We start from the raw sequence: 72,089 nt of genomic DNA on the forward strand, positions 1-72,089 counted from the left end.
CACTTGTTCGAACACTTGTCACAACATTATCGTACATGTCCTTGATGAGGGTAATGTACTTTGCTGGGACTTTGTGTTTCTCCAAGGCCCACCACATGACATTCCGCGGTATCTTATCATAGGCCTTCTCCAAGTCAATGAACACCATATGCAAGTCCTTCTTTTGCTCCCTATATCTCTCCATAAGTTGTCGTACCAAGAAAATGGCTTCCATGGTCGACCTCCCAGGCATGAAACCAAACTGATTTTTGGTCACGCTTGTCATTCTTCTTAAGCGGTGCTCAGTGACTCTCTCCCATAGCTTCATTGCATGGCTCATCAGCTTAATTCCACGGTAATTAGTACAACTCTGAACATCCCCCTTGTTCTTGAAGATTGGTACTAATATACTCCGTCTCCATTCTTCTGGCATCTTGTTTGCCCGAAAAACGAGGTTGAAAAGCTTGGTTAGCCATACTATCGCTATGTCCCCGAGACCTTTCCACACCTCAATGGGGATACAATCAGGGCCCATCGCCTTGCCTCCTTTCATCCTTTTTAAAGCCTCCTTCACCTCAGACTCCTGGATTCGCCGCACAAAACGCATGCTGGTCTCATCAAAGGAGTCGTCCAGTTCAATGGTAGAACTCTCATTCTCCCCATTGAACAGCTTGTCGAAATACTGCCGCCATCTATGCTTAATCTCCTCGTCCTTCACCAAGAGTTGGCCTGCTCCGTCCTTGATGCATTTGACTTGGCCAATATCCCTCGTCTTCCTCTCTCGGATCTTGGCCATCTTATAGATGTCCCTTTCACCTTCCTTCATGCCTAACCGTTGGTAGAGGTCCTCATATGCCCGACCCCTTGCTTCACCAACAGCTCGCTTTGAGGCCTTCTTTGACATCTTGTACTTCTCTATATTGTCTGCACTCCTATCCAGGTATAGGCGTCTGAAGCAATCTTTCTTCTCTTTAATCGCGTTCTGGACATCATCATTCCACCACCAGGTATCCTTATTTTCGCTTCTCCTTCCCCTGGACACTCCAAACTCCTCCGAGGCCACCTTATGAATGCAAGTCGCCATCTTCATCCACACATTGTCCGCATCCCCTCCTTCCTCCCAAGGGCCCTCCTTAATGACCCTCTCCTTGAACACCTGAGCTACCTCCCCCTTGAGCTTCCACCACTTCGTTCTAGCGACTTTGGCACGCTTATCCCGCTGGACACGAATCCGAAAGCGGAAGTCAGCAACCACCAGCTTATGCTGGGGTACAACACTCTCTCCAGGTATCACCTTACAGTCTAGGCACGCACGCCCATCTTCTCTTCTCGAGAGGATGAAATCAATCTGGCTAGAGTGTTGGCCACTACTAAAAGTCACCAGATGTGATTCTCTCTTTCTAAAGAGGGTGTTAGCTACAATCATGTTGTAGGCTAGAGCAAAGCTTAAGACATCTTCTCCTTCTTGATTCCTGATGCCATAGCCAAAGCCCCCATGCGCCCCTTCAAAGCCTGTGTTAGATGTACCCACGTGGCCATTGAGGTCTCCTCCTATGAAGAGCTTCTCACCAATCGGTACACTCCTAACCATGTCTTCCAGGCCTTCCCAGAACTCCCTCTTGGTGTTCTCATTGTGGCCTACTTGCGGGGCATACGCGCTGATAACATTGAGAACCAAGTCCTCAACTACCAGCTTGACCAGGATAATCCGGTCCCCACATCTCTTGACGTCTACCACTCCATACTTGAGGCTCTTGTTGATCAAGATGCCTACGCCATTTCTGTTTGCAGCCGTCCCCGTGTACCACAGCTTGAAGCCGGTATCCTCCACCTCCTTCGCCTTCTGTCCTCTCCATTTGGTTTCTTGGACGCAAAGGATATCAACACCTCTCCTCACCACAGCATCAACTAGCTCCCGAAGCTTCCCTGTCAGAGACCCTACGTTCTAGCTACCTAAGCGAATCCTCCTAGGCTCGGCTAGCTTCCTTACCCTTCGCACTCGTCGAGTCAAATGCGAAGACCCTTGCTCATTTTCCACTACACCCGGGCGCCGATGTAGCGCGCCACTAAGGATGCGACGACCCGATCCTTGCTCACTTGCCACCGTATCCGGATCAAGATACGGCGCGCCACTTGGGGGGTGACGGCCCGGCCCTTGCCCATTTTCCACCACACCCGGGTTCCGATGTGGCGCGTCGCTGAGAGGGTTACGCCCCAACGAAAATCTTTTGGGTTTCATCTCCATAAGAGTGGCTGAGTTTTTACGTTGGCTCGCCAAGCCTATCACAACCCTCCACCTTTACCCGGGCTTGGGACCGGCTATGTTGAGACAACATAGGCGGAGTTGCATTAGAGACAACTGCATTCACATTAAACAGGGCACCGTCTAAATCCGTTGAGACGACACCGTATGAACTGTGGTTTGGCAACAAACCTAAGCTGCCGTTTCTTAAAGTTTGGGGTTGCGATGCTTATGTGAAAAAGCTTCAGCCTGATAAGCTCGAACCCAAATCGGAGAAGTGCGTCTTCATAGGATACCCAAAAGAAACTGTTGGGTACACCTTCTACCATTGATCCAAAGGCAAGATCTTTGTTGCTAAGAATGGGTCCTTTCTAGAGAAGGAGTTTCTCTCGAAAGAAGTGAGTGGGAGGAAAGTAGAACTTGATGAGGTAATTGTACATTCTCTCAATTTGGAAAGTAGCACATCAGAGGAATCCGTTCTCGTGATGCCTACACCAACTAGAGAGGAAGTTAATGATGATGATCATGAAACTTCAGATCAAGTTACTACTGGACCTCGTAGGTCGAATAGAGCATGTTCCGCACTAGAGTGGTAGGTAATCCTGTTCTGAAGGTCATGTTACTAGACCATGACGAACCTATGAACTATGAGGAAGCGATGATGAGCCTAGATTCCGATAAATGGCTTGAAGCCATGAAATCTGAGATAGAATCCATATATAAGAACAAAGTGTGGACTTTGGTGGACTTGCCCGATGATCGGCAAGCCATTAAGAATAAATGGATCCTCAAGAGGAAGATGGACGCTGATGGTAGTGTTACCATCTACAAAGCTCGAATTGTCGCAAAAGGCTTTCGACAAGTTCAAGGTGTTGACTGCGATGAGTTTTTCTCACTTGTATAGATGCTTAAGACTATTAGAATCATGTTAGCAATTGCCGCATTTTATGAAATCTGGCAAATGGATATCAAAACTGCATTCCTTAATAGATTTATTAAAGAAGAGTTGTATATGATACAACCAGAAGGTTTTGTCAATCCTAAAGGTACTAACAAAATGTGCAAGCTCCAGCGATCCATCTATGGACTGGTGCAAGAATCTCGGAATTGGAATATACGCTTTGATGAGTTGATCAAAGCATATAGTTTTATACAGACTTGCGGTGAAGCCTGTATTTACAAGAAAGTGCGTGGGAGCACTACAACCTTTCTGATAAGTATATGTGAATGACATATTATTGATTGGAAATGATGTAGAATTTTTTAGAAAGCATAAAGGAGTGTTTGAAAGGAGTTTTTCAAAGAAAGACCTCGGTGAAGCTGCTTACATATTGGGCATCAAGATCTATAGAGATAGATCAAAATGCTTGATAAGACTTTCGATGAGTACATACCTTGATAAGAGTTTGAAGGAGTTCAAAATGGACCAGTCAAAGAAGGAGTTCTTGCCTGAGTTGTAAGGTATGAAGTTGAGTAATACTCAAAACCCGACCACGACAAAAGATAGAGAGAGAATGAAAGTCATTCCCTATGCCTCAACCATAGGTTCTATAAAGTATGCCATGCTGTATACCAGACCTATTGTGTACCTTGCCATGAGTTTGGCAAAGGGGTACAATAGTGATCCAGGAATAGATCATTGGACAGCGGTCAAAATTATCCTTAGAAGACTAAGGAAATATTTCTTGGTTATGGAGGCGATAAAGAGTTCGTCGTAAAGAGTTACATTGATGCAAGTTTTGATACCGATCTGGATGACTCTGAGTCTCAATCTGGATACATATTGAAAGTGGGAGCAATTAGCTAGAGTAGCTCTGTGCAGAGCATAGTAGACATAGAAATTTGCAAAATACATACGGATCTGAATGTGGTAGACCCGTTGACTAAACTTCTCTCACAAGCAAAACATGATCACACCTTAGTACTCTTTGGATGCTAATCACATAGCGATGTGAACTAAATTATTGACTCTAGTAAACCCTTTGGGTGTTGGTCACATGGCAATGTGAACTATGGGTGTTAATCTCATAAAGATGTGAACTATTAGTGTTAAATCACATGGCAAAGTGAACTAGATTATTGACTCTAGTGCAAGTGGGAGACTGACGGAAATATGCCCTAGAGGCAATAATAAAGTTGTTATTTTATATTTCCTTACATCATGATAAAAGTTTATTATTCATGCTAGAATTGTATTAACCGGAAACTTGATACATGTGTGGATACATAGACAAAACACAGTGTCCCTAGTAAGCCTCTACTAGACTAGCATGTTAATCAAAGATGGTTAAGTTTCCTAACCATAGACATGAGTTGTCATTTGGTAAACGGGATCACATCATTAGGAGAATGATGTGATGGACATGACCCATCCGTTAGCTTATCATAATGATCGTTAAGTTTTATTGCTATTGTTTTCTTCATGACTTATACATATTCCTTTGACTATGAGATTATGCAACTCCCGGATACCGGAGGAATAACTTGTGTGCTATCAAACGTCACAACGTAATCGGGTGATCATAAAGATGCTCTACAGGTATCTCCGAAGGTGTTTGTTCGGTTGGTATAGATTGAGATTAGGATTTGGCACTCCGAGTATCGGAGAGGTATCTCTGGGCCCTCTCGGTAATGCACATAATGATATGCCTTGCAAGCAATGTGACTAATGAGTTAGTTGCGGGATGATGCATTACGGAACAATTAAAGAGAATTGCCGGATTGAAATAGGTATGAAGATACCGACGATCGAATCTCGGGCAAGTAACATACCGATGACAAAGGGAATTACGTATGTTGTCATTGCGGTACGACCGATAAAGATCTTCGTAGAATATGTAGGAACCAATATGAGCATCCAGGTTCTGCTGTTGGTTATTGACCGGAGAGGTGTCTCGGTCATGTCTACATAGTTCTCGAACCCGTAGGGTCCGCACGCTTAACATTCGATGACGATTTTGTATTATATGAGTTATGTGATTTGGTGACCGAATGTTGTTCGGAGGCCCAGATGATATCACGGACATGATGAGGAGTCTCGAAATGGTCGATAGGTAAAGATTCATATATAGGACGATAGTATTTGGACACCGGAAGTGTTCCGGGGGTACCGGGTACATATCGGGTCACCGAAAGGGGTTCCGGACTACCCCCGGCAAACTATATGGGCCAAGAGGGGAAACGCAGCAGCCAACATGGGCTGCTGCGCCCCCCTTGCTGGCCGAATAGGAAGGGGAAAGGAAAAGGGGAAGAGAGAAGTAAGGGGAGGCAATTCGCCCCCCCCTTCCTTCCCTCCTCTCTCTCCCTTCCTTCCCTCTCCGGAAAATATGGTAATGGGGGGCCGAATTGGACAAGGCCCCCAAGTAGGATTCCTCCTACCTGGGGCGACCCATGGCTGTCCCCCTACCCCTCCCACTTATATATATATGTGTGGGGAGGGGGCGCCTAGAACACACAACAAACATTGTTAGCCGTGTGCGGCGCCCCCCTCCACAATTTACGCCTCCGGTCATATTCACGTAGTGCTTAGGCGAAGCCCTGCGCGGATCACTTCACCATCACCGTCACCACGCCGTCATGCTGACGGAACTCTCCCTCAACACTTTGATGGATCAAGAGTTCGCGGGACGTCATCGAGCTGAATGTGTACAGAACTCGGAGGTGCCGTACGTTCGGTGCTTGATCGGTCGGAACAAAAAGAAGTTCGACTACATCAACCGCGTTGTCAAACGCTTCCGCTTTCGGTCTATGAGGGTACGTGGACACACTCTCCCCCTATCGTTGCTATGCATCTCCTAGATAGATCTTGCGTGAGTGTAGGATTTTTTTTGAAATTGCATGCTACGTTTCCCAACAGCATCTAGATCAAACCCTAGCTGCAGCTCTGATCTAGCTATAAGGAACAGAGAGAAAGGGGGATTGAACTCACAGAGGCCATGGCTGCAGCTCGAGGACAAGGGGGGGCGGTCGTGGAAGATCAACGCCGGCCGGTGAAGGAGGGCCGACACCGCGGACCGCCGGCCGATGAAGATGCGCCGATTACCTGCTCGTCGGTGCCGATGCACGTCGGCGGGAAAGCTCGAACGGAGGGAGAATGGTGGCGGGAGTTGGGGCGGTGAGGGAGGGGGCTAAATAGGTGTGGACTCGGCGGGAGGTGAGCCGAAATCCTCCCGCCGATTTTTCGACGACGCGGGCGAGCTCGCACCATCTCCCTGGTCGCACGAGGAGAGAAGCGCGTCGCCCTCCCCCAGTAAGCGGAGGTGGAGTGAATAATGAACCTCGGATTGCCGATACTGCAGAGCAAATTTATGCGCCGACTGCCGGATTAATATTTTTTTTGCGATCAGATATGTAAAAACTATGCATACTTATCTCTTTTTAGTTTGATCGGGTGCATTTGAATTTCAATTGACAGGACCTAAACGGACATTTAGGATACAGTTTTGGATGGCCAGCTCCCATATCAGTCTGTTAACTCATCCCAACCAATCTTTGGACAGATACGTTGTTGTCCGATTTAGGGATCAACGTTAGAGATGGCCTAAAGCTGTTTTTATAAAGAGAGAAAGAGTTACGGAGTTGTTTTCTTCGAGGCGGTGACTCCGGCTCCGTGTTAAACTGTTAGAGCATCTACAGTTATATATGACAAATCCGGTCCCTCAAAAGCCCGCAGACGCGCTCAGGCGCATCCGTGGCAGTGACCGAGCACACCTTATATTTCATTTGTTGCATCCGGATATCTCATACTCGATTCTTATATCCATACAAAGACATGTAAAAGGAAAATAGAACCTACGTACTACGTCAATCCTACCTACTCCTCGTCGGAGATCACGATGATCTCCGTGCCCGGCTCCGGTAGCATGGGTGGCAGCTGCAGCTCCGGCTCCTCCGGCTGCTCCGCTCCGGCCTCCTCCGCGTCGAGCTCGGACTTAGAAAATGCCGAGCCGGAGCTGCTTGGCATTGAGCCTCCGAAGCCGTCGGGCCATCGTCTCCGCCTCTGTCATTTTTTTAAACCTGGACCATAGAACAATCATTCTACGGTATTTTCAATGTATTCAAATAAAAAGTTGCATATACAAGTGAGATTACAATGGGAAAATCATCCAATTCTAGTTCTAGGCATCATAGATATCATTTTATAGCTGCTGAACTATCCAACTTTCAATCTGTTATACCTTGGCTTGTTTAGCTCTTAGTTTGACGTTCTAAAGGCCTTCCTTGAGATAGAAGTTCCAAGAGTTGAGGTGTGGTGGTGCAGATCTGAAGATTTTATCATTTCGTACCATCCAAGTACTCCAGCAACCCATGATTGTTATCTCCATAGCAATATCTTTGGGAAGTTTGCAGAAGGTCAGAAGGATCTCATCATATGCTCATATGCCTCATTGCTTGGTGGGTATTAGATGTGACCAACATCCGATAGAAAATGGGCAATTCCAAAACAGATGGATCAAAGTTTCTTCCGTTGCATCTGTGCATAAAGCACAGTTATAGTCCTCCAAGTACATATTCCTGTGCTGCAATAAGTTCCTTGTACTCACTCTATCATGCAATAAGAGCCAAAAGAATATCTTGTGTCTGAGTCTGCAGGCAGTGTTCCATAGCAGTTTGAAGATGAAATGAGCTTCATTCTTCCCACAGATGCTCTTGTACATCTTCATAGAGGAGTATTGGGGAGAGGTCCATGAATATGTCCATCTGTCATTGTCTTCAGTAGATTCTGTGCTGCGCATTTGGTTCTGAATGGAAATGTATTATGTGTAAGCCTGTTGTGAAAGTGGCATGTGGAACAGTTGACTGAATTCCAGTTGTTCCAGAGCTTTAGCCAATGTGATTTCTTTGTTGATAACAAATGAGAATAGCTCAGGGAACTTGTTTTGTAGAGTCTTCCCCATCCCCACTTATCTGTCCAGAAAAGTGCAGTGTCCCCATTACCAGGCTTACATATGGCATGTTTCTTGAAAGTGGGCAGAGTTTTTAGAATTGCTTTCCACCAAAAAGATCCCACCATTTTCTCACCTGAGAGACTGTTCTGATAATGAGCTTCCCAGATGACCTTGACCCAGGGTGTATTCTCTTTGTTGAAGAACTTGTGTAAGAATTCATGAGCAGTGCCTGATTATGTGCATGAATATTCAGAACCCCAAACCCCCTTGTGTTTTTGGCTGACAAACCTTGTCCCAGGAAATAAGAAAATGGTGACCGCGCTCGGTGGCATGCCCACTCGAAGAGACGGTCCTCCTCGTCGAGCACCCGGCGGTGGTGGGCGAATTGCGCAGACCCGTCGGACCCGCCCGCCATCTCCCTAGCCCTCTGCCTCTCACGGCGGACAGCTCGTGCCTCCGACTCCGGAGTCCGCATCCGCGGTGTCGGCTGAGCGGGCACTAGAACCCAGCGCTGCCCGCGCGGAGCAACGGCCGGAGGTGGAAGAGGCCATCAGGCGGGAGGGGCAGATCTGGCAGGCCTCGCAGATCCACGTGCGGGGCGGGAAGGGCCGGCGCCGGCATCGGCGCTGGCGCGACGGGCGACAGGGGACATCGCACCGGACCCGGAGCTGCCACCCGTGTCAACCCTCGAGCGCGATACGGAGCGCCAGCTCTTCCTCGTCTCTGGAGCTGCCGTCGGAGTGGCTGCCAGTGCTGGACATGCTCGCTGGTGCAAAGGATTTGGCAGATTGGGGAAATGGGAGCGTCGAGAAGGGAAGGGGAGGGGAGGGGAGCGGAGCGGAGTAAGCTAGGGTTTTTGCCGGATGGGGTTTTTTGTGGGGTCGGGGTGGGCCAGCGATGGGCCGGGCGCGCCTGGGCGTGCCCGGACCTTATATCTGCCCTACATTTGGGACGGACATGAGGGTTATCGGTCAGCCCGGACGTTTGAGGCCTGTTTGAGATCTCCGGTTGAGTCGGTATTTTGTGACCGGTCAGTGACCAGATGGCCTGCCTAGATGTATGAGACAGATACAGGACGCCTGGTTGTAGATGCTCTTACGCCGACGAGACCATGGAGTGGAGTGCTGGACTATACCTTTCTGTTTGGGAATATCACACGGAATCGTCGTGCGCGTTGTTCCACTGTGCAGACCATCTTTTAAGGAGACTTTTGTTATTCTTTGGCACAAGATCTCTGTTTAAAAGTATAGCTGATCTCTGCCTTATACTACTATAGCTCAGTGAACTGGGAGGAACATGTACTATGTTCTTTTGCTCTTTCCTCCGAGCACAGCTGCACTGATGTGTTCTGTTGGCTTTTGATGCGAGCACGTCTTCACGGCATGACGTGGGCTTCCCTTTGCCCGATGGCCAACCTCTAACAAAAGAGCCATCGACCGTCTAAACAACGGTGGTTGGGTGATACGGCCGATTAGTCAAACATGTGTAGCCGAAGCTTCTCATGATGATTTTGCAAAAAGAAAAAAAAAAGAAAAATCTTCTCATGACTTGCATTAAAATGGAACAAACCTTAGAGCATCTTCAATATATGATGTAGATGTAGAAATAACTATTTTTTTACACCACGAAGGCTTCCACGCTCGTCGCTCCACCGCCGCTGCTCGAGGGCACCACCGCGACCGTGCAAGAGAGAAAGAGGGGCTGACATGGCCGTCTTAGTAATTGCGGAGAACAAATTTATGGTGCGGCTGCCCTATTTTACATCTCTATTGAAGCACTAGTCTCTATTTTACATCATTTGTAGGAGTTGGCACTTTTTGGTGATCCAAAAAAAACTTTTGGTTGATGCAAATTTTACTCAAGCACAAATTGATGATGTATTTTACATCATCCATTGAAGATGCTCGTACACCATCTAGATTATTTAGTACATATCTTTTTATATTTTGCACAACGTTGATCTAGTAACATCGATGCACCGGAGTTGATGGAACTAGATGCACGGCAAATAAACCAAATTTCTCTTAACCCAAAGTTTACCGAATGGGTCTCGGTTGCCAGCACACCTAAATAAAAAAAATGGCAAAAAATCAAAAGTTTTTGATAATCATGGTCTAGTATTATACTCATGTGAAATGTTTCGCGACCAAGCGGCGAGTTTGGTAAGCTACCAACAAAAATTGCAAGGAAAGGTTCAATGAAGAATGACTTTAGTGGTATTTTAGATGAAAATAAAATAAATTTGATATTGTTACTATTCACTTTTTTGTGCTTGTATTTTTTTGGGAAACGATAATTTTCAACGGATCGATATTGTTACGCGTCACGTGGGCCACACACACCGTTTTTTCCTTTCACTCCTCAAGCTTCTCTCGTCCACTCACGTGGGTGAAACCCTTGGGCCGGCTTCGACGTGCTCGACGAGCATGTCTTTTCGTAGATCAAGAGGTGTTGGGGGGCCGGTGAGAAGCTCATCACGGAGAAAGCGGTTGCCGGATATGTTTTGCCGCTGCTTGCGCGATATTGCAAGCATTTTGCGTCATAATTTTTTAGGGGGGTTTCGGTATACAATTTTTTTTTGCGGTTTTGATTTTAGCGGATCTTCTTGAGATGCTCTTAGTCGCTCGAAATTACTAATTAAGGAGTACCTCTTGTAAAGGTCACTCTCATCTTTTCAGGTTGCGACAAGTGACGCACTGCATGTGCTTCATATGTTGTAACCAGTGAGTTTTTTCCATAGATTCGTCTATTCAAAATGTTTATCTCTTAAACCGTGCGCCTAAATCCTGAACCGTTTTCATCGTTGAATTTCTTGCGTCGAGATTTACGACACTAGATCCCATGTTAATAGGTTTCGATGGATTTTTTTTACGAAAAAATCCGTAAGACAAAAATGAGCTGGAAGCATGGGTTTTCCCCTTTTTTTTCTCCCGCGGGAGCAAAAAAACACGTCTTTTTTTCCTTTCCGAGAGGCATTGTTGTGGCTCTCGCGAAAGCAAAGTTGTGCCTACACGAGAACAAATTTGTGCCTCACGAAAGCAAAGCTGTGCCTACACGAGAACAAATTTGTGTCTTACGAAAGCAAAGTTGTGCCTACACGATAATTTTCCTTTCCAAGAGGCACAGCCGAAGCAAATCCTTGCCTCTCTGTCGGGGATATCGTGCGACATATGCCAGGGGGTGGCTTATCATGGATGCGGACAAGAGTACATCGCCGGGCTCTAGAAGCGGGAGTGAGCGAGACCGCATACACCTGCGAATCTTACCCAGGTTCAGGGCTCTCCTCGGAGATAACACCCCTAGTCCTGCTTTACGGGGTCTCCGCATGATCACTATGTCAACAAAGTGGCTACAAGGTTGCTCCTTGAGCTGTTTGGCTAGAGGAGGAAGAAGGGCAAGGATAGCTCTACTCCTCTCTCTACGTGGTGTGTCTGATCTCTAAGGTTGTGAACCCCTTGCATGAGGAAGCTTGGGGGGTTTATATAGGCCTACCCCCAAGGGTACAATGGTAATCCGGCCGTCAGTGTCTCTGGTCGCCGGCTTCTCCGCCGACTGCTGGAGCCCGCCGCCTGGTGGGTCCTGCCGACTGCCGTGATCTCGGCCGACCGGTAGGGCCCGCCGCCTGCGGGCCATGTTGATTGCTTTACACTGTAGCCTCGCCCCTGATGACGGAGGCTTTGTCGGTGGGAGCGTGGCTACAGTCCCGCCGCCTGGCGGGCGCTCACTGTAGCCACACCCGTCTCATCTGGTTAATGGCGCACAGACTCCAAGGGGGAGAAGGGCCGCCTGCTAGGAGTCGGCCCACCCTCGTTGCCGCATGCTGGGGGTTCGCCGTCTTCTGGTGGCTCGCTGACAGGTAGGGCCGCCTGCGGGCCATACCGACCGCCCGTCGTGGGAGCATGGCTCCCTCTGGCGCACGTGATGTCATGGGCGGCGTGGCAACAGTGCCACGCCGGGCGAGGGGTATCCGCCTGGTACACCGCATTGTGGCCACGATCCGCCCTGGATACGGGGGTGGCAGGTTGCACTGTAGTCACGCCCCGTCTCATCGTGGTAACGGGGTGCTAACTTTGAGGGGACGAGGGGTCGCCTGCCAGGAGTCGGACCCCTCGTGGCCGCCTTCTGGGATCTTGTCGCCTTCTAGCAGCCGGCCTCTTGCACCAGCCGGCCCAAGAAGGTGTTCGTGCTTCCGGGAGGTGTGAGAGGCGCAGCTAGCCCCGATGTCTTGAAATACCATGGGGGCTGATGAAGCTACCTGTGGTCATTTACTCCGACACTCTCGCAGAAGCAAAAAAACGCGCGAAAGCAAATTTATGCTTCCACGCGAAGCAAATCTGTACCTCTCACGGAAGCCAAAAACACATGATTTTGTGCCTCTCGTGGAAGCAAATTTGTGTCTCTCACAGAAAAAAACATGTTTTTTCTTTGAATTTTTTTCTCGAAAACCTATGAAAAACCGGGCAGAAGCCGAAAAGCCGAGAAAACTCCAAAAAACATCTTGAAAATGCGTACCAATAAAGAGAAAAACTTAAAGGAGCGTCCGGCACGCGACACATGGTGGCGACTCAGGTATGGGATACCCCTCGTTTAGTTAATTTTGTATGTCATTGAATGGCGACGTGTAGTTATATTTTTTTAGGTGATACATGTAGTTATATGGGCCAAGACTTTGTGGTGTTCTAGCTAGTAGGCCGTCAGCACGTGTCCATCCATCAGCTACGTCGGCCAGGTCTCTTCCGGCCCACATACTCTCTCTTCTCCCCTCGTCGTCTCTCATTTTCCAATTTCGGATTCCAGGTCCTTTTCGAGGGCACGAGAAGATTCGAAATGAGCGAACCGTTACGAGACGGCTCTGGCGATTTGGGGGGCGACGTGCCCCCCCCCCCGCCACGGGTCTGCCGGAGAAGGGGTGGTAGGTGGTGAGGCGGGGCCTGGGGCGGTTGCCGGCGAGGAGGTCGCCACCTAGCCTTCGCGTCGGCCCGGCTGCTGGCGGCGGCAGATTCTGGGCGCTTGCGTCGGAGGCCTCAGACAGTGAGGAGGAGCCGGAGGAGGGACGTGTCCTCGCGGCGCCTTCAGGCCCTAAGGTAAGTGATTTTGTTTCTTTTGCAGCGGTGCGGCCTGCTGGTGGTGGTCGGTGTCGGCGTTTTGCTCTGGGAGGTGGTGGCTCGCACGCGGTGAAGGCGCATGCGTGGCGTCCGCCGGCTGCTTCGCCTTCGAGTGGGGACGCTGCGGGGGCGGTGGGTGTCACTATCCGGGCCCGTGCCGCGGCTGCGCTGACGACTCCGGCAGCCCAGGTCGGTGCAGTGGAGGAATGGCCTGCTCTGGCCTCCCTTTTCCCCTCCTGTTCGGCAGCGATGGCGCAGCTGCCTGCGGGCGAAGCGCAAGGGCGACGAGATCGGGGTCTCCGTTGCCTAGGGTTGTCGCAGCAGGGGTGCCGGCCCAGGTGGGCCTTGATGGGCCACAGTGCCAGGTGGGCCCCCCTTGTGACGCCCCCAATTTGACCGTACACTAATCATGCACGCAAATGTGTACGATCAAGATCAGGGACTCACGGGAAGATATCACAACACAACTCTAAAACATAAATAAGTCATACAAGCATCATAATACAAGCCAGGGGCCTCGAGGGCTCGAATACAAGTGCTCGATCATAGACGAGTCAGCGGAAGCAACAATATCTAAGTACAGACATAGGTTAAACAAGTTGCCTTAAGAAGGCTAGCACAAACTAGGATACAGATCGAAAGAGGCGCAGGCCTCCTGCCTGGGATCCTCCTAACTACTCTTGGTCGTCGTCAGCGGGCTGCACGTAGTAGTAGGCACCTCCAGTGTCATAGGAGTCATCGTCGACAGTGGCGTCTGGCTCCTGGACTCCAACATCTGGTTGCGACAACCAGGTAGAAAGGAAAGGGGGAAAAGAGGGAGAGAAGCAACCGTCAGTACTCATCCAAAGTACTCGCAAGCAAGGAGCTACACTACATATGCATGGGTATATATGTAAAGGGCCATTATCAGTGGACTGAACTGCAGAATGCCAGAATAAGAGGGGGATAGCTATTCCTGTCGAAGACTACGCTTCTGGCCATCTCCATCTTGCAGCATGTAGAAGAGAGTAGATTGAAGCTCCAAGTAGCATCGCATAGCATAATCCTACCCGGCGATCCCCTCCTCGTCGCCCTGTTAGAGAGCGATCACCGGGTTATATCTGGCACTTGGAAGGGTGTCTTTTATTAAGTATCCAGTTCTAGTTGTCATAAGGTCAAGGTACAACTCCGGGTCGTCCTTTTACCGAGGGACACGGCTATTCGAATAGATAAACTTCCCTGCAGGGGTGCACCACCTAACCCAACACGCTCGATCCCATTTGGCCGGACACACTTTTCTGGGTCATGCCCGGCCTCGGAAGATCAACACGTCGCAGCCCCACCTAGGCTCAACAGAGAGGTCAACACGCCGGTCTAAATCCTATGCGCGCAGGGGTCTGGGCCCATCGCCCATTGCACACCTGCACGTTGCGTACGTGGCCGGAAGCAGACCTAGCCTAGCAGGCGTTCCAGTCCAATCCGGCGCGCGCCGCTCCGTCGCTGACGTCAAGAAGAGCTTCGGCTGATACCACGACGTCGAGTGCCCATAACTGTTCTCGCGTAGTTGGTTAGTGCGTATAGACCAAATGGCCAGACTCAGATCAAATACCAAGATCTCGTTAAGCGTGTTAAGTATCCGCGAACGCCGACCAGGGCCAGGCCCACCTCTCTCCTAGGTGGTTTCAACCTGCCCTGTCGCTCCGCCACAAAGCAACAGTCGGGGGCCGTCAGGAACCCAGGCCCACCTCTACCGGGATGGAGCCACCTGTCCTTTCAGCCCCCTCATCAGAACCACTTGCGGGTACTCAATGAGCTGACCCGACTTTAGTCACCACATGTGTCATGTATATAAAGTATATAGTATATACCCGTGATCACCTCCCGAAGTGATCACGGCCCAGTAGTATAGCATGGCAGACGGACAAGAGTGTAGGGCCACTGATGGAAAAAAACTAGCATCCTATTCTAAGCAGTAGGATAGCAGGTAAGGGTAACAACTGTAGCAACAATGACAGGCTATGCAGCAGAATAGGATTAACCGAAAGCAGTAACATGCTACACTCTTCTAATGCAAGCAGTATAGAGAAGAATAGGTGATATCTGGTGATCAAGGGGGGGCTTGCCTGATTGCTCTGGCAAGGAGGGGTCGTCAACAGCGTAGTCGGTCGGGGCACCAGCAGCGGCGTCGGTCTCGTAGTCTACCGGAGAGAAGAGGGGGAAGAAACAATGAATACAATGCAAACAGATCTATAACGATGCATGACATGACAAAGCGTGATGCTAGGTGTGCCCAAACGCGGTAGTAGGTGATACCGGCGAGGGGGGGGAACATCCGGGAAAGTATTCTCGGTGTTTCGCGTTTTCGGGCAGATGAACCGGAGGGGGAAAGTTGCGAGTTCGATATGTTAGGGAGGTGTGGCGAACGAACGGACTGCATATCCGGATTCGTCTCGTCGATCTGAGCAACTTTCATGTACAAAGTTTTTCCATCCGAGTTACGGGTTATTTTATATTAATTTTAAAAGATTTAAATCATTTTTAGGATTAATTTAAATATTTTAATTCAATATTATCCAGAACAGTGTTTGCTGACGTCAGCATGACGTCAGTAGTCAACAGAGGTGTTGACTGGTCAAACTGACATGTGGGTCCCACCTGTTAGTGACACATTTTAATTAAACACATTAATTAACCTAAACAGGATTAGTTAGGGGTGGGCCCCATTGTCATTGACTACTTAATTAACTAATTAACTAATCAGGTTTATTAGGTAACTAATGTGTAATTAGTTTAATTAATTGTTTAATTTAATTAACCAAAATTAATTAAGTTAATTGTTTCTTTATTTAATTAATTATTTATTTAGTTTTATTTTTATTTTTATTTTTATTTACGTTCTGGGGGCGGGGCCCCCGTGTCAGTGGCTAGGGGGGGTAGCGGGCGCTAATGGGCGTCGAGCGCAGCCCGATCTGGCGCAGCGGACGCCCGCCTGAACGGGCAAAATCGGGGCGCGGGCGGGTGGCTCGCCGGAGCCCGGCCACGGACGGCACCGGCGGACGGCGGCGGGTCGGCGAACGGCAGCGATGATGGGTAGCGCACGGTGGGCGCGCACGGGAAGGAGGCCGCGGGCGTGCCCGCAGGCGAGGCGCAGGGCGCGGCCACGGCGAACAGGGGCAGGCCCGTGGCGCGAGGCTTCGCGATGAGCAGGGGGAAGGGCGGGGGAAGACGGGCACGGCCGGTCGGTGTAGCGCGTGGCCAGGGCGCAGCCGGCCGCGGTGAGCGCGGTGACGGAACGCGCGAGGCGCGGCGACAGTCGCGGGGGGGGGGGGGGGGGAGGGAGTGCGAGGAGAGGGGGCGGGAGCCCGGGGCCTCACCGCGGGTCCGTAGGGAAAAGGGCAGTGGGCTTGGGGAGGCGGACGGAGACGACGACGACGCAGGGGAGGAGGCGACGAGGTCCGGGTGGTGGTGGTGCTCCGGCGACGGCGGGTCTTCGGGCGGCAGTGATGGCGAACGGCGACGGCGCGAGGTCACCGGTCGGGGTGGAGATGAGGTCGGGGCGACGGGGACGAGGCAGTCCGGCGATGGTGGCGGGCGGCGCCGGACACGACGAGCGGCGTCGGCGCGCCGGGGTCGGGGGTAGCGAGGTTCGGCCCCTGGGCGCGGGCGAGCGTCCAGATCGAGCGGGAGGGTGGGGGCGCGTGAGCCCTGATCCGAGGTGGATCGGGGGAAAGGGAGAGGGGGGAAGTGGGTGTCGGTGAGGGGTTAGGGTTTGGGTAGTGGGGGTTATGGGGAGTGGGGGTGGCCGGTTCGGCCGGCCTGGTGGCCAGCTGGGCCACGGCCCAGCAAGGGGCTTCGTTTCTCTCTCTTTTTTTTGTTTCACTTTTCTGTTTTTCTATTATAGTTTCATTTATTTTAATTTTATAAAATACCAAGTTAGTACCTAAATTAGTATAATTAATATAGGCCACTACCCAACCTAGTTTTGACTCAAAATAAGTTAACTTAATATTTTTATAATTTAAAGAGCAATTAAAATGTTATTTAGCCACTGTTTTTATTATTTTAGTGTCTTTAATTATTTTATAAAAATTTGGGTTCTCCACCATTATTACTAAGGATTTATTGGTCACATTTAGCACATTTTAGGTTTTATGTTCGAAAACTTTTATCGTTTGACTTTAATTCAAATTTGAATTTGAATCGGTTTCGAACTAACGCGAGACTAACAACAGTAACCGAGGTGACGTGGCATCATTAAAGTATGATTACTGTAGCCTAATTATCCGGGCATCACACCCCTGGTGCCCGTGGGTGGTGCCTCGCCTGCTGGGTCGGTCGAGACTAGCGTCTCGCGTGCCATTGGGCCCAAGGCAGGCCGCCGGCCCATTCTGCGTCGCGGCTATATATGGCTGCGCAAGGGATGCCGCGACCTGCCTTTAGGGTTTCCCGCACCGCCTCGCGAGGTGCGGCGACTGTCCCATTTGGCGAGCTCTATCCACCTACTTCCTCCTCCTCCTCCTTCTCTCTCCATTTCCTTCGCGGCGGCGGTGACGGGGGAGCGGAGAGCGGACAAGCGACCGATGGTGGCGGGGGAGCAAGAGGCGGAGCTGCGGCGGGAGAAGGCTCTCCGTGAGAAGGCCAAGCGCGCCATGAGCAACAGACAGAGCGGGCAAGATGGCCGCGAGGAGCGCGAGGCGCGCGGCTCCTCGGCGGCGCAAGAAGGGCGCAAGGGGGATTGGGGTCCCCCTCCCCCTTGGTGGATCCAGCAGCAGGAGCGGAAGCGGTTAAAGAAGGCGGGGCGCAGGCAAAGGGAGCTGGAGCGGAAACCCATGGCGCACCCCAACTGTGGTGGTGGCCATGGCGATCCCTTGGCCAAGAAGCCACGGGCCAATGCGGAGCCGCTCGTGGTGGCTCTTCCAGCTGCCTCCAAAGGTTCGGCCGACGCACCCATCCCGGTGGAGGAGATCCCTGATGTGGAGTGCTTCAAGTGCGGTCGCTTGGGGCACTACCAATCCAAGTGCAAGAACAAACCTCTGTGAGTGTTGTGCAAGGAGGAGGGACACGCCTCGGCTTACTGTCCATCACGTGGGAAGGCTCTGCACTTGCAGATCATGGGCATTGCTATCTCAGGGGAGGGCTTTTTCTGCCTGCAATTCGAGGAGGACGAGGAGGCGGATGGAGGCACGGATCTGAAGATTGACAATGCAGCTATCATCTTTGCTGATCCGGGTCGGCTGTCGCTCCGTATTCTCAAGCAATAACTAAAGCACATGGTGGCCGGCGATTGGGATTGGCAAATTGCCCAGGTGGGGGACAATGACTTCTCTGTAATCTTTGCCTCGGCCGATCTGCTTCATATGGCCAAGACCAGTGGAATGACATTACAGCAAGGGTGAGGGAGTCCCTACATGAGTAGGTTGTTCCACTGGTGATGCCGGAGGCATGGGTTCGGCTCCATGGCATCCCAAGGAAGCACCGCCATGTGGAACGCCTGATGAAAGGCCTGAAGATACTGGGGCAGCCCATAGTGGTTGACGAGCTATCCCTCATCCGGTTGGGGCCGGTGAGAATGAAGCTAGCATGCAAATCGCCGGACAAGCTTAATGGATATGTGGAGGTGTAGTTCAATGGAGAAGGGTACCAAATCAAGGTGGAGGTGGAACGGCTGCCGAAGCGTACGGGCGAGGCTGGCCCAAGTGGCGCGGGCTCATTTGAAGCAGCCGCCTCCACCCTCTGACAATGCTGGGAGGCCAAGGGAGGCTGGCCCTGCCCCAAACCAAGTGGTGGTGGCAAGGACTCGGCAAAGCAGCCGACGGGCAGGGCGCCCGAGGCGGCGATGCCCCAAGATGTGGAGATGGGTGGACATGAGGACGAGCTTGATGATAGTATCCATGATACCTCGATCGATACAGAGACTTGGGACAAGCTTGGGATGCTGAACGGGGGCTCAATGGCGGTTGCTACGCAAGATACGGCTGTTAGCCTTCCCCCGCTGGCCCGTACTCTTGCTGGCACGTTCGATGAATATGGTTCTTAGCTTGGGTCGTCAGCCCTGGTTCCCATGGAGGTTGATGTGCTCTCTAGCGACTTGGGTGCTGCGGCCCCTCGTTCCCCGGTGGCCACTGGCGGCGTCGACGCAGGATGTGTGCTTAACGAAGACTCTCCTCCCACTCCATCCTCGGGACGCAGGGGCTCGGATGGCTTGAGCAGGCCCCTCAAGAAGACGGCGGGCAGGAAGCCAGCGACAAAGGAGAGTGCGACGAAGGAGGTGGAGCCGATCCGGGGAGACCTGGGCGCGGCGCTGGCGTCGGTGGGTGTAGGTGCAAAGGCAAAGCGGTCCAAGGCGACCCCGGTGCCGCTACGTGCCCCCAGCGCCAGATCCAAGGCCAAGTTGGGAGACCTGTCCTCCCTGGAGAGCGCCAAGATGCGCACCACTGACAAGAACCTGGAGGTCTCAGGTAATCCCCTCCCCTCTTATCGCATTCTCAATGCTTTCTCTGATGCCCATCTGTCACGCATTTTGGTTGATTGTGGTGTGGTCTCGTATATCCCTAACGGCGAGATCATCTGACTTGTGCGAGCTCGTGAAGAGGCCCAAGCGGCGCTGGCCGAGGCTGCTGCGCGTTATGTGCTTGCGAGCTCGTCGGAGCTGGCACCAGTAGGGGCTGGTGCCACCTCCTCCTGCCCCGATGAGGAAGCCGAAGCAAGGGTTGCTTCTGGGCTTCCTTCTTCCAGCCGTGCTACGGCCCGAAAGCGTGTGGCCAAGGCGGTGACATCCCATGGGATCCGCCTGCGGAACCGTATTATTTAATTTAATGAGATACATGTTTTGGAATATAAGAGGTTGTGGCCACGAGGGACGGCGAACACTACTTAGGGAGTATATGGCCATAGAACGAATAGATGTAGTTGCACTTCAGGAAACGATCAAAGTTGATTTCTCTTATCGTGATTTGCTGGCTTTTGATCCCCTTAATCGTTTTGATTGGCACTGGTTACCCTCGTTAGGATATTCGGGTGGTATCTTGATGAGTTGTAATCACGACATTTGCGAGGTCCTTTCGTGGGAAATAGGAACATTCTTTGTTGCGGCTACCATTAGGCACAATATTTCTAGGCTGATTTGGGTGGTGGTGGTCGTTTACGGGCCTGCCGACCACTCGCGAGCGGCTTCCTTTTTGGAGGATGTCACGGCCTTGGTTGGGGACAAGCGCATGGTAAACCTGCCCTTGATAGTAGGTGGTGACTTCAATTTGATCCGCTCGGGTGCGGACAAAAATAACGACAGGGTTGACTGGGCAAGGGTGTCTATGTTCAACAATGCTATCGCGACAGTTGCGTTGCGTGAAGCGGCTCAGACGGGGGCTAGATATACTTGGACTAACAAGCAGTTAGCCCCGGTCCGTAGCGTTCTAGACCGTGTGTTTTTCATGCCGGAGTGGGAGGCCCTCTTCCCACTCTGTATCCTTGGTGGCGGAGACCAGAATTGGTTCAGACCACGTCCTGCTCATTTTCTCTTCAGGGGAAGAGAGGGCTCAGCGTAGTAAGCGGTTTTTCTTTGAGTCGGCTTGGTTTGAAGCAGAGGGCTTCATCCCCATGGTGCAAGCGCGTTGGTAGTTAATCCTAGCCCAGCAAGGACCCAAAGGGGACCGGTTGAAGGTTGGTCGGTAGCTGCTGCGGTCTTGAGAGCCTTCCTGCGTGGGTGGGGGGCCAACCATGGCAGTGACTCCAAGCAAGAGCGGGGCGGGCTCTTAGAGGTGATCGCTGATCTTGATGCCCAGGCAGACGCTCGGCCATTCTCAAAAGCTGAGTGGGCCCACCGGTATGACCTGGAGCATAAGGTTCTGGCGATCCTCCGTGCGGAGGAGGAATACTGGCGTCGTAGGGGCGGCATTAAGTGGGTGACTAAGGGAGACGCAAATACGGCATACTTCCATGCGTATGCCAATGGCAGGAAGCGTAAGAGCGCGATTCTTTGCCTCCAGTCGGAGCAGGGCCTCCTTCTCTCCCAGGGAGACATCTCCCGCCACATATATGACTATTTTGTGGGTCTGTTGGGCATGGCCGACAAGAAACATCTCCGTCTCCATGAGGATTTGTGGGATCCTCAGGACCGAGTGTCGAGTCAGGAGAATGAGAGCTTGGCGCTTTCTTTCCTTCCTGAAAAGGTAGATGCTGCCCTGATGGGTATGAAGAAGGGCACGGCTCCGGGGCCAGACGGCTGGCCGGTAGAATTATTTTGTAGATTCTGGCCCATGCTTCGGCCCATCTTCTTTGATATAGTGAATGGGTTCGCCCTGGGCACGGTGGATATCTCCCGCTTGAACTACGGGGCTATCAGCCTTATCCCTAAAGTCGAAGGGGCTGACAACATAAAGTTGTTCAGACCAATCACTCTTATCAACGTCCCCTTTAAGATTTGTGCCAAGGCTTACGCGACTCGGTTGGCCCCGGTGGCCCAACGGGTTATTCTAAATAGCCAAACGGCCTTTCTTAAGGGTCGTAATATTCTGGAGGGCCCTATTGCTCTCCATGAGATAGTCCAAGAGCTTAAAGTTAAAAAACAGCAAGGGGTGCTGCTCAAGCTCGATTTCGAAAAAGCCTACGATCGTGTAAACTGGGAGTTTGTACGTGAGGTCCTCCTCAAAAAGGGTTTTGAGGCAGGTTTTGTCCACCGTATTATGAATTTGATTAACTGTGGACAAACGGCAGTTTCAATTAATGGGGAATTGGGTAGGTTCTTTCGCAACAAAAAAGGCCTAAGACAAGGAGACCCGCTGTCCCCGCTTGTCTTTAACTTTGTTGCGGATGCCTTGTTGGCTATGCTAATTAAGGCTCGGACGGCTGGGCACATCAAAGGGTTGGTGCCCCACCTGATCCCGGGAGGTGTGGCACACCTCCAATACGCCGATGACACGATGTTGCTTTTTGAACCAGATGACACTAGTATCGCTTCAATCAAGCTTGCTTTCGAACTATTATCTGGGCTCAAAATCAACTTCCTCAAGAGTGAGGTTATAACCATGGGGATGGATAACCTAGAGAGTAGGAGAGTGGCCAACCTACTAAACTGCAAGCTAGGGAGTTTGCCTACCAAGTACCTGGGCCTGCCCGTTTCACATAACAGGCTGTCCATTAAGGAGTGGGAACCCCTTTATGGTAAGGTTGCGGGTAAAGTGAGCCCATGGAGGGGGAGGTTTATGTCTTCTGCGTCCAGGCTAATTCTAACTAATTCTAGCCTCTCCTCTCTCCCTATGTTCACAATGGGAATGTTTCTGCTAGCGGATGGGGTGCATGCTAAACTTGACACGCCGCGATCTCGCTTCTTTTTGGAAGGAACGGGCATTAAGCAGAAGTACCACCTAGTCAAATGGGCCGCGGTTTGCCGGCCCAAAAAAGTTGGGGGATTGGGCATCGAACTCCAAGTTAATGAATGTGGCGCTTCTATCTAAATGGTGGTGGAGGCTGGCCCAAAATGAGTCGGGGCTCTGGGCTGATTTGCTTAAGGCAAAATATTTCCCTAATGGCAACGTTTTCTCGGCAAAACGGTCGGGCTCCTTATTCTGGAACGGGATCCAGGCGGTGCGGCCCGCTTTCGCCCTAAGGGCGAAGTTCCAAGTTAGGGATGGTAGGTCAGCTCGGTTCTGGCTGGATTCCTGGCTTGGTTCTTCCCCCCTATGGCAGAGCCATCCGGCGATTTTTCAAGTTGCCTCGAACACGAAGTTAATGGTTGGTGAGTCTCTCAGATCCTCGCCACCTTCGGTCAACTTCCTTAGACCCCTTCTCCCTCACGAGGCAGATGGTGGGATGAGGCAAAAACCTTGATTGGTCATCGAACTGTCAGTATGGGTGCTGACGAGGTATCCTGGAAGCTATCCTCTTTCGGGTCGTTTTCGGTTAAGTCGTTGTATAGCAAACTAACCGAGGGCGCTGTGCTGGACATAGCTCAGGGGCTATGGAAGGCCGGCCTATCGCTGAAGATTAAAATCTTCCTATGGCAGATGTTCCAAAACCGTTTACCAATGGCGGATAATGTTGCAAAACGTAACGGCCCCTCTGATGGGACATGCGTGCTATGTGGTAACATCGAGAATGCCAATCACGCTTTCTTCCAATGTCACTTAGCCAGATTTTCATGGAGTGCAGTCAGAGCCGCCTTCCAGCAAAATTGGAACCCTGCATCGAGTGCTGACCTACTTGATATAATCCGCACGCAAAAAGGGACTAGTGCACGGATTGTTTGGCGTTGCGTAGGGGCGCTGCTGTGGTCTATCTGGAACGTGCACAATAAGATGACCATTGAGAAGAAGTTCCCTTCTCACCTGGCTGATATATTGTTCAAATGCCACCTTTTCTTGCAGACCTGGACACCATTGGGGAAACCGCGTGATGAGGAGCGCATGATTGGGACGATGGCGAGGATCCGCAACATTCAGATGGAAGCGCAACGAGATGTTGTTCAAGAGTGACATCTTTTGCCACTAGTTATGCTTGTTTCCATATCGTAGACTTGATGTGTGGCCAGCCTACGTGCTGATGCTTGCCAGCCTGTGTGCTGATGACCGTGAACCTTGGTTTTATTTTGGCTGATCTTGTAATGCCTCAGATTGTATGCCGCCTGCTAGACTTTGTGACTTTGCCTTGTTGGCTTTATTAATTTAAAGCCGGACGCCTTTGACGTCTTCGTTTTATTTTTTTTCCAATTTCCATAGCCACTCAAAAAAAATTGCCTACAAAAAATCCAATTTCCACAAGGGCACACCATAGCACACGGCCGCCCACGACCGAGCTTGGCGGCTCCTCCCCTCCCGGCCGGAGCAGGGAAGCCGGAGAACTAAGTCGCAGGCTACTGGTGCAGCGTCGCCGTCCTACCGATGCCTCTACGGCATGACCGGCGCTTCCCTGCAGCGCGCCTGCCCTCGGTGAGGACGCATTTTGTGTGTGCCTGTGTTCCCTCCCCTCCAAAGCAGATTTACTCATGTGATAGGTGTTCGATTACTCCTCCGCATGGTACTGGGCATGAACGACAGTACAGTTTATGGTCTACATCGCACAGTCGTACTCATGTGCACTGAGTTGCATATTAATTTTGCAGCACCAATTTGCGTCGGTACTGTTGCTATGCATAATGCTAATTCTGTTTGAGTTAAGGACTGCAAGTACTGGATGTGGTATGGTATTTCTTTCATAGGCTACAAGTTTGCCGATTCGCTGCGCACATTTGACATGGCCACATGTAGAGCTCGCCCCTCGCCCCTCGTGTCGCCCCCGCGGGCGACCCGGGGGGAAAACCCTAGCCGCCACCCCTCGAGTCTCCTCCTCCTCTCCCCCCCCCTCGCCGCCGTCCATAGCGCCGCCGGGCGAAGCCTGGCCGGCTGGGCGGCGGCGGGGCCTCTCCCCATCCTCTCCGTCTTGGCTGGCGCGGGACAGCGGGATCCAGAGGAACGCCGGGCGAGCGTGGGGTCCGGCGGCGCGCCGGGCAGGTCTCCCATCGGCGTCGTGCGTGGCGCGGCGGTGGCGACCTGCGTGTCGTGAGTGGTGGCTGCGTTGGCCTGACCGGTGGTCGCGGGTGCCGCCGGATCCAGATCGGGTCCATCTGGATCCTTTCTTCGGACTCCGTCGGCCGCCGCGGGATGGTGATGATCGTCGCTGGCCACGTCGGATCGTTGGATTCGGCGTCTGGAGATCTACAAGGAGTTCTTCTCCATCCTCCTTTCTGGTGGGTTGAGCCCCATGGCTCTTTCATTTTCGCGGGTTCCGGATCGTGGCTTGCCGGATCCGGAGTACACGGAGGTTTGGTGGCATAGGATGGGGACCGGAGGAAACTTTGGTCGGCGTGTTCGGCCCGGCATCGGCGACGTCACTTGACGCCGTTACCCTTCCTGGAGGCGAAGCCGAGGTCCCCCCTATCCACCCCCGAACCCCTCCCGGACGAAAGTCCAAAATTCAGTCTGGATTGGGCGGCGGCGGCGTCCTGCGCGTCGTATCCTCCATGGAGGCGCCGTCTTGGGAGGAACTGCTGTTCGGGGGAGAGATGTTGTGAATGGTGGGCTCCGAGTAGCTCCAGCAGTGGCGATGGTGTGGAGGTTGCCAGGTGGTGCGGCGTTGTATCTACCGCGTCATTGACGACGAGTGGTGGCGGCATGGTGCAGCTGCATATCGACGACGGATGCGGCTGGATGGACGAGCGCAGGGTGGTCGAGCTGTCTGGCACCATGGTGGCGCCAACGGCAGGCCTGGCAAGGTCTGTGCGTCAGTACCTGCTCTGGAGATGGATCGATGGAAGAAGGCGGCGGCAGCCTCGGTGAGTGCGCCGGACCGGCGTGTGACCCAGTCCCGGTATGTGGCTAGGATGGGGCATCCGGCATTATATGTTAGGATTTGGTGCGATGTCTGTTTGGTATTAGGCTCGGACATTCGGCACCACTGCATCAAGGGGGTAGGAGTAGCGACAGATGTTGCCTAGATGGTGGCTTCAGGCTTACTGATGTACTACTTTGTAAGGTCTTTTGTGCTTAATAATTAATAAAGTGGCCGTATGCATCGTCCAGATGCAGAGGCCGGGGGTGCATCCTCCTTTTCTAAAAAAAAAGGAAAGCCTTTTTCAGCAATTCCTATGCCACTTGATTTTTCTAGGCATGGCTAAGCCACTGTTTTAACTTTACGTCTAACGTGATGTCCCTTTTCTTGGTTCCTTAATCCCATATTTTTTATAAACGGGAATAGACTGAACTCTTTGTATTTTGCTTTGCTATTTGGCTTTCTAATAAAACCCATACTATGAACGGGCCGCCTTTGCTCTGAAAAAACACGGAATTTGCTGCGAGAAAAGACTTTATTTGGGGGTTTGAAATAATATTCTTGGAGTCCCATTTGAAAGAAAAAGAAATTAAGCCTATAGGGAAACCACCTATTCTTAGTACCTTTACTGACTGGACTAGTGTTATGACATTATTTTTCGAACGGTAGTGGTATGAGTTATGACATTATTTGATTGTTTTTTCCATGCAATTTGTTGCGGTGCTCAGATTAAGTAGATGGCCTTGATGTGTTCATAGGGTTTCAAATGAGTTGTGATTTCTGATGCCAGACCAAATAGTTGTATGGTTGATTGACCTGCTCGATGGGCCAATAACAAGTATTGTTAACCTATCAGACTGTGAGTAGAATAACTGGTACTGTGGTACTGGTATATATAAGTGCAGCGCCCAAATGCATATGTTGTCTTCAGTTTCAGTTAGCAATTGTTGTATTCTAGTACAGAGGACACATGCGATTGGCTACTCTGGCTCTTGTTAGACGAAGAACAAATTTGGACAGGTGTCCAAAGATGTACTCCCTGCGTTCCATAAGATCGTTTTTCAAGCTATGTTACCTTAAAAAACGATCTTATATTGTGGGACGGGGGGATTATCTCTTAAGGTACTTCTACAGTACCTTTTGTTATAACATAAAATTTCTATGACACCTGAAATTTACCGGCATTGTCTGGTTCTCTTCGATTTTTGTTTTTGTTTCAAATAGCTGAACTGTTCAAACATCTGAAACCTAAATGAGCTTTCACCGCACAAAACCACAGTCATTACTAACTTGGTAACATACAAAATACTGGTGCATCACCAACTTCTTAACATGCAAAATACTGGTGCATTATTTCAAGTAGTAATTTATTGCTAATACAGTAGCACACATAGTTTTGGAAATTAACGAGTACACACTTTTCTTGGGATAGCAAATACGGCTTATTTGCTCCATCGCCAAGATTATCATCACACACACACACACACACACACGCCATATGGTTTATATAAGTGAGGAGCACACAGTTCCCTTGTGTATGCCTCTAAGTATAGAATAGCACGACATTGCCATGGTGCAGCTCAGAGCTCACACATCAGACCAAGTGACCTTGAATTCTCCGATGTTCTCGTTGAGCCCCAGCGCCTTCCATACCGCTGGCGACCCGTCCACGATGTTGTTTGCACATGGTGGCTCAAAGTTGTGTTCCTTGTCACAGCCATGCACCGAGTCACACTCGTCGACGACCTTGGCCAGCACGGACCGCCTGTTCCCGCTAATGCGGATCATCTTGTTGCACCGACGTGTGCCGTCGAGGCGCAGCCACCCAGTAGACAGCGCCACCACTAGCTCGCTGTCCTTGTGGTAGCGATCGTCACAGAAGGATGGCCCACCACCGTCGCCCCCGCGGGCAAAGCTGTTCAGCGTCAAGGTTGCCGTTGTCTTGGAGGACACTGGGGGCGAACACCTGAACTGCGGGTAGCGGTGGCGGGGAATACAGCAGTCGGAGCCATTCTCCTTGTTGCACTTGCCAGCCTTGCCGTAGAGGAAGCCGCTGATATGGCAGCGGCCACCACTGGGCTTTGGCACGCGTTTGTTGGCTGTGGACGATGCGACACCATGGATATGGAGAGTGATTACCTGCAAGAGCACAAGCACAGCTAGTAGCTTCGGGTTAGCCATGCTATTTGCCACCTTAAGCTTGTGCAGCTTTCGATTGAACTATGGCTTGATGCTCAAGTCGTATGGGTGGGTACTTTATATAGAGCTCAGAAATCAGCAATTGCTATGCAATTTCATGGGCGCCAAGCTCTTGATGATTGGCTGCACATATTTGGCGTGCTATCATATAGAGCTCTGGGCAAAACATTTCAGCAATCACTATGCTACCGTGTGTTCACCGAACTATACCACTGGTTTAACTAGGCATGTACTCCTAACATACTGTCCCTTTTCTTGGTTTGTCAACTCCAAGGTTAGTTTCTGAGCTTGACAAGAAAATTGATGTGTAATTGTTCCATCGTCGTCACATTTTTTCCCGTGTTTGTAATGTGAATTACATTATTACTCAGTAGTAGCTTAATGAGTCGTATTTCGAATAGAATGGTAGTTGATCAGTTGCGAGCAAATCATTTTGCTGGTTGAAACTGGCATCGTATGGTTTCTGTAAGTTTGTGTTGTTTCACTGTTAAAAGGAGACTTTTGATGAAATTAGAAAGGCTTATTATTTAAAAAAGAGACTAACAGATGGAACATAAAATAAATGGAGAACTGAATGTATAACTGAACATTTTGGCCCAAAAAAGGCAGCAGGTTTGTCCTGGTTTGATCAATTATACTGGAAATATGGTCTGATTATTTGACTGTCTCAGATTTCCTGGACACTGAAGAATTGAGAAAAGCCGCATCCAAGTGCGTGTTTCTGGATGATTTGGCTTCCGGGATTGTCTCAATATGTCTTGCTTTCTACATCCTGTGTAGTCACTTAATTCTTTTTCTTTTCAGATAAAGGCATTGCAAGTTTGGGGGTTGTCTGTGCATCGCAAATTACTCCCATAGAAGTAGCTCTAACATATTGAGCACAAATTACAAATATCATATTTACAGGGACAATGCATATTCCTATTTTAACTCTGTACATGATATATATCACTCACTTCTCTTGTATGCCTGCTACGCAGTTCTGCTGTTTACTCTTCCGACCAGGTGATATCCTCCATGCCGATGTTCTGGTCGAGCCCCAGGGCATTCCACACCGCTGGTGAGGCATCAACGATGTTATTATTGCATGGAGGCTCGTAGTTGTGGTCGGCGTCACAGCCATACACGGAGTCGCACTCGTCCACCACCTTGGCGTACACGGACTTGCCGTTAGCGGTGATCTTGATGCGGTGACCGCAGCGTGCCATGTTCTTGAACCAGCCGGTGGAGAGCGCAACGACCAGTTCCTTGTCGCTGTGGTAGGAGTTGTCGCACTCTGACGGGCCACCGCCATCCTTGCCCTTCTCGAAGCTGTTGAGCGTCAGGACGGCCTTGGTGGTCGCGGTGACCGGCGGCGAGCAGTGGTACTGTGGGTACCTCTTACCGTCTTCGCAACAGTCCGGGTCATTGCTCTTCTCGCAGTTGCCGGACTTGCCCGGGAGATAGCCGCTGGCACGGCAGACCCCTAGGCCGGGGCGAAGGGAGGAGGCAATGTGGGACGTGGAGAGCGCCACCAGCAGGAAGACCGCGGCAGTGGCTAGAGCTCTGAAGTTGGCCATTTCAGTTACCCTAGTTTGTATTCTCTCTGTTATGCTGATTCCTGGTGTGTTTGGCCTTGTTTTTGGAATTGCTGTGTGCGCATCGGCTTTTGTAGTACCCTTGAGGTGTGAACATTGTCAGGTTGTTTGCTACGGCAATTTTTGCTGTGTTCAGATTATGAATACTTGATGTGTGGACGTACCGTACCCTCTCGTATGGGCTTGTGATTGGTGTTCCAAATATTATCTTGTCATAATTTAATAACCTGCTAAACGGGCCAAACACGTTTACTTGGTGTAGCCGATAACATGTTTTTTAATACAAGGGGTCGCCCCACACCTCATTGTTTGCACACGAACACGTCACTGTGTACCTTTGGCGTTGAGCGTTGTATGCAGGACACATAGCCAGAGGAGTCTCACCGGGAGCGCGATACGCAAGACATGCCGGTAAGGTCTTTTGGAAACCCGAAACCCCATACGCTTGAGGCACCCCTCCAGGGCGTGTAGTGGCTATGGCTGCCCCAGGTCGATATAATTGCCCCCAGGGTCTTGGGGATCATCGCCCTCCAACACAAAGAAAGAACGAAGAACAAGGAAGAAGAAAAACAAGGAAGGAGACAGCTGGATTTCCCGTAAAAAAGGACTTAGATCCCGTCAAAATCTAACCTAACTCGGATAGGCAGGGCCGGAACTTCTGGGCTCAATTTGTATAAAGTAGCCCTCTTCCGCCGATCGTGGGAGTCACATATTATCTCAGATTGCAATGATCCCCAAAACAAACTTGTTCTTCTCGTCAAGGTAAATAAATTTCATGTTCATCACTTTTTCATCCAACATCATCGTCATGGCCTATTTGTGCCTGCAAAACGGTAAAACAATATTGCAACTCTTTTTGGACGCACCGCGTGCAAACCTTCTGTTATCATGGATGAAGTTAACTAATACGGATTTGCATAGATAAGAAAAGGCCACTGCATTTATCATGATACTTGTAAGGTGTCTAAGGCCCAGTTCTTAGAAGCTAAAAAGAACTGGATTTTGTCCCTCAGCTTCCTCCAAAAAACTTCCACAATTGTCGTGCAACCCAGAATCGACCTCCCCCCCCCCCCCCCCCCCCCCGCGAAAAAAAAGACGCACACCACGAAGAAGCAATTCTGGTGATTACAATACCCCTGGGCCGCAGAAGAATATCCACAAAAAAAGTGAAGTGACAATTTCCAAAATAAATAAGAAACACAGACATTCACAACACAAGAATGAATTGAAAAAAAATGTTTAACTATACAGTTATTCAGATCAAATGTGACAGAATATGGATAGACACGTTGTAGGTGTTGCTCATTGTTCCATATGCTACAAAGAATGAATAATTCCACTCTTTTTGTGACGTGGATTTGGGAGGGTGAAGAAATTATTCCCAACCCAACCCAACCAACAAAAAATTGGGAGAAAAGACCACCTATCTAGGAAAGAATGATGATTTACATGGCACAACAGGACTGCAGGGCAGAAGGGAAACCCTAGGTTGAATTTACAACATTGATGAGGAAGAATACAGAGATCTGCTGGCGCAGTTCAGCAGAATATGTCCAAGGGAATGAACAGACCGCATCTTTGGAGGGCTCGATCAGCTTTTCAAGAATTGGGAGAGGGCCCTGTCAACTTTTCAAGAACTGGAAGGCAGACATTGCGACGAGTTCTGATGGTGGGGCCACGTTTTGAAATTCCTTAGCATCCATGGAATCTGCTATCTCCTCAAGTGATATCGGCATGCTGCAAGCAAACAAACAAAACCCAAAAGCCCAGTGTTTAGCATATCGTTGAAAGTATGCCCGGCATTGTAAAAAAACACATGTACCTTATTTCATCATCCAGTAAAAAGGCGCCCTCTGAAGCATTATGGCCCAATTCCTCTGTCATCAAAGTTCTCATTTCGTCAAGAACCTACAATCAAGAAGCAAATCAATAAGCCCCAGTTTTAGTTGCCTACCCAATGTCATATAAATGGATGAGAAGTCGATTAAAAGTTTGAAACCAGGATAACAGCACGAAAATGTACAAACGCTTTTGGAGTGATATTGGATAGATTAAAAATTTGAAGTGGCACTTCATAGCAATACAAACTTTTGAAATGGCACCTCGATAGGTTTGCATGAATGTTGCTTATATAAAGGCATACTGTGTTTTCAATCTTTTTTCAAAATATAAGACCTACTATGTTTTCAATCTTCTTTCAAAATATAAGGCTTGCGCGTAGATTGAGATTGTTTCCCTCTTTTGACCCCAATCATGGTTAACATGCATACTAATTATTCTCTCTCGTATTTCCTAGACAATAACACCATGGCTACCATGGTAATTTTCCTGTACAATTAATGGCTTCCATGACCCCCCACCCCCTACAGGCGTGCTAGACCAAGATACACCTAATAAAGTGAAAAATGGAGGGAGTCCATCCAAGCTGCATATAAGGTAGAATTTTTTGGGCTGGCATATTTGACTAATTTTCATAACTTCACAAATCACAGACTGGTATAAACCCAGGTTAACTACATTTAGGTGGAGTTGGAAGAACTGCCAGAACTATAGATGTGTTTTAGGGCTGTGCTGCTCACACCGAGGTGCAAATTTAACCTGACTATCACACTCTCCGAGCATAGCAAAAAACATGTGCAGGTTGTGCTCAGTTTGGTTATCTAATTTTGAGTACAGAGTGGAAATTTTAGCTGTTTGGGCTTTTGGGGTGCTTTACAATGTAGGGACTGGATATGAAAAGCTGGATGAACAGAGGAACCAATGTGGAACTATTTTGTAATATGGAGTAAATAACTGCATCACATTCAGTAGACAAAGAAGACCAGCTTTCATGATTATCATTTAAACATGAAAGCATTGGACTTTCTCCACTTACTTCTTCAGATACACTCTCTGTGTTATATTTGTCATCCCAGTACTGAGTGCATATTTTGTAGAGCTGCTGGACACTTAGCACCTGCATAATAACATAGAAAATGCAATGTCTAATTATTTGTTCCTGCCTATGTGACGTGCGCATGTCACCCCCAACACAGAGGGAGGGAAATAACTCACTGGGCAGAGATCATTGACTATCTCATCATATGAAATCCTGAACTTCTTGAATATGACCTGCATAACAACAAAAATATGTGCATTGACTATTTAGCATTCATGTCAAACTCCATGCAAGAGATGGAACATAAAATAAAAGCATCTACTGGCATATCAGGTTTATAAACAAAAGCCAGAAAAAAAAATCGCATCATTTTTTGCATCACCTTATCAAGCAGATACGATGACACAGTATTGCCAATTTGCTGGCTAGGGTGACATACCAAAACGGCCTAGGCTGCCCATATCTAGCATTATGAAATTGGTGCAATATGGATTTGGAAAATGTGTAATTTTATTAAGTTTTATAAAATGTTGCTTTGGTAAGTTAACTTTAGATCAGTTTTCGGAAAACACAATATAAATACTCAACCTAGAGCCAACTCCTGTCTCTATTTACATGGTACCCTCATTGTTCTTTCATGTGTCATAAAAATTATACCATCAGAAACTACATTTTACTATGAATTGAATGGTATAACTTTTGAAACATTGATATATTTCCTTTTCTCCCACTAAAGAAAGCAGTGTTACACCCTAGAAAACTAAGTATACTGATCACACTCGTACATTTGTACGGTACGGATCAACATCTTGAACTCTAAGACCACCTATGAACTGGATTTAATCCGTAATATGTTTTACACTGACCATAATTATCGAATGTGCACATTAGCTCTTGATATTTCTTTAACAATGTCCAGACTTTAGCTCTCGCAACAGCTTCACCATTTGATATGCCATATGCAACTTGGGGAAATGCAAGTTAAAGATAGGCAATGATAATACCGGGGAACTAGTCTAGTAATAATGAGTAGGTCTAAAAGCACATGTCTAGTAACATACCAAGAAACCAACAGCTTGCCTTATGTGCCTGAGTTCATGCAATGCAGATCCTGCATACTGTTAGCATTTAACAGTTAGGTTGGAGCAGGAAATAAAATGAACATCTTTATATTTTCGTGAGTGTTAACAATAACATTACTGGATCATGCCAATAATGCATTTTGTACCAGAATCTCAAATATATGCAGCAGTGTCATATGATTACCTCTGGTTTCACTTCTCCACACCACACCTCTAGTTGTGCCAATCCTTGTTTTACATATTCTCCGTTGCTAAAAGAGCAGCACTCATGGCGCACAAGAAGACTGCAGAGCGATGCATTGACAGATCAACCATTTTATGGATTGGGAAGAAAATGGCAAAGCTAATGCAAGAATCAGCAGATAATTACCTATTGAAAAGTTGAGCGTTGATAAATGAGAAAATCTGGGTAAATATCTTCCGAATAAAAATAGCAGGGACCTAAAATGTGAGAAGATGTTAAGAGTGCTATTCACTGGTTGCAAGGATTCTATGTATAGCAAGTAGTAAACACTTACACAATTTTCTCGCAAGATATTCAAGAGTTCATTCAAATTGTCAACTATCGCCAGCCAATAGCTACCTTGATTTGAAAATGAACGCCCCCTCAAACTTGATGACCCAAATGAACGTCTTACCATACTGGCTTTCATAATTCTCGGGACCTGCAGTTCCAACATAATCCAAAAATTAACCCTAAAAGTAAAATAGTACTCATCAATAACGCTCTTATATTATGGGACGGAGGGAGTAAAACATTGCAAACATGTGCAGGTGAATTCATCGAAATAGCAAAATTTTGAATGTAATGAAGGACAGCCTAGTCAACAAATAATGGGGGCTTAGTGAAAGAAATATGCATATCCTGAATGTGCAATATATGAGATTAACCGGCCAAGATCACATAGAGTACCTGAATAGCATGCAAGAGCAATGCAGATAATTCTTTCTTGACATTGTCACGGATCATTCCATATAAGCCTTCCACAAATGCTGTAAGTTGCTGCTTGAAAAGAAATGCAGGATACTTGGCTTCGATTTGACGCACAAGATCCATATCGACAGTAATGTTTGAAGTACGAAATACCTGACCATATAACACCAGCATAACAGCGCAGCTATCAAATACTGACCACCATCTGATCACAGGAAGATGTAAAACAGTAGTGCCATGCCATGCTAAGAGTCAGAGCACAACATGTCTTACTCATTTATATTGAAAACAAGATATAAGTATTGATTGGGTAAAGTGTAGCATCTCCAAGAGACTACCAATTCCACCCCCAATACCTAAAAACTGCCCAAAAGCCTACTTTTTGTGCTTCAGCAGACTACCAATTCCCCTTCCAGTAACTATAGTTTTTAGGGTGACACACTATATACTCACTTGACCCCCTCCATATAGGGTGTGACATCTCACACCCTAATACCAACATTTTTTTGGCAAGCTGAAATTTCCTCCAATTAAGCCACCCACCGCGCCACCCCAGACTCACCACCTCCAGGCTGCTGTTGCCACCACCAAGGGCAGCACCCGGCTGACACGGAGCCGATGAGCAGAGGTCACTGCAGCCAACGTCGTCACGCCAACCACTGCCTCCGCCGCTCCCATCTGGCCCTCGGCACCGCCACTCCTGATCCCGACCCAGTGTGGTAGGCGGCTCGGAAGACCACCACACGCAAGATGTCAGCGCCAAAGGCCACAGCACTCATCCCCCTCCCCTCTGTCCGTCACTGCCAGCTGCCGCGGTATCCCACGCTGGCGACCATATGTACATCTTGATGTTGATGAAGAGAGCGATAGAAGTAGCTCCCTGACACCAATGAGTAGACCTCCAGTGGTAGAAACTAGGGTTCTACCGGGTCTAGGCCGGAGGTTGTAGGGGAAGGAGGGAGCTGGTCGTGGACGAACACGCGGACGCCGGCGGCTGGGCGCCGTCGTGCGCGAGGAGGCGGCGGCTGAGAGGGAGATGGCGCAGGGAAGGAGGTGGCTAGGATTAGGTCTCCCGGCTCCCTAAGGAAGCCGAGCAAATATGATTGCTTCTTGCTTAATTCCAAATCGGATCCTTACACGAGTTTATATAATCCTCCTACTAAGATAATTGGGCTAAGCCCCTAATAACGATAAGATAGACTGGGCCACAACTAACTGGGCTAAGCCCCTAATATGCCGGTCATAACATTTCTCCCCGCCTGCACAAACAGCTCGTCCTCGAGCTGGAAGTCGGGGAAGCGCTTGCGGAACTCCTCGAGGTGATCAACCGTCGCCAAACACCTCCGCGGCAGCTGGGGCGGGCAGGTCGCCGAGCCCGGCGGCGGCGGCGTCCTCCTCAATGTAGTCCGCAGCCTCCAAGTAGAAGAGTCGTGGGCAGACGTGGCCGGGCATGTAGGGCTCGTCGCAGTTGAAGTACAACCCTTGGCGGCGACGCTCGAGTTGCTCGGCCAGGGTGAGCCGGCGGAACGGGCGCGTCGCGGTCGCGGCGAGGAGTGCCGCGAAAGCCTGAGCAGGCCGACCCTGCGCGGGAACGTCCGGCCAGGGTGGCGGCCCAGTGACCCGGGACGGTGACGCCTGCTGGATGGCCACCGCGTGGCGCTCGAACGCGCGGGCATAGTACATGGCCGTCTGGAGGTCCTGGGGTCCCCGCAGCTTCACGTCCACGCGGATATGATCCGGCAGACCGCCGACGAAGAGCTTGGTCCGCTGGCGAGCCGTCACGCCGGGCGCGTGGCACGCAAGGGCCTGAAAGCGGTCGGTGAAGTCCTGCACCCTAGAGGTGAAGGGGAGACGGCCCAACTCCGCCAGCCGGCTCCCGCGTATCGGCGGCCCGAAGAGAAGGAGGCAGAGCTCGCGAAAACGCTCCCATGGAGGCATGCCGCCCTCGTCCTGCTCGAGAGCGTAATACCAAGTCTGTGCGGCGCCTCGGAGGTGATGTGAAGCGAGCCAGGTGCGGTCCGACGCGAGCGTGCGTTGCCCCCGGAAGAACTGGTCACACTGATTAAGCCAGTTGAGGGGGTCCTCGGTGCCGTCGTAGGTGGCAAAGGCGAGCTTGGCGAAGCGCAGCGCCGTCTGGGTATGACCGCCGTGGGGGTACGGCTCGGCGGTGCGGAGCAGCGGCGCCGGGTCGGTGATCACAGGGGGGCCCCCGTGGAACGGCGGCGCGTCGAGGCCAACGTAGGGGCCCGCGGAGCTGGAGGACCCGCCGTACTGCGCCTGCTGTGACGGTACGTGCGGCGGTCCCGAGGCCATCGTGTAGACCGGCTGAGACGACGACTCGGTCAACCAAGCCGGTAGCAGGGACGGCGAGAGCGGGAACCGGACCTGGTGGATCGGGACTCCCGCCGGCGCGGTCGATGCGGGGACGGAGCTAACCGGCGGTGGCTGCTGCAGCTGCTGCGGCGGAGGCCGCCAGGAGTGGCGGCTGCCACTGCAGCCAAGGCGGGGCGGTGGTGGCGGTGGATGGCAGCTGCAGCGGCCACGGCAGCCACGGCGGCGCGGTGGCGGCAATGGGCGGCGCAGCCGGGTGTGGCCCGTAGGACCCGGCCAAGAGCAGGCGGATCTCCTGGACCGCCAGGGTTAGGTCCCGCAGCGCCCCGGACACCTCCTCCGAGGTGAGGATGTCGGGGGCGGGCGCGACGGAGGAGCCCGGCGCGGGCAGGAGTGGGGCGACGGTCGTGGTGGTCGCCGGAGGCGACGAGGTGACCGGCAGCGGGAGAGACGGGTTGGGCGGCGGGAAAGACATGATCGAACCGAAGCTAGCTGATACCAAATTGTTAGAAACTAGGGTTCTACCGGGTCTAGGCCGGAGGTTGTAGGGGAAGGAGGGAGCTGGTCGTGGATGAACACGCGGACGCCGGCGGCTGGGCGCCGTCGTGCGCGAGGAGGCGGCGGCTGAGAGGGAGATGGCGCAGGGAAGGAGGCGGCTAGGGTTAGGTCTCCCGGCTCCCTAAGGAAGCCGAGCAAATATGATTGCTTCTTGCTTAATTCCAAAACGGATCCTTACACGAGTTTATATAATCCTCCTACTAAGATAATTGGGCTAAGCCCCTAATAACGATAAGATAGACTGGGCCACAACTAACTGGGCTAAGCCCCTAATATGCCGGTCATAACATCCAGGGAGGAAGCAAGAGAAAGAGAAGTGGAAGAGAGGAGGACAGGGTGCTATCTACATTGTCGTTGAGAAGTTGAAGCTTCTTGAAACGTTGCTTTCGAGAAAACGCAAAGGCATTTGAAACGTTGTTAAATTGTATGTGGTACAAACATAAAAGTTTGAATTATTATTATGTGAAAATGGCGTTAACATGGTGTAGATGCACAATATATAGGAAACAGAAGAAAAAGGAGACATAGCGGTGGATTATTGGTAGTCCGCCAAAGCAGGAGGCCAAAAAGTGCTCCCCCTATTATAGGGTGTCACCCTAAATTGCATATAGGGGGAGTAGTTTTTGGTAATCTCCTGGAGATGCTCTTAGTACGCTCAGAACCATCGCCAAAGCAGGAGCACTAACTATTTGTTACACACTCAAGACCTTTCATCCACTATAACACCCCCCCCCCCCCCCCCTCCTACTCTTATCTTGATGAAGAATCTCAATTATAATGTTGCTGAAATTATCAAATATGAAATGGTGAAGGTAGTATAAACAAATCTACTAATGTCATTTCACATACTCCATTTTATGAAAAATAGGGGCCATTCAGATACATGAGTGATCAAAATATTTTATTAAAATTAACGTTTGAAAAAAGAACAGAATCAGTATTGATAGTTTAGAACACAGGTTACTCCAAATTTCAAAGGCTTCCCGACCCATATGATCGATATGCTGATCCTGTAGTACATAAGCAATGGAACATACCATCCTCCCAAGGAACGATGACTGACTCTGTGGTCTTTTATGTGGAGTGGTTCCGGCTGAGCCAACAGCTTTTAGGCTCTTTTGTAGTATAATCAATAAAGTCGATGAGTTCGATAGCCAGTATGCAAGATCCTCGTTGCTATCATGATTCTGAAACACAAACGATGCCATGCTTTAAGAAAATATTGGTTAAACTGGTAGAGCTGCACGAGGAACAAAAATCTTGTGAAACAAGTCATTGTAAAAAATAGGATCAAAAGCAGCAGAAAATACCTGCATCGCAGAACCAAAAATTTGAATAAGCCTATCAAAAACAGATGTTTTTTCTGTTTCAAAGATCTTCCAGTGAACAAGACATTTGTATATGGTTATTGCAGCAACTGGTTTTCCTTCGCTAAAGCCAATATTTTCAGTAACACAGTTTATAAGTGCATCCACACTCTCCTGCAGAAAAATAAAAGGGCAAAACCAATCATCATAAGGTATATGTTTTTATAACTTCACTACGTTGTTTAAACATTTAAATATAACAAATTCAACGTACATGCTGCCTCTCAGAAAAGGATGCCCTTGGATGTGCGAAGTTCCCATAATCCTTGGGTGCTCGAGGAGTGCCATGAGGTGTCTGGGTAGAAATGACCAGTTTAGATTCAAACATAAAAACAAACAATGAGGTGACATAAGATATTGTATAAGATAATTTCTTCTGACCATCTGTTCCACATGGAGTGGGCTGCCATTAGTCGAATTCTGCAAAGGTGGAAGGCAATAGAAGTATGTCAGTAATAAAAACGTGGAAACACGTATAAATGAAAAATAAATACCAGCAGACCTATGTCTGTTCAAACACTTGCGTGTAAATAAAAAAAAGGCGCTATAATGAACAAGGATGGGACGGAAGGAAGCAGGGTTAGACATAGAGACCACGTACAGATTTGGGAGAAGTGTTCTCAGATATTGTTTTCAGACGAGAATGCAACAGCGCCTGCTGCCGGAGAAGTTGATTTTCAGCTTCCATATTTGTCAACTTTTCTTGAAAACTGCGGGTCACACAATAGAAAGAATATTGTGTAAGCTAATTGGAAAATCAATGCCTTTACAACATATATCCACATCGAGGTAACCTTAGCATTGTGTTGGTCAGTCCATTTATCTTTGACTCCGCATCTGTAGCTTTCTTCAGCAATTCTTCTCTGGCTTTCTTCATTTCTTCAAACTTCTGTTCTGTTTCATCAATTTTTGTCTCGAGAGAAACCACCAGTGTCTAAAAATATTAAAGGAAATTGTTTCAGTCATTCACTAGAAATAACAAAATATAGATATGAATAGGAGAAATTAATTGATAGTCACTAGGTTTACTGTAAGGACCAAGAAATGCTCGGGAACATATTTGATCAGAATTACTCGCTTGTCGAGTTAACTTTCCTTCAAGCAAATGGTGCAGGATTAGGATGGGTATTTCATCATGGTGCTTTTTTAGTTATTATTAAATAAGTTATGACAGTTTCTCAGGCGTCTAGTTAGTCTAAAATATGGGTGTATGAAGCCATGCAGAGGCAGCAAAACAATTGGAGAAGAAATGATTATTCACATAAAGCGCCAAGCAAATTAGCTGCTTTTAGAATGGATCCAAACTCTAACCACTTTTAACAGATCAAAGAATTAAATTAGAGAATGCATTTGTTCTCAGTTTCTCGTTTTCACTATGAAGTGACAAAGCTAATTTGCATCAATGGTAATCAAGCCTAATACCATGACTTCCTAAAATGATTAAAGTATTGTGTTAGCTCCAACTTATGGTTTTGCATGTGTAGTATGTTCATAAAAAATAGTTCAGAGAAAATATCCATTAGGACCTAGCAAGTGATACTATTACCATGGGATAATGTTTTCTACACTGGTCAAGGTGGCAGCACCATTACCAGCTAGAGAACCGTCATGCTTGGGGAGTATATTTGTCGGTTTCAATGTCCCCGTTATACCACATACAACTAGTTAGCTCATGCTTAAAGTTAGGCCATGAAACATTGCACTCTCTGCATTGTGCTTGAACTCTCATCACATATTGTGATGCATATATTGCCTTCAATCAACTCAGCGCATATAATGGCCTGACATTATACATTCCACTCAGGGCGAATGGTTTTGCAGGTTAGCACTTACCATGACTCCACCAGAGTGGACAGACTGAGAAACACAATGAAACTACAGCAGTAAAGATAAAAGATCATACTATCAGTATCACGGTCACCTTAAGATTCTCATTTTCAGCAGTAAGCTTGTCAACGTGAGTTGTATCAACTTGAATCTCTGGTACTAAGGCAGCTTTCTCCAATGCTGTTTTTGCATTTTCCTGTTCCCTTCTTAATATATCTTTTGTCTCCTTGGACTGGAATTGCAACTCCTGTAATTGTTGTTGCAACTTCTTATTTTCTTGCGTCTTGGCTTCTTCCATGTCAGTCTGCAGGCCAACAAAATGCATAAGGCACTTAAATAATGATTTAAAAGGGAAACTAGATTGAATGCTTATTACGACCTAGGTTGTGCCAACAGTAATATCCATTTTACTCCCTCCGTTCCGAATTACTTGTCGCAGGTATGGATGTATCTAGATGTATTTTAGTTCTAGATACATCCATTTCTGCGACGAGTAATTTGGAACGGAGGGAGTACATAGTTAGACACTAATTTAACTTAATTGTGCATTAGGTTAAGTGTGAATTTTCAGTTATTGTGATATACCGTGGTACTATTACTTTTATAATGGACTACTCGATTGACATAGTGTGATTAGGTGTTCGATACTAGGAACAAATATAACAGTCGCCAAGATGTCCAGATCAGATGCAAAGAATGACTACGATAAAAGTATCACTATAAAGAATAGTTGCAATTGACTCTAAAATGGACTGGAAAGGATCTACATTCATTTAGCAATTCACAGTTCAAAAATAGGAGAATGGTCGTGATGCGCAGACATTCTTTAAATGTATTCACGTGTTCAAGCAATTCATATGAGCAGCAGATGGAGTTGAAAAAAATAAGTAATCGTTAATTTGGAACCGCAAGAGTGACCATGATAAAGTATCACTATAAAAAAAATTGCAGCTCGACTGGAAGGAACCTAGGTCCATTTAGCAATTCACAATAAACCATATGATGCTAATAAATTGCAAACGCCTACTCAAATGCATTCATGTGTTAAAGCAACTGCATGCTTGTCTAGATGCAAAAGTGAGTGATGGTTCATATGGCCATGTAACACATCATTATGCAGCATAAAACTAAAAAACATTGTTCATGAAGTATATCATGCTCTTGGAACCATATTAACTTTAATCGTCTCATAAAAGTGCTTGTTGTTCACATTTTACTTCTAGTGTTACTTATTTTCATTTGTTTGGGGGAAAACAACACCTAGAAAACAAAATTCACCAACAAAATGCACAAGTTGTGAAATTCAAAGTTCTGGGGAAGAACAGATGCATTGTCTAGAGAATGTACTTGCTATGCTTTCAAAACACATTGATTGAGCTCTTGGTCCCAAAACTTATACCGCATTCACAGGCATACCCACAAGGCCATAACTACCAAAATGCAGATTTACCTCCCTAATTCCGTCTAAGGCTGTGTTTGTCATTGAGGTGGATATTATAATCTGATCCAACTTTTCCAACCAACTTTTGCTTATACTTTCGTTTCTCTAACAACCATTTTCTTGCTTCTCTCTCTATTTCTCAACAGCCGGTTATAAAGTAAGTTTAGCACAGAATAGTTTAGCAACCGCAAACGGAGCTTAATTGGGTCATTACTATTCCCAAGCAAGCCGCTGTGCTGATTTCGGCAAATTGCGTCCAACCTGGCCGCATAATTAAAAGTAACCTCCTCCTTGAGGATAAACCTGGTCATACCCCGTGTCAGGCCGGGATTTGCAAAACCCGACCTGAAAGTGCCAAGCCCGGCCTGGCCCAAGGCCTGGAAAAACACTGATTTCATATTAAGAAAATATTAAATTATTGTTTGGGGATAAAATAATGTAGTATTATAGCTAATTTCTAGGGGGGGAAAGACTCCTCCCAGGCTTTTTTGGGGTCTCGCGTATGGCTTCTGGCGGAAAAATGAGGCCCAAGCCAGCCCGGGCACCGGGCTTTCAGGCCAGGCCCGTCGAGTGAGTCTGCCCATGCACAGCCTGGACTGGGATAAGTTCGAAGGCCAAGCTAAATCACCTCGATAGAACGACAAGATGAAATGGCTACAACAGCATTGTAGATTGTACATGTCATAGAATTAGAAGCTAGTGGCAGATTTACTATTACGCTTTCAAGAAATCTAATTCTTAACTGTGCAGCCTTGTGCGCTACAGAGTGGGTGCTCGTCGCTGCCATCCGATCTAATCAGGCGGACGTGAGCACACGCACGCGTCGGTTGGTGGGGACCGGCCAATCTGTCCGTGGGGTGGAAGAATCACGATTGATGAGGGGAAAACGACAGGAGATGTGTTCACACAGAGTGAAAAGATCAGGCTGGCTCACATAATCCTGCCTTTTTACCTTTCGGGGCATCTCCTTTCTCACACACACAGACACATCCAAGAAACCAGGAGGGGCAGCACAATGTGAAGGCTAGGAGGAGCAGGCTAAATAGTACTGTAAGACAGTAAAGTATGTATGAGATAATAGTAAGACATCAGTTCCTTCCATTTGGACATGGAAACACTGATAATAGCTTATTGAGAAGAATAGCAATCCAGTATGCATGAGATTATAGCAAATACTCTATCAAAATAGGCATGTGCAACATAAATAGTAAGACAGTAAAGTACAGTAATCCAGTAGTTTACCCTCATGCGTTTCTCCAGTTGCAACCGCCAAGTGAGCTCCTCAACTTGCTTCTCCAGCTTATTCTTTGCAGCTTGCAGAGCACCACTTTCTTTTGCAGCCTAAAAATAATAAAGAAGAAATCATGTCAATAGAGCATGTATTAAACCCTTGTATATGCGCTCATTGATGATCCAGACTTCCAGAGTACCAGAAGTGTAACAGCTGTAGACATATTGGACATTAAGTGAGCTTGCAGGTAACAGGGTCTTATGAACAAGGTTTAATCTGGCATGGTGATATTTTCATCTATAGGAGGTAATCTAAGGTAGAATCTATAATTGGAGAATGTTCAACATAAATTAATGAAGCTATAAGTTCTAGTAGCACTGGTGAAGTTTCAAACTTTCAAATAGCATTGCTACATTAGAAATTGACCAAGTTTTGAACTTCCTGTGACCAACAGCAGTTCACAATGAGCAGTGGCAGCACAGCATGTTACTAGAGATAATTGATTTCTTATGGTACATTACTAATGAATCAAATAATACTATAACAACGAGCAATGAAAGATAAGGATAGCCGGGACATTTTTTCCTACCATTTTAAGTTTTCGAAGTTCTCTTCTGGCCAGCCTTCCTCTCCAAGCACATTGGGTTGTGATCGCTGCCTTCTTTAAGCCCATGTACCGTGAGCTTGCTAAATCACTACGGCAGCAACTCTGCGGTGAACAAAATCATTGAGATTAAGGTTAAGATAATGTAACACATATGAGGTTAAGAGTGAATGGTAAGAAAAGGGAGATATGCATATGCATAGGCTTGAGTATATCACCAAGATAGATACACACTTGAAGGAGATATTGGAAATGGGAGAATGTTATAGCAATTAAGACAAATGGCAGGAAGGTATAATTTGTTTAACATGAACAAAAGAACCATGATGCATGGGCCTCCTCTATAGTTTTCCATTCAGAAAAAAAGGATTCATGTATTTTACAAGCTAACAGTTATTACATCTAACTACGTTTAATATCTTACATTAATAAGATGTGGTTGCATCATATAATGTGTAGAGTACTTCCAATTAGACAAAGTTATAGTTTATCCAATGTGGCATTTAAGATATCACCTAAATATGCATGTTTTGTCGGGAGAACAAGTGCAACAAATACAACTTAAGGTAACAAAAGATTTTGGATACTGAAAAACTAACACCGTAATATCTAGGCCGTATTGGAGACAAACCTTGGAATCGAAAGGTTTTAGGCTTAGTAGAACTAAAACTGAGTACATGAGGTGCAGTTTCAGTACTACTAGGCGCGAGGAGGAGGAGGTTAGCCTTGATGGGCAGGTGGTGGCGTGGTGCCCCAGAAGGACACCTTTCGATATTTGGGGTCAATGCTGCAGAAGGATGGGGGTATTGATGAAGATGTGAACCATCAAATCAAGGCCGGATGGTTGAAGTGGCGCCAAGCTTCTGGCATTCTCTGTGACATGAGAGTGCCACAAAAGCTAAAAGGCAAGTTCTACAGGACGGCAGTTCGGCCCGCAATGTTGTACGGCGCTGAGTGTTGGCCGACTAAAAGGCGACATGTTCAACAGCTAGGTGTGGCGGAGATGCGCATGTTGAGATGGATGTGTGGACACACGAGGAAGGATCGAGTCCGGAATGATGATATACGAGATAGAGTTGGGGTGGCACCGATTGAAGAGAAGCTTGTCCAACATCGTCTGAGATGGTTTGGGCATATTCAACGCAGGCCTCCAGAAGCTCCAGTGCATAGCGGACGGCTAAAGCGTACGGATAATGTCAAGAGAGGTCGGGGTAGACCGAATTTGACATGGGAGGAGTCCGTAAAGAGAGATCTGAAGGATTGGGGTATCACCGATGAACTAGCTATGGACAGGGGTGCGTGGAAGCTTGCTATCCATGTGCCAGAACCATGAGTTGGTCGCGAGATCTTATGGGTTTCACCTCTAGCCTACAACAACTTGTTTGGGACTAAAGGCTTTGTTGTTGTTGTTGTTGTTGTTGTTGTTAGAATTATGATCCAAAAAAATTACTCATATAAAGAGCACCACATGAGTTTGAGTAGCAAAAAGAACTTGACCATTCTATTCTGAACATCTTATTACCCACGATAACATGAGACCCGAGAACACACCTGAATAGTCACTGCCGCTTTTGTTTGCTGACGGAAATGGAATTCGTTGCGAGCAGCCATACCACGAAGAGCTGATTGTATAGTAGTTGATGCAGAATAGAGATCTTTGTAGTTTTTCCTTGCAAAGTGCATACGATAGTAGGTCTGAATTTTTAATGAAGCAGCCTTCCTACGGAGATCTTCATAATAATGCCTTGCAATTTGTCCTTCAGTTATCACAGCTCAAAAGTCATTATCTCCACAGAAAAATCAAATGCTGAAATGTGGTACTACTTGCCACATAAATCGAAGAAAATTTACCTCTGCACATTGCCTGAAGCTGAACAGAAGACATTCGCAGCTGAATGAAATTTCTGCGAGCCAGGAACGACCGAACTTTTCGCTGGATTTTACTAGCAGAATAGCTCAAGACCTCAGTCCTCCGAGCATCTAATTCAGCCATCTGACCAGCACGCAGAAACACTTTTGTTTTCCCTATCTGTAGATTGGACATCAGACCATAGGATAAACCAAAAGGGATTAAAACCAACATCAGCATTAGAAGTATAGACGAAATAATTTGTGAAGATAGGGATGGTGATACCGCATTAAACTTATTATCCATCCTACCAATAAATTTGATGGATCTATTGACAGAATATGCATGAAACTCTGTGGTCAGTGATTCAACCTTTCTGGGATGATTGGTAATACATTTATCGTAGTACCACACAAGATCCTGTGTCTGAATTGGCTTTGGCCAAGTCTGGTTTGCAGTCAACTAAGAAACTACAATAAGACTGCTCCAAAAGAGTAACCTCTGTGATAGAATAATATGATATCTACAACATATATCACTATTATTTTAGGAATCTGCAGTAACTCTCGTAAAGGCTGAGTTCGCAAACATATATACAGATAGACCATGCAAGATGCAACTTAAACTGCTTATCTGACTGGCATGTTTACAATATGGAAAATAGGAAATAAATTGCAGCCTTGACATTATAGGAAAACATTTGAGAAGCCAAAGAAAGACTAATCTTGTACAGCTGGAACAGGATATGGATTAAACTGAACACATCACCACCACTCATTTCAGTACTTAGTAGTCACCTGATAACCTGTGAGATTTACTTTCTCAAGGAGCATGTTTGTGGCAGTAACTTCATCATAACTGCCAATGAAGGATTAGTTTAGAGTGCTTAAACACAGAAAAAACCAAGAACTTGAATCAGAACACCTTAGAGTTACCGTAAACCAAGAACTTCTGGTCGTAAAACACTAAAGCGATCAACAAATTCTTCAAATGTCCGCCTTGTCGGATATCCTAGACAGCTTATTCTTATTGCCTCTAGCACCCCCTGTATACAAAATATAACAGTGTCGCTCTCAAAATGCTAGCTCTTAGAAAACTGCAGAAGGCCCAAATTTTGGCATAGTGGCCCCAATGGGGGTCGATAGCAAAGTTTTCATAAAATTGGCCCAAATTTGTGGAGCACAACCTCCCAGAAACCCTAGGCCCGCACTAAGCTACCCTCCCAAGCGAGTGTATTGTTACATCTCATTCCCGATAAGTAATGCCTCAATTCTCACTGCCCACTCTCCTGCATGTACCACACGATAACACAATCCAGCAGTTGAAAATCCCCAATCGCGACCTTGCTAGGCTGCAAGGGTAGCCACTCCCTCCCCCCAGGCTCTGGCCAACATAGTGTGCCAGTTAGTTGCACCTTCAACTCTTCCAATGCCGGTGCTTATGCTTCCTCTTGGTTCTCCACCTTTCCTCCTATTCTATTATAGAAGTTGTATTTATGTTTGTGAAAAGAACAGCTACACCAAATGTATACTTCTACACCATGTAGAAGATTTAGGGATGGATGGTAGCCACTACCCAGCTTTTGTTAGTGATGTCGATGGGGATTTGTTTTTAATTACTCTCTGAAACAAGACCAGTATATGTATATATGCATAGCTGCTGTAGTGCCTTTTGTGGACATGGTGACTGACAGAGGAAGTTGGCTTGTGTGCTTTTGCTTGTCGAATGAAGATCCAATTGAAATGCAAAAAAAGAACGGAAGAAAATAAACAGTTTAGCTCAGTCCAAAGCACCTCATATATCCTAAACTGCAAAGCACACTTGGCAGCTGGGACAAGCAGCATCAAAGGAACAAGAACATGGTGGTATGTTTTGTATTAATTTATTTACCACTCAAATCATTTGTGACTCCGATTTACCGTTTATTGATACTACATTGCATATGCAGGTTGATATAATGGTTTTCTAATCTCAAGTGGATAGATCATGGTGCCAATGTAGAGTGGAGACATGTCACGAGCTTTGGTAGATCAATCTTACTTAATCAGTATCTGCCTAGATAGAATACATCATTTCATAGCATTTGTCTATTTTCATTTCTATATTTATATTGGTGTTTGTGTCAGTGGTGTAATTTGCTTTTGCTATAATTTAAGTTAACTGCAATCTAGTGAAATTTGCAAGTTAGTAACCCTTTGATTCATTTCCAGGTTGACCAATGGTATGGAATACTTGTATACATAAACAGATGTCTTGATGTTCTCTTGGACCTTGTATAAATATCAGTGTATACACTGCAGTAAGAAAAATAAAATCCAAGTACGTACTTCCAGTAAATAACTAAAAATGGTATAATTTCTTACCCCACATCGAAGTTGCTGGAGAACATTACTGTTCTCAAAAATTGCTGGCTTGAGAACATTATTAGGCTTTATGCAGCGCATGTAATGTGGTTCTGTTCCGCTGAGAGTTTCCAACAAACCTTGTAATTGTTGCTGTTATGTTACAGATAAAAAATATAAATTGTCATAACAAAGCTAGTACAGTCTGAAATAAAACGAGCAATGATTCTTTACCTTAAAGCTCGAACCTATTGATGTGAACTTTGTGGATTTACTCGATTTAGTCGATTCTTCAGAAGGAGGAAAAAGACTTGAAACGAATGGACATGTAGAAGCATGTAATAAATCTTGATGCTCGTTTACAGCATAATCTATGTTCTTATCTAAGAATAGATCCGTTTGGTATGTAACCTACAAAAGAAAGAAGTTTTTATTACATAAGCGTGTCAATCTCAACTGTAGAGACTTAGATGTGGTGGCACTACCTTGCCCAACTAACTAATCCAACACCACTGTAGAAGTACAGATTCTACGTTGTACGATTGTTTTGGGGGCTTTTTTTACAGCATTGATTATATTATAGTTGATGTCCAAGCGAAAAGAGATGAAGAAATAACTGGAAAAGGTGGTCCGCGTACTATCACAAATACTCCCTCCGTTCCAAATTAATTGAAGTTCTAGCTTTGTTCTAAGTTAAAAAAATAGATTTGAACAAGTCTAAAAAAATATTAACATCTACAACACCAAATTAGTTTCATTAGATTGATAATAAAACAGGGTGTGACTAGGGCTCATTCGACTTAGACTTGGTTAAGTCTAAGACGGCAGAGATCAGCATGCTTTTTTAAGTAATTTTTGTATTTTATGTTTTACTTTTTTCAATTGCAAGTGAAAAAATTAGGAAATAGAAAGTCATGCCCGCAGCACGCGGTGAAAAAGAAAAACCCTAGTTGCACGTATGTTAGCGCACTTGCAATTGCGCGCAGGGTGCGCCTCGGTGCAATTCTACGCGAAGGGGCCAGCAGTGATGAATCTAGTCTAGGAAGAAAATGGAGGGTGGGCTCGAAGTTAACAGCGGGAAAACTGAACGCCTTTTTGAAGGAAAACAACCATTACCTCCTATGTTGTCCAAATAAGCTCAAAATTTCCCAGATTATAGTACTAGAAACACGTAGTATTTGCTGGAATTTTTCTGGATGTTATGAAAAATATTAAACTTTAAACAAAAAATTGAATCTGTCTAGCGAAATAGCCATTATATGCTAATCCTTTTATCGAAACAGGCTCAAAATTTCGCACATTACTACCTGGAACATATAGTATTTACTAAAAAAAATTCTGAATGTTTTGAAAAATATCAAATTTCCAATCAAAATTTAAATCTGTCTAACAAACTAGCCAATATTCCCTTTGTCCAAATATTTTGATTTTTCCTTTGCAAAGCTTGCAGTAGTTGACTTAAAATTAACTGGGACAGCTTCAGGTTCGACAGGAGGACTGCTTAAGCTACTCGTATAAAAATTGTGCATATTCATATTCTTTCTCTTCATTTTTGTAAAACTGCAAATAAGTTGTATTGAACGTCAATTAACAGTTCATGAACTAGTTAGAGATTCGGCCATCGGCGCGTGGGCGTGGGCGCCGTAGTCCCAGGCTCACTAGCTGAGTGCTAGGGCGCGGGCGCGCAGCACTCCCCACCTGCCAGGGCAACCAGTGGCGCTGCCTCGCAGGTCACCGGCTGCAGCTTGCCCCGCGTCAGCTCGTTAGGGTTGGAGCTTCCTGTTTGATCACCGCGTCCACTCCTACTGGTGGTTGTGCGTGTGTGAAGCCGTGGATGGCACGGCATACTACACAGGCTGGGAACTGGCCTAATGGGCTGAGCAAGAACGGTATTAGTAGAAAAGTTTGATTTATTGGAGGGCAGGCTTCAGCATGTTGAAGCCTGCTTTAGTAGACTAGCATGTAGGGGCCGGTGTGCAACTGAAAGGAATTTTTTTTTAAATGGTTGCATGTGCATGTTGGTGTCGTGTCCATGGTGAAAAAAATAGAAAGCAAAAATAAAAAACAAACACCAGTTGCGCATGGAGGGCGGCGCATGCAATTCAGTTGTACGCGTGCGTGCAACTGTAGTTGCGTGTGGGCAGCGGACGTACAACTTTAGTTGCGCGGGGATGACGGGCATGCAAGTGTAGTTGTGCGCGGCCAGACGGGCGTGCAACCATGTTTCCGGGCAGAAAAAAAAAACTGAAGTAGGAAAATGATAAAAAAAGAAGGCATAAAACGTGTACCAAGGAATGGAAAAACCAGAAACAACAGTTGCACACAGAGCCGACGAACGTGCAACTGTAGTTCCACTAATGGAAAAGAAAAAAATTGGAATGGAAACCTATAAAAGAAAGTAAAAAAGACGTAAAACGTGCAACAAGGAAAAAAAGCAGAAACCCCCAAAAAGAAAAAAACATCACACGAATCTCCGCGTAAAATCAGACGGTTATTTGGCATTCACCATGTTTTATAATCCAACAATGTAACTTAATATACCAGATCCACCGCAAAAAAAAAAACTTAATATACCAGAGGGCAGCACACAAAACTTTCTTTAGCTGACATCAAGCTTTGGGAGTTCAACTTGATAAATTCTCATTATAGGGCAGAAGTATGTTTATTTGTTGTTGGCTCTCGGTTATGTAGAGCTCCAACTGATTCTGAGCTATTTCATTCAAACTGGTATAGTCTGAGATTCCCCGTTTTGCTGTCACTACTCACTACGATGAATGCATCAGCAGTACAAATCAAATCCAACATGTGCTTTACACAACTGTGCAATTGTGTATTCACTAAGACAGACTTGAGAAATTTGTCACTTACATTTCCCGCATAGTGATGAATAGTAAAATCAGACCGTGAAAATTTTGGCCTGCTGAAGTGTGGATTGTCCTTGAATTTTTGATATAGCTTTTCAGCGAATATTTCATGGTTCGAATTTCGCAACATGCTGAAGTATAAGATAAGGTATGTTAGAAAGAATCAGATAATAATCAAACAGAAAAGGAACCTACACCATTACTTGTACATACCAAGTCTCATCCAGTAGAGCAATTATCCCCCCTGGTTTCTGCATTGCAGGAAATCAGAAATCAGACATGAGATCTCATAGCATGGCTCAACCTCATTGGAACCAATCAAAGGATTCTATGTAATCACTATAACTGAGATAGTCTAGTCTGTTAACTAATTCTGACCAAAAGCCAATTTCACATCCAGTTCTGGGTTTTACTACTTCTATATAGAAAAAAGGTCAAAATGAGAGGTTAGTGTGTGCCAAGAACAAACTATCAATATAAAAAAGTGTATATAGATAATAGGAAGATGTTGCAACAAACACCAAAATGTTGTAGCAATTGGGCCTCAGATTATTTATTATTGGGCCAAAAGGCCGGGATATGCACATGTATAAGAGTATGGCAAAAATGCAAGTAACACCATATGCAAGAGAGAAACTACACAACTACAGTAGTACGACTAGTATACTTAACAACAGTTCACCTTCTCAATGAGATCAAGAATGTCTTGGTTGTCCACAAACTGGATGTAACTCCAATCAATCTCTTCTTTTGTATATTCTTCTTGCTCCATCTTGAAAACATGCTGCTCACGAGAAATTGTAGAATTAGTGTAAAACTTAATTGACCATAATATAACGTAAGTAGAACATTTTATCAGTTAGACCTCAACTCCCTAACCTGATTAAAGTGTTGCTGGAGCTTCTCATTAGTTAAGTTGATACAGAACTGCTCGAAACTGTGGCATAGCAAAATATCAACATACAGAAGGTATCATCCCCCATATCATGAGCAGATAGTTTCATATCAACTGGTAGTAATTACTAATTAGAGAATTATTCTGCAGATAGCATCGAGTTGAAAATATTAGAGTGGTTTATCTCTACACTATTGTATTTTTCATGCCTAAAAGCAAAAGCACGCTTCCCTAATTTTGTTCCATGTTCACGTGCTTTCACAAGTTTCCTCTGAGGCACATGCCTGGTCTACTATTTGTACTGAGACACACACATCATTTTCTACTTTTTACGGCAATCAAATGGGGGCTCTTTCTTGCCCAATAAACACCATCAATAAATCTAATCAATGCTGGTTCAGTTTCGTTATACAGATACCCGGCCAAAGCATAATCGCAAGATCACACTCAACCTTTCGTAGCAGCAGCATGTGTCCGTGCAACTGAGCAAATGACTATATAGCAGCTTGCTTTCCAAAAAACAATGACTATATAGCAGCTTGTAGCAACAGCATGCAAAGATGTGAATGCTAACATCCAATAATGAGATCTTTCTAAAAATGCCAATACTATATTAGCAACCCTGTTGTTGTGTTGCTACTACTAGTTGCAACAGAACATCCATGTAACTGCAAAAAAAAGAACACATATAACTTCGAGCCTACATGATTTCCTCATTAATGTCAGCTACACAATGTTTCCATCAAGGTTTTCCTCTTCGGAGTAATGTTTTACAGTAAAACCGTCCTGAAATCTTAACTATGATTCTGATTCTGCATATATAAGTCACTGCATACGTTTAAAATAATAGCTATATCTCATTTGGTGGAGTAAGCCAAGTTTCTCTGCTTTGCAGAAGTACAACCTAAGCAGTGAAGTTAGTGAGATATTTGAAGTACAACCTAAGCGGTGAAGTTAATGAGATATTTATATAATGACATTCCTGCTGACTCAACGGAACTCAACTAATAAAATGAATACTTCTTTGCAGCAAATACTCTAGTTTATTGTTTTATTAAGATTAAGACTGCATTTAGCATAGTGGTGGATGTGATAATCTTATTAGACTAGCCAGTTTTTGCATATTTTATGTTGGCTAACCAAATTATGTTTATTTTTGCGGCCATTTTCCAACAGCAGATTATAAACAGTTCAGCACAACACAGTTCAGCAACCACAAACTGAGCCTAACACAGGGCCAAATGCAAAAGCGTTCCAGACAAGTACCTGTTTGTCTTGAAACTTTCAAATCCATAAATATCCAGCACACCAATCAAAAGCTTTGAAGTAGGATCCTGTCCTATTGTAGTATTGATCTTATTCACAAGCCTAAAGAACAGAAGTGCAAGTTATTGTTCTTCCAATGGCAGTGCAACAATTACCTTCTACACTAATGTTCTGAAACTTACCAATCAAACAAACGGGAGTAAACGATTCTGGCCAATGCATCTCTACTAAGAGCTGCTGCTCGTGAATCCAAGTTTCTTACAATACTCTCACCACGTGTTACCATAACACGCTTACATAAAGATTCCTCCAGAGACTTTTCATCACACCTGCAGAGTGTTGCCAAATGCATGTCATGTCAAAGATGACCGAAAAATACTGTGGACAGAACCCTGGACCAGGATTATTACATGAAAAGCTCCGCAGCTGTCCGGAGATGGAACTGGGATTTGTCATCTTTGGGTACAGAAGAATCTGCTTCGCTCCCTTCTGAAAATTCCACATTGCCCAGATGAAGAATAGCAGCTACAACTCTGAATATGGCATCCTGCGATGCAACAGAAATCCTAAGCAAAGATGACCTTTCTGATGAACTAAGCTAGTTTCAAACAAAACCTTGGGCTTACCTGCTCATCAGAACTAATGCCTACAATATCCATTGCTCTCCTGGTTGCTATATATTCTGAAGAATCATCCATTCCATCAAGCTTAATGCAGTTAGACTGATTGAGATAGTGAAACAATGAGGCATCTCCCAATTTATATCTCTCACGGTCCTGAAACACAAGTATTTGAGTACAGATCAGAAGTTGTAGTTAGTGTGGTTCGCCAAATGATAAATGGCAACTAAGAGCGCAAATTATAAGGGCTACCTTACTGAAATAGGTAAAGCAAATAAGAGGCAATACCAACACAGTGTATTATATATTTTATGCTTGCCGTTAAACGCCTGAAGAACTTAATAGCAAAGAACTATTTCCTACAGAGAAAGTAATTTAATAATGTGGCATCCCAACTGATTAAGTGTATAACGCGATATCTCTGATGGCACAGATTATGTACAGATGGTATGTTTGTACCCAGTTTGCAGTTTTCTCTTACACAGATTATCCAGAAACATATTCGTATCATAATCATAAAAGCACACCTTCTGATGGCTTGCAGAAACTTAGAAAATATAGTGATTCCACAAATTTTAGTTACAGTATCTTACACATTAATTTAATCGTGACGGCCATGTTACCTCTGGTGGTGCAGCACATAGCATGTAAAAGCAGTGATAATTTCTTTCTGGGTCAGATATTTGACAGACACGAGATCTTTCCAAAAGGTAAGTCCTTATAGCAGCTCCTGAGATCTTCCCATTCTGATCAAACTGGAGCTCAACAAATTTGCCGAAACGACTGTATTATGAGGCACAAGAAATGTGTAGAGTCATATTGTAAGAAGAAAAACGTAAACTTCTGCTAAATACACAAATACTATCAAGGAAAACAAGGTAAAGTAACAGAATCATAGTTCCGTTAAAGTTCATTACCTCGAATTATTATTCCTGACTGTTTTTGCATTTCCAAATGCCTCGAGAACAGGATTGGACTGTGGTAATCGAACAGGTAAATTGGAAAACACAAGTCAGTGATATAACATTATCTTTAATTAATGAAATACGAATTTGATGCAGTCCTGAAGAATGAAGGGATGGATTACAAAATAGTAAAAAATGATAACCCATAATCCATGTACCCACTATTTCATGGTTTTTAAGAGAAATAGAGCAATAATGAGGGCCTCACCTCCAGCACTTGTTGTTGCACTGACCTCCCACCAGATTCAACTTTGCCACCCATAAAAGCAAGATATTGCATAAGCATTTTAGTGCTTTCTGTCTTACCAGCTCCACTTTCGCCGCTCACCAAAATGGCTTGACTGATACCATAATTCATCATAAGCCTGCACCATGGGTATTTTAAGATATATATATATATACAAATTCAAGCACACAAAAAAAACTCAAAAGCTCGTTGTTTTCTGAAAACACACCTATATGCACGGTCTGCCATGGCAAAAGGATGGGGACTCAGCTCACCAAATTCGGCTCCTTTGTACATTTCCATCATATGATCATTATAGAGGTGAGGAAGTCTTTGAAACGGATTTACAGCTATCAGTATGTTCCCAGTATAAGTCTGGAAGAACAATTAACAACTACAAATTAGAGCAGGTCAAACACAAATAGTGTTGATAAATTCCAAGTTCCATAATTGTACAAACTACAAACACTAAATAGTAAACACAACTACACAAGTGAAATGTTGTAGACTAAAAACATAGGAACTGACAATTTTACAGGTGTAAATTCATCAGATAATTCAACTACTAGCCTAGAGAAAATGTGTGCACTATCAAATATCAATAGCATAAGAAGAAATGATATGCTGCACCACTCAACTCACATATATTTCATTCATTCCATATCTTGACTTCAAGTTCCGGAGAACTCCTGGTTCATGTAAATAAGCTAGCCTTGTCATATCCTCAACACCAGAGCGTTTTACTTCTACATCCTTAGGATAGACACTTGACACATTGGCAGTAACCTGTAATAAGATAAAAACTTGAGAGTAAGTGCACAAGTGTCCGATTTTAGTTAGGAATTTCTTTCAGTGCATTACCTTACAATTAAAAGATACAGGCATAGGATTCTGGCACTAGCAAATTCACAGTTGGAAGCTAAATAATGATTAACTGAGATTCAACAATATTTCAGGAGAAAAGTGCAATAGCCCTGGTAGCATGAGTAGAAATGATCCACATTTGGTCTATACACATTCTTAAATTTTAATTTTCAAGAAAGAATGCAAGTTATCGAGAAACTGAGAGTACCTTCTTCCCAGAAGTGCAGTTTATTATTAATTCATCCCCATGGACCTCCTCCACCAGACCATCAATCCAAGCAACATCAGCATCCTCGACCCAAACATGAGAACCCACTGTAAAGCGGCCCATGGATGCCTACAATTGAATATTCATAAATGCGTGAGGAGGGCATGGCATTGTGAACCAATGATATTGTTAACTGACTGAATCATAAATTATAAATAATAATAATAACAATAAGCGCCAAAATATCACATTACTGACAAACAGAGAGTCGAGCAGTTATGGAATACCAAGTGCTACAGCCCCATTGTGTCAGTGTTACAACTAGTAATTACAAAATACACAACCTAAGTTCGTTCATCAAAGAATAAAACGTAAACTGGAAATGAAAATAAATTTTCAGAAAGCATCATGATACATTATCCCATTATTTAGGTGGACATTGATTCAAGACGAGGAACAGAAAAGAGAGTATAGAAATCCTAATTTTCTCAAGTGATGCTAGTCAGTAATATCATATAACCCCTATGTCAGTGCCATTAGGCTCAATTCCCTATGTAGAGTCCTAAAGAGAACATTTCTGCTAAATGACATTGTACTCATAAGACTTAACTAGTCAACTGCCCAAAGTGGAGAAGGAACCAGCTTCGGGGATTTGTCGCTTGTTGAGGTTGACGAAATGTCAGTTCTTTGTGGCTGCTGCGCGTTGTTTCATCTTTTTGGCACTCGTAGTTTGGGTTAAGGTGGAGTAGTTGGGAGGTCAATTGAGATGCATGTAAGAGCATCCTTGAGCTGGCAGTCGAGGCCTGGGAAAATGTTAGCTAGGACCAGTGTGTGTGGGATGTGTGCCAGGTACAATGTGGTGATGTTCGAGCTGACTTGGGCAAGGGAAGAAGAGGATACGGAGATGTTACCCAGTTAAATATGTGTTTGGCGGGGGGCAACACCAACGGTAATCAGTTACCGACTGGATCAAACTAAAGTAAGAACTACTGCAATATGTATCTGATTCAAGCATTTCAGCTCTACACTGAACCCACTCGCTCTGTTTTTAAGCTATTACAGCCAAAAAAAACCAGAAAATTCATACCAAACCAACAGCTAGTGTCATGGTCAGACCATCATACGATGAAACATATGTATCAGAAAATGCACTATTGGTGCCTTTCTTCCTCTTGAAGCATACAAGCACGGTTATCGGAATGTTCAGACCACCGTGGAACCCCGATCCCGGACCCTGCTGGACTGATCCAGATCGGGGCTCGAATTCGCTGATCGCCGCTCGCACAGAACAGAAGCAACGTACCATGTGTGCCGCCGAAATCCTCGTCAATACCGCCGCTCGATCATGCGGTCACGGTCGCCGTCGCCGCTGGATCACCGCCCTGCCGCCATTGACGTCGTCGTTGACGGAGGGCGGCGCAGCGGGGAGATGTGCGGGTGGACGGTGGGGGCGGGAAGGGTCAGCAGGGAGGGAGGCGAGCTTTGGGGGAAGCAGGAGGCGGCGCGCTGGGAGGAGCAGGTGGCGCGCGAGGTGGACGGAGCACGGTGGAGGCGGCGTGTACCCAAGTAGAGACGAGACGACGACTGAGGCCGTGACAGGCTCGTTTTTTTTTTCTTCTTTGGTACGAGTAGCGTGCAAAGTGGAGTGCTGTCGAATGAAGAATGCAGCCAATCAGAGGGGAGATCCTCCCCTAATTAACCTTTTGGCCCATGTCTCGACCTCTTCTTCGCTTCGCCTCACCACCAGTCGAGGGGGGGGGGCACGTGCGGCGACCGAGCAATCCACTAGCAGCCCGGCCGAGTTCGATGTTTCGCACGTGTGCTTGTATGCCATGCAACCCGCAAATTTCCTTCGTATTCATCCGCGGACAGGGGATCGATATGGATGTCGGAAAACGTCGTACAACGCTAGCTGCATACATTTCAACCCGCATTTAACCGAACAAATTTCATGCAAACACGACGGATTTTATTAAAATTTAGAGATAATTTACATAAAATGGCCGTCGACCGTTTAACTAAAAAACTAAACCCTATACCGGACGACCACCTCGTACGCGTGGCCACCCTGCCCTGCCGTCGGCGTCCGTGTCGTCATTGTCGTCATCGTCCCTCCGGCGTCGGTATGTCGTCGGAGAGCCGCGGCATCCTTGTCCGGCGGCTGCCTACCGCTCGCACAGGAGCCTCTCCGCCTCCTGCTGCGCCGTGCGGAGGGCCGCTGCGGCCACTGCCGGCGTGGCCTTCGGAGCCCTGGCGGCGGCCTTGCCGCGACCGGCGTTCGCGGAGTAGTCGCTAAGTGACCACTTCTTGCTGATCTTGGCGAGCTCGTCGTCAAGGCGGCAACGGCGCCTGGCGGCCGTCTCCACGGTGGTCACGGAGCGGTCGAGCGCCTACGCAGCAGCGAGGTCCGGGTCGTTCCGGATCCATTATGGCGCCACGTTGCTCTTGGCGAACTCAGAGCGGTGGCCAGCATTGCACCGGCCGTACCTCGCCTGCCACTGCACTACGCGCTTCGCCTCGGACGCCACGGCCCGAGAGCCGAAGGCGCCGGCTTAACCGCCTCCTCCGAGGTAGTGGAGGATGCGGACCCGCGCCTTCACAATCATCGGCGGCAGCTCCTCCTTGACGTCGCGGCGTTGGAGGCATAGCGGTGTTGCGTACCGTGGCGGGGACGTCGGCTCGTCCTTGACGCAGCGCCTGATCTAGATGTCGTGGTTGCGTGAGGGTGGGGGCGACGACGGCTCGGCCTAGACGTGGCGTATGATCTGGACGCCGCGGTTGCGCAGGGGCAAGACAGGCTCGTCCTTCACCAGATGGAGCGACTGGTTGGGTGATACGTCTCCAACGTATCTATAATTTTTTATTGTTCCATGCTACTAAAGTATCATTCGTGGATACTTTATACTCAATTAGTAGCAACTTTATATCATTTTTTAGACTAACCTATTGACATAGTGTCCAGTGCCAGTTGTTGTTTTCTGCTTATTTTTACTTTGCAGAATATCAATACCAAACGAAGTCCAAATGCCACAAAACTTTTTGGGTCATTTTTTCTAGACAGAAGACACCCAGGAGGCCAAAGAAGTGCACCAGAGGAGGCCCGTGGGGCCCACTAGGCACCAGGGCGCGCTAGAAGGCCCATGCGCCCCCTGGTGAGTAGTGGGCACCACGGGAAGCTTCTCCACCGACCTCTGCCTCTATAAATACTCTAAAATTCCAAAAACCCTAGGGGAGTCGACGAAACACAATTCCATCCGCCGCAAGTTACAGAACCACGAGATCCAATCTAGGGGCCTTTTCCGGCACTCTGCCGGAGGGGTCAACGATCACGGAGGGGTTCTTCATCATCACCCTTGCCCCTCCGATGATGCGTGAGTAGTTTACCACAGACCTACGGGTTCGTAGGTAGTAGCTAGATGGCTTCTTCTCTCTTTTTGATCTTCAATACAATGTTCTCCTCGATGTTCTTGGAGATCCATTTGATGTAATGACTTTTTGCAGTGTGTTTGTTGGGATCCGATGAATTGTGAGTTTATGATCAGATCTATCCGTGAATATTATTTGAGTCTTTATTGAACTCTCTTATGCATGGTTGTTATAGCCTCGTATTTCTTCTCTGAAACTTTGGTTTGGTTTGGCCAACTAGATTGATTTTTCTTGCCATAGGAAGAGGTGCTTTGTGATGGGTTCGATCTTGCGGTGCTCAATCTGAGTGACAGAAAGAGACATGACACGCATGTATCGTTTCCATTAAGGATAAAAAGATAGGGTATATTCCTACATGAATAGATCTTGTCTACATCATGTCATCGTTCCTATTGCATTACTCCGTTTCTTTATGAACTTAATACACTAGATGCATGCTGGATAGCGGTCGATGTGTGGAGTAATAGTAGTAGATGCAGGCAGGAATCAGTCTAGTACTATTGGACATGATGCCTGTATACATGATCATTGCCTTGGATATCGTCATAATTATTTGCTTTTCTATCGATTGCCCAAAAGTAATTTTTTTACCCGCCGTATGTTATTTTCTCGAGAGAAGCCTCTAATGAAAATATACGGCCCATGGGTCTATTTCCTATCATATTAAAAACCAAAATACCTTGCTGCACTTCTTCATTATTTATTTTATTTTGTGTTTTTGCTAGATCTATTTATCAAATCTCATACAATTTAATCTATCTCAATACCGAGGAGGGATTGACAACCCCTCTTACGCATTGGGTTGCAAGTTTTTTGTTGTTTGTGTGCAGGTGTTGTTTACATAGTGTTGCTTGTTTCTCCTACTGGATTGATAACTGAGGAAAATACTTACCGTTGATGTGCTGCATCATCCTCTCCTCTTCGGGAATTACCAACGCAGACACAAGCAATCAGGAAGAATTTCTGGCGCCGTTGCTAGAGAGACATTATCAAGATCTATCAGGTTCCTACGCACAAACTCTCATCTCCTTGCAATTACTTTATTTGCCATTTGCCTCTCGTTTTCATCTCCCCCGCTTCTAAAACGTGTTTGCAAAAATATGTTTGCCTAGTGACGATGTCTCAAGAAAATACCAAATTGTGTGATTTTTTTCAATACTAATAATAATGATTTTATTAGTACTCTGATTGCTCCTCCTACTGCTAGTGTGGAGTCTTATGATATTAATGTTTCTTTGTTGAATCTTGTTATGAAAGAGCAATTTTCCGGTAATCCTAATGAGGATGCTGCGTCCCATCTAAACACTTCCGTAGAATTGTGTGATGTGCAAATAAAAAAGATGTGGGCAATGATATTGTGAAATTAAAATTGTTTCCTTTCTCTTTGCAAGATCGTGCAAGATTTTGGTTTTCATCTTTGCCACGAAATAATATTGATTCTTGGGATAAGTGCAAAGATGCTTTCATCACTAAGTATTTTCCTCCCGCGATTTTTTTCCCTTAGAAATCAAATCATGAATTTTAAGCAACTTGAGCATGAACATGTTGCCCAATCTTGGAAAAGAATGAAGTTGATGATAAGAAATTGCCCTACTCATGGTTTAAATCTATGGACGATCATACAAATTTTTTATGCGGGATTGAACTTTGTTTCTAGAAATCTTTTAGATTCCTCCTTGGGTGGGATTTTTATGGAAATTACTTTGGGTGAATCCACTAAATTGCTTGATAATATTATGGCTAATTATTCAGAATGGCATATTGAAAGAGCTCCTACTAGTAAAAAAGTGAATTCTGTTGAAAAAATTAGTACTTTGAGTGAAAAGGTTGATGCTCTTATGAAATTGGTTGCTAGTAAAAATGATCCTATTGATCTTAATGATGTGCCTTTGTCTACTTTAATTGAGAAAAATAGTGATCCCATAGATGTGAATTTTGTCTCGCGAAACAATTTTAATAACAATGCTTATAGAGGTAATTTCAATCCTAGGCCTTTTCCTGAAAATTCCTCTAATAATTATGGCAATTCCTATGGTAATTCTTCTTCTTCTAATAATAATAATAATAGTAATAATAGGATGCCCTCTGATCTTGAAAGCAATATTAAAGAATTTATCAATGCTCAAAAAGTTTTCAACACTACGATAGAAGAAAAATTGAGTAAACTTGATGATATGTCTAGGAACATTGATATAATTACACATGATGTGGAAAATCTCAAGATTAAATTTTTTCCACAAGTTGATATTAATGAATCAATTAAAGTTTTGTATGTTTCTATGGATGAAAGTAAGAAAATAACCGCTATGCTCAGAGCTAAAAGAGAATTTTTAGAAAGAGCGTTTTCGCCCGATTGCTTTCATAGTAATGATGAAGATCTTAAGATGATTGGTGTTTCTTCTATTGATTCCTTGTTTAGTAATATTAAAATTGATGATAAGAGGACTGAAGAAGAGTCAACTTTAGCTAGAAAGCATCCTCATAATTTGGTGGGTGAAAATCTTGTTGAAAAAAATTAATAAAAGTGGGTTTGGAGAGGTAAAAACTATAGCTAGTGATGTGCCCACTCTTTTGGATTACAAAGACTTTAATTATGATAGCTGTTCATTGGTTGAGTGTATTTCTTTGTTGCAATCCATGATAAATTCACCCAATGCTTATGAACAAAATAAAGCTTTTACTATACATATTGTTGAAGCAATGATGAAAGCTTTAGAAGTAAAGTTAGAACTAGAGATTTCAATTCCTAGAAAATTATATGATGAATGGGAACCCACCATTATAGTCAAGATTAAAAATTATGAGTGACATGCTTTATGTGATTTGGGTGCTAGTGTTTCCACAATTCTGAAATTTCTATGTGATGTACTTGGTTTTACCAATATTGAAGAGTGTTCTCTTAATTTGCACTTGGCGGATTCTACTATTAAAAAGCCTTCGTGAAGAATTAATGGTGTTCTCATTCTTGCAAATAAGAACTATGTGCCCATAGATTTTATTGTTCTTCATATTGATTGTAATCCGTCTTGTCCCATTATACTTGATAGACCGTTTTTACGAACTATAGGTGTCGTGAAGAAGGGAATATTAAATTTCAGTTTCCATTAAGAAAGGGTATGGAACACATTCCTAGAACTAGAATTAAGCCACCATATGAATCAATCATGAGGTCAACCTATGGAGCAAAAACTAAAGATGATAACACTTGAATCTATGCATTATGCCTAGCTAGGGGCATAAAACCCAATGAATAGAATATGTTTTTCTCTTTTCCTTTCTGTTCTTGTGTGTTTACACAATTATGCTACTGTTATGATTGTGTTTTTATGTTTGGATTAGTGTTTGTGCCAAGTAAAGCCTTTAGGATCATGTTGGGTGATAGTTGATTTGATCCTGTTGAAAAACAGAAACTTTTGTGTCCAGTAACAGAATTGTTAAAATTCTCCGGAGCACGATAAAATCCTGAGGTTTGTACACATGATTGATATACAAATTGCCTATGTTGTACTAATTTTTCTAAATGTTTGGAGTTACAGAAGTATGGTCAAAGTCCGGATTACTACATATTGTTCTGTTTTTGACAGATTTTGTTTTCGTTGCCTTGTGTGCTTATTTTGATGAATCTATGGATTTTATCGGGGGGTATAAGCCATGGTAAAGTTATAATACAGTACTTAAAGTGGTGATTTGCTTTATTATACTAACGGATCTCATGAAGGTTTTTGTTAAGTTTTGTGTGATTGAAGTTTTCAAGTTTTGGGTGAGATCACGATGGATGAAGGAATACGGAGTGAAAAGAGCCTAAGCTTGGGGATGCCCATGGCACCCCAAGGTAATATTCAAGGATAACCAAGCAACTAAGCTTGGGGATGCCCCGGAAGGCATCCCCTCTTTCTTCTAACGACCATCGGTAATTTTACTTGGAGCTATATTTTTATTCGTCACATATCATGAGTTTTGCTTGGAGCGTCTTGTATTATATGAGTCTTTGCTTGTTTTGCCTTTTAGTTTGTCACAATCATCCTTGCTGGACACACCTATTTGATAAATCCATAGTGATGCTATGATTTGTTAGAATTGATTTATGCGCTTCACTTAAATTTTTTGAGCTATGGAATTGCTCTAGTACTTCACTTATATCTTTTTGAGCATGGTGATGCTTTAATTTTTAAGAAATGCTCTCATTCTTCACTTAGATTATTTTGAGTCAGTAGAAATTTAAAGAAATATCCTCTCATGCTTCACTTATATTATTTTGAGAGATGAAAATTTTGAAATATTTGTGCTCCTGCTCTTCACTTAAATTTGTTTGAGAGCTTGTTCTAAGCAATGGTAATATATGAAACCAGTCTACACCATATCCATAATTTTTTATTGTTCCATGCTATTAAAGTATCATTCTTGGATGTTTTATACTCATTTATGAGCAAATTTATATCATTTTTTGGGAGTAACCTATTGACATAATGCCTAGTGCCAGTTGCTGTTTTCTGCTTGTTTTTTACTTTGCAGAATATCAATACCAAACGAAGTCCAAATGCCACGAAACTTTTTTGGAGATTTTTTCTGGACAGAAGACACCCAGGAGGCCAAAGAAGTGCACTAAAGGAGGCCCATGGGGCCCACTAGGCACCAGGGCGCACCAGAAGGCCAAGGCGCGCCCTAGTGGGTAGTGGGCACCACGGGAAGCTTCTCCACCAACCTCTACCTCTATAAATACTCTAAAATCCCAAAAAACCCTAGGGGAGTCGATGAAACACAATTCCAGCCGCTGCAAGTTCCAGAACCACGAGATCCAATCTAGGGGCCTTTTCCGGCACTCTGCCGGAGGGGTCAATGATCATGGAGGGGTTATTCATCATCACCCTTGCCCCTCCGATGATGCGTGATTAGTTTACCATAGACCTACGGGTCTGTAGGTAGTAGCTACATGCTTCTTCTCTCTTTTTGATCTTCAATACAATGTTCTCCTCGATGTTCTTGGAGATCTATTTGATGTAATGACTTTTTGCGGTGTGTTTGCTGGGATCTGATGAATTGTGAGTTTATGCTCAGATCTAGCTATGAATATAATTTGGGTCTTTGTTGAACTCTTATATGCATGGTTGTTATAGCCTTGTATTTCTTCTCCAAAACTTTGGTTTGGTTTGGCCAACTAGATTGATTTTTCTTGTCATGGGAAGAGGTGCGTTGCGATGGGTTTGATCTTGCGGTGCTCAATCTGAGTGACAGAAAGAGACATGACACACATGTGTCATTGCCATTAAGGATAAAAAGATGGGGTATATTCTTACATGAATAGATCTTTTCTACATCATGTCATTGTTCTTATTGCATTACTCTGTTTTTCCATGAACTTAATACACTAGATGCATGCTGGATAGCGGTCGATGTGTGGAGTAATAGTAGTAGATGCAGGAAGGAGTCGGTCTACTAATCTTGGATGTGATGCCTATATACATGATCATTGCCTTGGATATCGTCATAATTATTTGCATTTCTATCAATTGCCCAATAGTAATTTGTTTACCCACCGTATGCTATTTTCTCGAGAGAAGCCTCTAGTGAAATCTACGGCCCCCGGGTCTATTTTCTATCATATTGTTTTCAGATCTATTAATCCAAAAATACCTTTTTGCACTTTTTCTTTACCTATTTTATTTTGTGTTTTTGTTAGATATACTTATTCAATCTCATACAATTTAATCTATCTCAATACCGAGGAGGGATTAACAACCCCTCTTATGCGTTGGATTGCAACTTTTTGTTATTTGTGTGAAGGTATTGCTTACATAGTTTGGTGGATCCTCCTACTGGATTGATACCTTGGTTTCATAACTGAGGGAAATACTTATCATTGTCGTGCTGCATCATCCTCTCCTCTTCGGGGAAATACCAATGTAGATACAAGCAATTAGGAAGAATTTCGGGAATCGTTGTCGGGGAGGATCAAGTCCAGATCTATCAGGTACCCAATCACAAATCTCATCTCCTTGCAATTTGCTTAATTTTTCCATTTTCCTCTTGTTTTCATCTCCCCCACTTCTAAAACATTTTCAAAAAAACACAAAAATATTTGCCTTCTTTTTCGTTTGCCTTTTTTCGTTAGATCTCTTATTTGCTTGTTTGCCACGTCGAACCTTTCATCATGAGTGACTTTGGTATGGCAGAAACAGATGATGGAAGAACTCGAAAAATGGACGTTCTGGTAATCCGGAAGCTAAAACTTTTGTTTTGGGACAAGGGAATGTTATGGGAAAATAAGCCATCCAAGAATTCTTTAATTATGTTGGAACTTTGACTTGTGATGATGCTCCTATACTTAAAAGAACTAAAACTTATGCGGAAGCTATTTCAACACTAGTTTTGAAACTTGAGAACAGATTTATCCGTACTCATCCTACCTTGCAAGGATTGTTTTATGAATTACCTGTTATAAAAGATCCTAGAGCTAAGAAGATAGCCACCCTTGTTCTTATGAATGAATTTGACCGCATAGTACAGGAAGCTAGGGATATCTTTGATTTTTATGGAATGAACCGTGAAAAGCCGGTGATAGATGAGATTCTTTACAATAGTGATTATGTTTTAAGACATTTGCTTGGCAATGATAAAATCTTTGATGAGAACCTTAAAAAGGAAATTCCTGTTTTAGATATGATCCAACAAGTTTTCAATGATGTTAATCAACAATATTCTTGGATCGTAGCCGGAAATCAAAGGGGATTTGCAAATGAGAAACTTGATAATGCTAAAATTTCTATGGATAATGTGTTTCAAGTTATATTTGAGAAACCTCCTACCAAAAACACATCTATGGGAAATAAGAAGAAAGATGACAATACTTGAATCTATGCATTATGCCCAGCTAAGGGCATAAAACAATAATGCTTGTTGGGAGGCAACCTAATGAATCAACAATAAAACATTTGGTCTTCCACAATACTTCTTGTGAGTGTTTGAGTTTCGAAGTTGCGGTTTATACGTGTCCTAGGGTGTTTCGGCTACTTAGGCGCGACTTGACTTCATCATCACCGCCACTCGCCATCGACTCAGACTCCACATCGACTTTGACCACTTCATCATCATACTACCGTAAGCAAGGACGATAACCTCGATGACATCCTAACATCATACCTTGCCATTACCTTGGTAACCTCGAGCCTCTTTTGTGTCGCTTATGCATCGAGACTAGCAAGTTGAGAATTGCTGGGCCATGCTTTTAGTGCATCGTTAGTGTTACATCAATCCCGTGCATATGACACTTGTTATCTCATATTTTGGCTCGCATATCAAGCATTGCGGCATAGTTAAAAATAGATTTTAAGCAAGAGAAAAAGAGAAGCAAAGAGCTTGTAAGCAATAACATTGAGCCATTTTGCATAGTTCCATCATCTTGGTCAATACATACATAAGCATACTTGGGATAGTAGATGGCCCGTTTCTCTCTTAGGTTGGTGCACTAGCTTATGTAGCCCATTAGAGCAATCGAGCTAGTGTCTCTCTAGTATCCGTACAACAAGAGCATTTCGCGTGGTTCCACCTCTTAGAGCTCACTCCTTGGTTGTGTGGACCCCATCTATCTTGTGTGTGTGTGTGTGTGTTCCTAGTGATATTCTTGGGTTTGATCTATTTGTCTTACTTGTAATTTGTGCATCTTTTCAAAAAAATTGACATCTTGACTAACATTTGCTTGAATTATTTGTGCCACTCCCTAATCGAGATCCTCCATAAGCCTTTTACTTGTAGGTGTGAGAAAACAAAACTCGGTACCAATTCTCCTATTATAGCATTCTGTTGGGTGATACTTGATACATCCACAATCTTCGGAAAAGGTAACTTTGATATTGTTCTCTCATTTTCCTACTCACCACCACTTCCACATGATGGATAGGCCTACTTCTTCGGTGAACCCACTCTTCGAGGATCAAGATGAAGAACACGACTTTGTCACCAAGAATCACTTCTTCATCTCACAATGAGCTCTACATCAAGAAAGTGAAGCTTTGGGTGCGCATCGAGCAAATCACCACCGACCTATGGCAATCGAAAGCAAGAAACCGGGACTACCTCGACGCCAAGCTCTCCAAGCAAATGGAAGAATTCCATAACATGATCGTGAGCCGCGCATCTTCCTCAACCTCTTCCCCAAGACGGTGCCACTCAAGTCGTCACTCGTTGACCTACTCTTCTTCCGATGCAAGTCCCCCTCGCGCTCGGTCTCATCAACGAGACGACCACCAAGGTCGCCAAGCTCAAGAAAATCCATTCCATGACAATGGGTTGGAAGACCGAGTCCGAGCACGTGAACGAGCGAGGCAATAAGCACAGCCAACATAAAATATCCAAATCTTGGGAAAATGTAAGTATTTATCGAATTTCCACGTGGTCTGTTGCACTTAATGGTTGGCTCAAACTGATTTTTGTATATCTTAATGCAGCCTAACATTTGCTTGAATGTACGGTGTCACTGTGTTGGCATTCCAGTGGATCCTCTATGTAGCGCAGCCTTACAGAACCTTGGTTTTTATCAAATTGCAAAAATGAAGAAAATCAATGTCGACAAATATTTGATATCAGCATTGGTCGAGCGTTGGCGGCCTGAGACAAATAGTTTTCATTTACATGTAGGAGAAATGACCGTTACACTACAAGACATGAGTTGTTTGTGGGGGTTGCCTATCCATGGTAAACCAATTATTGGTAAAGCTGATGCTTCATGGTCTGGATTGATTGAGAGGTTGCTTGGGATTCCCATAGATGAACAACACATGAAGCAAAAGAGAAGGCGGAAAGATGATGACAATATTGTTGTGAAGAATTCACAGTACTCTTTAAAATTAGGTAAATTGCGAGAACGCTTCGAAGTGATGCCGAATAATCCAGTGGATCGAGAGATTCATTGGCATGCTCGAGCAGTTGTTCTAGAAATCCTTGGCTCCACGGTGTTCATTGATACATCTGGAGATGGAGTGCCAGCTATGTATCTTCAGTTTATGCAGAATGTTGTGCAACCAACAGAGTATAATTGGGGAGCAGCTGTTCTTGCTATGTTATATAGACAGTTGAGCATGGGGGCTGAGAAGGAGAGATTATAATTTTTTTATACTCAACTCCAGGTCATCCTTTAGTGCTTCACAAATCACATAAGCAATTATAGAGGCTGATAACTGAGGATGGTCAGTTCTATTTGCTGGTGCACGACAAGTGTGAGAGTAAGGACACTTTCTTATTTGCAAACATGAACCAATTTTTGTTGGTGTTGCATACAACCTCCACATGCAACTATCATTGATACACTCTGCTATAAGTTTAGATTGGCTGCTTGTGCTATACTTTACTTCCAAGTTCATGTTTATGTGAAATTCACCAATTGCAATTTTAAGGTGCTCTTTCGAATAAAAAATCTGAAGCTCCGACAATGGACTCGTAAAATATTTCTTACAACCAAAAAAACTTTTTCATCCGTTGTTGTCTCTCTTAGTACAGATATGTCACTAAAGGCTCTCACACCATTCTGTCCGGAGCTCCGCATGAACGGAAATGCATGGACAGTATGCACATGCCTTAGTTCTGAATCATCATCCGAACTTTTTCTAGGTGCACCATCAGAATCATGCTCATCATCATCATCAAGCTCTCCTATCAAATCATCCTCATGGTCGGTATCCTCTTGATAATATGGGTCATCACCAATGCTTGTTTGCAAATCATTTGTTGCATTAACATGACTTGAAGGTGGAGCATGTGACATGTTGAGATGAGGAGCACCTGTGCTACATTCTGGAAAATCACCGAGCGAGGTTTGATTTAATGAGCAATGCATTGCACTTTCATACGTTCGTTCTTGACTTTCAGTTCTTGGGACGTTGCTTGCAGCATTGACTTGGTTCAACATGTATTTATTTGGCGAAATGTTAACATATAGCTCTATCACTTGCCATGTTGTTCGAGACTTAGTCTTCTCAAAAATCATGGTCCATCCTCTTTCCTCATATATTGGAACTAATTGAAAATAATGTGGTCCAGGAGCTCCAATATCCAAGCGAGCTTGCATATTCAGGTTGTACTGATCATCGCTAACTCCAAGTCCTCGACATATCTCACTCTTGACATCTTCAAAAGTGGTTTCCTCAGATGCTGGAAAAGTGACTTTGGGAGGAACACTATAATACACACCTGTGGATCCATGTTGCACTTCACCATCCACATATGCCAGTACGATTAACATGTACTTATCTTCACCTGCTCACATGAACATGCAAGGTGTAAATATGACAACCTTACATTGATCTGCTATGTAAACTTGAATTTTTGCAACCTATCACTTCTCTTTAACATACCAATTTGCAACTGTACCACCATATGAATATAGAAACCAAATATCTAAACATTGTTTGCTTACAAGTCACTGAATCAATTGGACAAAGAACTAACAGAGATGCAAGACAACCTTACCACAAATCTCATGTCCCAACCAGGAGATAGATTCGAGGATCCTAATGGTGAGCGGGGAACAACAGAGATACAGTGATCAGATGCGTCGAGTGCTGGAGGCTGGTTAGCACATGGTGAGGTCCACGAGCGGCGATTCCATGCGTTCTAGGGTTTACAGCCGGCAAAACTTCCGTCTGTTTGAAGAGAACGACTCGGTTTATCCTTTTAACAACAGTAGATCGGGCCAATTACAGGGACGTTGTTCACAGTGGCGTTCAGGTCTGGACGCTGTCCGCAATAGAGTCCAGGTCTGGACGCTGTGCGCAATAGAGTCCAGGTCTGGACGCTGTAATGCCCAGCATCCTTACTATTTCTCAAATTTAGACCAATCCTTTCCCAGTATCGTAATTACGTGATTATTAATTACTATTAATAAAAAAACTGGAACGTCAAACGATTCTGAAACCTTTTGTACTGTCTTTCTACACAGTTTTTTTATTTTTCCTAATTGTTTCAGAATTTTTAGAGTTAAAGAAGTATGGTGGATGTTCAAATCTTTATAGACTGTCCTGTTTTCACATATTGCTGTTATAGCTTCATTATTTGCGTATGTTTGAATTCTTGTTGAAGCCTCCTTGACTTAGGGCCATAGAATTGTGATAGCATACAGTGGGTAATGTTTGTTTATAATTATACAATAATGTTACAGCAGTACATGATGGGATTTCATTGCCATATTCACTAACCCCGCCATTAGAAGTTCGGTTAAGTTTTGTGTGGATGAAGTGTTCGAAGATCGAGGAGGTCTCGATGTGAGGAGAAGGAGGAGAGGCAAGAGCTCAAGCTTGGGGATGCCCAAGGCACCCCAAGTAAATATTCAAGGAGACTCAAGCGTCTAAGCTTGGGGATGCCCCGGAAGGCATCCCATCTTTCTTCAACAAGTATCAGTATGTTTTTGGATTCGTTTCGTTCATGCGATATGTGCAAATCTTGGAGCGTCTTTTGCATTTAGTTTTCACTTTTGTTTTATGCACCATGCTGTTATGAGATAGTCCATGGTTGATTTATAGAATGCTCATTGCACTTCACTTATATCTTTTGCGTACGGCTTTATACATGTGCTTCACTTATATCATTTGAAGTTTGGATTGCCTGTTTCTCTTCACATAGAAAACCGTTGTTTGAAGAATGCTCTTTTGCTTCACTTATATTTATTAGAGCATGGTCTTTTGTAGAGAATTAAACTCTCATGCTTCACTTAGATTTATTTAGAGAGTCAACAGGAATTGGTCAATTGCATGGTTAGTCATAAAATCCTACATAAAACTTGTGGATCACTGAATATGATATTTTGATTCCTTGCAATAGTTTTGCGATATAGAGATGGAATATGTGGGAGGTACTAGTAAATGGTTGTGTTTAGTAAGAATATTGGTGTTTAGGTTTGTGATTCCCTAAGCATGCATGCATAGTCTCTCGTTATGCTATGAAGTTGGAGCATGATTTATTATTGATTGTCTTCCTTATGAGTGGTTGTCGGGGACGAGCGATGGTCTTTTCCTACCAATCTATCCCCCTAGGGGCATGTGTAGTAGTACTTTGCTTCGAGGGCTAATAAACTTTTGCAATAAGTATACGAGTTCTTTATGGCTAATGTGAGTCCATGGATTATACACACTCTTGCCTTTCCACAATTTTCTAGCCTCTACGGTACCGTGCATTGCCCTTTCTCACATCGAGACGTGGTGCAAACTTCGCAGGTGCATCCAAACCCCGTGATATGATACACTCTATCACACATAAGCCTTATTATATCTTCCTCAAAACAGCCACCATACCTACCTATTATGGCTTTTCCATGGCCATTCTAAGATATATTGCCATGCAACTTCCACCGCTTCCGTTTGATGACTTGAGCATTCATTGTCATATTGCTTTGCATGATCATATAGCTGACATAGTAGTTGTGGCTCAGCCACCGTTCATCATTTTCATACATGTTACGCTAGATCATTGCACATCCTGGTACATTGCCAGAGGCATTCATATAGAGTCATACTTTGTCATAGGTATCGAGTTGTAATTTTTATTTCTTTTGAGTTATAAGAGCAACTCTAGCAGACCCCGCATCCCGCCCCGGCCCGCAAAATAACCGCCAAATTGCGGATCGGGGTGGGAAAAACAGCTCGATCAGACCCCGCATCCCGCCCCGGCCCGCAAATATTTTTGCGGGGCGCGACAAATCTTCTCCCCCAACCTCTATCTTCACGGGCTGGGAGGCCAACCCGAGCTCAACCCCCATCCGCAGCGAGATTTGGCGGGAGGGACATTTCCGCGCGCCCTTTCCCACTCCCCCACCCTCTGCCACCATTGCCCCGCCTCCGCACTCTCCGGTGCTTCCTCCTCGGCCGTCCCTCGCCGCCATGGACGACTCCCTGATGTCCCCCGTCACCGTCGAGGTCGCGCACGCTCCTTCCCCTCGGGCGGATCTCGTCGTCGGCCATGTTGGCCCCGCCACCGTCGCCCAAGCAACCGCAGCGCCTGCCCGCAAGCGGCAGGGCAACGTGGTCGTGCAGGGCGGGAATCCGGCTGCCCCCGCTGTGAT

General features: G+C 45.5%; 3 protein-coding genes across 3 annotated transcripts; all 3 read right to left on the reverse strand.

Annotated features, from left to right (window-relative positions):
• Positions 1-27,080: 27,080 nt before the first annotated feature.
• On the reverse strand, positions 27,081-27,674 carry LOC141020879 (putative ripening-related protein 4). The gene has a single exon (XM_073495833.1). It carries the CDS (start codon positions 27,672-27,674, stop codon positions 27,081-27,083), a length of 594 nt encoding a protein of 197 aa, XP_073351934.1.
• A 1,005-nt stretch (positions 27,675-28,679) lies between these two features.
• On the reverse strand, positions 28,680-29,494 carry LOC109746692 (putative ripening-related protein 5). The gene has a single exon (XM_073495835.1). It carries the CDS (start codon positions 29,249-29,251, stop codon positions 28,682-28,684), a length of 570 nt encoding a protein of 189 aa, XP_073351936.1. The 5' UTR covers positions 29,252-29,494; the 3' UTR covers positions 28,680-28,681.
• A 981-nt stretch (positions 29,495-30,475) lies between these two features.
• Positions 30,476-57,295, reverse strand: LOC109746682 (myosin-8). The gene is made up of 39 exons (XM_020305792.4): positions 56,925-57,295; positions 55,622-55,750; positions 55,192-55,335; positions 54,779-54,924; positions 54,532-54,688; positions 54,276-54,334; positions 53,982-54,141; positions 53,365-53,514; positions 53,149-53,285; positions 52,921-53,067; positions 52,739-52,840; positions 51,457-51,514; positions 51,260-51,361; positions 50,791-50,828; positions 50,582-50,708; positions 47,948-48,124; positions 47,735-47,866; positions 46,307-46,416; positions 46,169-46,229; positions 45,374-45,551; positions 45,074-45,279; positions 43,508-43,627; positions 42,930-43,028; positions 40,341-40,550; positions 39,214-39,353; positions 39,021-39,129; positions 38,801-38,839; positions 38,634-38,714; positions 38,363-38,533; positions 38,090-38,239; positions 34,143-34,316; positions 33,748-33,894; positions 33,600-33,670; positions 33,414-33,513; positions 33,209-33,265; positions 32,324-32,380; positions 32,145-32,225; positions 31,092-31,177; positions 30,476-31,006 (listed from the first exon to the last, which is right to left on the reverse strand). Exons 1-39 carry the CDS (start codon positions 56,925-56,927, stop codon positions 30,892-30,894), a joined length of 4,530 nt encoding a protein of 1,509 aa, XP_020161381.1. The 5' UTR covers positions 56,928-57,295; the 3' UTR covers positions 30,476-30,891.
• Positions 57,296-72,089: the final 14,794 nt, after the last annotated feature.

This window comes from Aegilops tauschii, chromosome 1 (assembly GCF_002575655.3).
Source record: "Aegilops tauschii subsp. strangulata cultivar AL8/78 chromosome 1, Aet v6.0, whole genome shotgun sequence".
In the NCBI taxonomy this organism is placed as follows: Eukaryota; Viridiplantae; Streptophyta; class Magnoliopsida; order Poales; family Poaceae; genus Aegilops; species Aegilops tauschii.

Excerpts from the sequence above, each read along its gene's own strand:
- LOC141020879 (XM_073495833.1), bottom strand. The coding sequence starts at position 27,674 with ATGGCTAACCCGAAGCTACTAGCTGTGCTTGTGCTCTTGCAGGTAATC.
- LOC109746692 (XM_073495835.1), bottom strand. The coding sequence starts at position 29,251 with ATGGCCAACTTCAGAGCTCTAGCCACTGCCGCGGTCTTCCTGCTGGTG.
- LOC109746682 (XM_020305792.4), bottom strand. Across the intron at positions 43,628-45,073 it reads AAGCGGCAGTGACTATTCAG|AGTTGCTGCCGTAGTGATTT; the intron begins GTGTGTTCTCGG and ends TGTTCACCGCAG. Across the intron at positions 32,381-33,208 it reads GGCAAGCTGTTGGTTTCTTG|GTCATATTCAAGAAGTTCAG; the intron begins GTATGTTACTAG and ends GTTGTTATGCAG.